The sequence below is a fragment of the Arachis stenosperma genome, chromosome 1 (assembly GCF_014773155.1).
Source record: "Arachis stenosperma cultivar V10309 chromosome 1, arast.V10309.gnm1.PFL2, whole genome shotgun sequence".
NCBI classification, from domain to species: domain Eukaryota; kingdom Viridiplantae; phylum Streptophyta; class Magnoliopsida; order Fabales; family Fabaceae; genus Arachis; species Arachis stenosperma.
The window spans coordinates 23,229,592-23,301,680 of NC_080377.1; the positions used below are offsets into that span (position 1 = coordinate 23,229,592).

The following is a 72,089-nucleotide window of genomic DNA, read 5'->3' on the forward strand; positions in this document are numbered from 1 at the left end:
GCCCCTGCGGGTACCCACCCACCCCTACCCGCCCCTATAAAAATTAAATATTTTAATTTTTACATATTCATATCTAAATTAAGAAAAAAACTTAAAATTCATAAATAAATTAAAATACAAACATAAAATTCATACAATGTCATTAGCTCAAATAACTTGAAATAAAAAAAGTGTTAGATCACATTCAATTTGACACCATAATAAAGAAATTACAATATTAGATATAAAGGAATCTTCAACCCTTATTCTTGATCACTTTCAACATCTTCATCATCATTAAAAATTTGTAAATCAAGATTTAAACCTGAAAATCAAAAGATGTAACAATTAACAAATTAGATGGTACTATGTAAAAAACTAACATAAATGAATATTAATCAATATATCACCTTTACTTCCCAAAGGTGCCTGGTGCACGAAATTGTGATCATCAATGGCGCCATCAACATGGTACGCTTATTGCAATCTCTACTCTTTATCACAACTTCGCACAACTAACCAGCAAGTGTACTGGGTCGTCCAAGTAATAAACCTTACACGAGTAAGGGTCGATCCCACAGAGATTGTTGGTATGAAGCAAGCTATGGTCACCTTGTAAATCTCAGTCAGGCAGACTCAAATGGGTATATATGATGAATAAAGCATAAAGATAAAGATAGAGATACTTATGCAATTCATTGGTGAGAACTTCAGATAAGCGAATGGAGATGCTTTGTCCCTTCCGTCTCTCTGCTTTCCTACTGTCTTCATCCAATCCTTCTTACTCCTTTCCATGGCAAGCTGTATGCAAGGGTTTCACCGTTGTCAGTGGCCACCTCCCATCCTCTCAGTGGAAATGTTCAACGCACCCTGTCACGGCACGGCTATCCAGCTGTCGGTTCTCGATTATGTCGGAATAGAATCCAGTGATTCTTTTGCGTCTGTCACTAACGCCCCACAATCGCGAGTTTGAAGCACGTCACAGTCATTCAATCATTGAATCCTACTCAGAATACCACAGACAAGGTTTAGACCTTCCAGATTCTCTTGAATGCCACCATCAATTCTAGCTTATACCACAAAGACTCTGATCTCACGGAATGGCTGGCTCGGTTGTCAGGCGAGCGCTCGGTTGTCAGGCGATCAACCATGCATCGTGTATCAGGAATCCAAGAGATATTCACCCAATCTAAGGTAGAACGGAGGTGGTTGTCAGTCACACGTTCATAGGTGAGAATGATGATGAGTGTCACGGATCATCACATTCATCAAGTTGAAGAACAAGTGATATCTTGGAACAAGAACAAGCTGAATTGAATAGAAGAACAATAGTAATTGCATTAATACTCGAGGTACAACAGAGCTCCACACCTTAATCTATGGTGTGTAGAAACTCCACCGTTGAAAATACATAAGAACAAGAGTGATCATTGGCTTTGGTCCCAAAGAGGGAACCAGAAGAACCAAGATCCGATCTAAGAACTAGATGTCCGAAGATCAAAAATACAATAGTAAAAAGGTCCTATTTATAGGGAACTAGTAGCTTAAGAATTACAAAGATGAGTAAATGACATAAATATCCACTTCCGGGCCCACTTGGTGTGTGCTTGGGCTGAGCATTGAAGCATTTTCGTGTAGAGACTCTTCTTGGAGTTAAACGCCAGCTTTTGTGCCAGTTTGGGCGTTTAACTCCCACTTTGGTGCCAGTTCCGGCGTTTAACGCTGGGAATTCTGAAGGTGATTTTGAACGCCGGTTTGGGCCATCAAATCTTGGGCAAAGTATGGACTATCATATATTGCTGGAAAGCCCAGAATGTGTACTTTCCAACGCCGTTAAGAGCGCGCCAATTGGGCTTCTGTAGCTTCAGAAAATCCACTTCGAGTGCAGGGAGATCAGAATCCAACAGCATCTGCAGTCCTTTTCAGTCTCTGAATCAGATTTTTGCTCAGGTCCCTCAATTTCTGCCAGAAAATACCTGAAATCACAGAAAAACACACAAACTCATAGTAAAGTCCAGAAAAGTGAATTTTAACTAAAAACTAATAAAAATATACTAAAAACTAACTAAAACATACTAAAAACATACTAAAAACAATGCCAAAAAGCGTACAAATTATCCGCTCATCAGTGCCCACAACCAACTTTGGCCACACATCAAAGCTTCAATTATGTCTTGTTTGAGCTTTGCGTGATGAGGAAAAATTACACGATCACTTGTACTAAAAGCAGATTCAGAGGCAACAGTGGACACCAGAATAACATATATATCCTTTGCTATTTTTTCAAGAACTTTAAATTTCATCTGATTGTTCTTCCACCATTTCAAAACATTAAAATTAGGATCATTTCGAGGATGAATTTTCTCCTCAAGATAATGATCAAACTCAACATTCACATATGAACTACTTGTCATTTTTCTTCTTTTAAGATACACCATATAATCATCACCCCCAAATAGACTTGCATTTCTACTTTCATTAACTTCTTTTGTACCAACACCAACACCGACATGTGACACATAAGAACTCATTTTTCGAGTGTATTCATTATCCAACTCATTACACAACTGATGAATTCTATCAAATTGCTTGGAGCATTCTGTTGGATCTGGATACATTTTTTCAAATTGAAACTCAACCCTAACCATATTGTACCTAGGGTCTAAAACAGCAGCAACACCCATAATGCCATGAATTTTATCCCAATACTTTTCAAATTTCTTCTTCATGTTAGATGCCATATTAGCAATTAACGGATTAGTAGAAATTTTCCATTCATCCAATGACACTTTTATTTTACAAACCAGAGTAAAATAAAGATTAGCATTCGGAAATTTAGACCCAGAAAACAGTTGAGTAACATCATAAAATAACTTCAACTTATCACAAATTTTCTTCGCAAGTTCCCACTCCTCATTACTTGGCACAGTTTTATATTGGGGTTCCTTCTGCCTTAACCTAGGAAAAACAACTTTATACAACAAAGCAGTTTCTAACATCAAATAAGTTGAGTTCCATCTAGTTGGGCAATCAAGAAATAATTTCCTAGTAAATGGGATCGCTGTTTTAGCACACCAACTCACAAAAGTTTCGTTCCTTTTCTGTGTTGCAGTCCAATACAATACACTACTACGAATCTTTTCTATACTTTCCTTAACAATACTTAAGCCATCCTTCAGAATAAAACTCAATATATGAGCACAACAACGCATATGCAACAATTTACTCTCCAACATCAAGAATGAAGAATCTAAACGACCCAACAGTCCATCTATCATAGCATCATTAGTAGAACAGTTATCCAATGTAACAGTGAACAATTTTCTATCAATGTTCCATTCTAACAATATTTTCATCAACGTTTCAGTGAGAAATTCACTTGTATGAGGACAAGGAACATAACAAAAGCTGAAAAGATTAACAAACATGCATGCATTTTTAGATTAACAAAACTCAACATATGAAAACAACACAATGTATATAAGTTTTTAAAATTTTTAAAGTACCTCAATAGGCGCATATGCAACTTCCACGACTTATCAATATATCCTTTTTCTTGGTTGGAAGTCCACATGTCGCTAGTTATTGCAACTCTACTATCATTTTCATCTAGTTGAAGAGTTAACTTCCACTTCTCGTCCCCATACATCTTAAACTAGGCATTTTAAATGTCGGTTGCATTGAAGCAAAAGCTTGTCTCAATCCATGGTGGTCCACACAACTCATAGGATACTCTTGCAAAACAATCATTTCAGCAATACATTTTCTTGTGAATGAAGGATCAAACACAAAGCCATCTTCATTCCCTTTTTGCTTTTGTGATTGTTTTGACAATGATTCAACAATTGATGATTGCCTAGAGTTAGCCACTTTTATTCTCTTACAATATCGATCCACATGGTTCCTCAATGACTTGGTATCATTCCTCGGATTTGCATTAAGCACAGTCTTGCAAAACTTGCATTTCGCCTTCCATTCCCCTTCAACTTTCAACCGATCAAAATACTCCCAATAAGCACTCTTTACATGAGTCTTATTGTCACCTTCATTAGGAGTTGATCCTTCTGGAGTTGAGACATTATCAGTTGCTTGTGAAGTTTCTGAAGTTGGATTAACATTACTTTGAACTTCAATTTCATTATCATTATGAGCAACATTGTTATCCAATGTGTCTTCTCTAGCCTTACTAGCCAAGAAGTAATTTAAAAACACATATATTAATAAAATTAAAATTATTGAGGCTATAAAATTAACATAAATCATATCATAAATGCATAAAGATCAGAATAAAAAATAAAGAAATTTTAGGCAAAATTCAGTGTCTTAGAATTTCAAGTTCCAATTTATAATCTGTTATCACTCAAATTAAGAAACTGAAGTCTCTTACAAGAAGAAGAGTTAGGCAATGCAGTTTTTGGAACATTCCCAGAAAAGGAGTTTCAAAGCAAAATTGCACAAAAATCACAGAAGTTTTAGGCAAAATTCAGCCAAATTTATTCAACCAAAAACTGCAACATACCAAAACAGATAAACAAAGTTCATGACATGATTAACACTAAACTTATTGCTCTGGTCTTTGTTCTTAACAGAAAAAACAGAACAGTCTTTGATTCCCTTCATAATTATATCACCTTGATCATATTCCTTTTCATAAACCAAGTCAATCTAATCTTGACGGGTTCATTCAGTACTCAATGACAATTGCAAAATCAGAAAAAAATCAAAATTCATAATGCATAAAAATGATAAATCAAAACCAAATATGCACTTCTTGTTCTCCATATAACTAATCATTAAAGAAGCCAAAACAACTTCAAGTTTACAAGTTTTAGCCCAACAAAGTCTGACAAATTGAGCCAACAAACATATTGTTCCTTGAACCAAACTATTTCAACCCACCAAACATAGTAACAAACTCAGGAAACTCCCCAGAGAATCTGTTATCACCCAAATCAAGAAACTAAAGAATCTTACATAAATCATGAAAATTAAATTAAAGACACTGAATATGGACATCAGCGGTAAGTATTGAGCGAGAAGTGCTTAGTGCTTACCAGTCACCAAAGAGACGACGACGGAGGAATGAGGGACGACAAGGTGAGCACAGACTAGAGACCGCAGATGGAGAGGCGAGTCGGCGAGGACAATGATAGCGAGAAGTGGGAGCGACGCCAATGTGAGCTCCGTAAGCGACATTGGCGAGGTGACCAGGATGAATGAGGAGGGTTGGTGTCTTGGTGAGCGACGGCGAACGATCGGATGAGCTGTGACAGCGACTTACTGGCGCTGCTGAGCAGAGGATGTGGTCCTTGACAGCCTTAGAGAGTTGGAGAAGAGCTGAAGGCCTGAAGCCTGAAGGAGTGAAGAGCGACGAAGTGAGTTTCAGAGTTTGCCTAATGCCTAGGGTTGAGAACGGAAATGAAATGAGTAACGGTGAGGAAGTCAAGTAACCCTAATTTCTAAATTTTTTATATATATTTATGCACTCCGGGGCGGGTAGGGATGGGTTTACCATAAACCCGACCCTGCCCCGCCACGCTTGAAACCCGCCCCGCTGCGGGTCGGGTTTAAACCCGTCCCGACTGGGTAGTGGCGGGTCGGGTACCCCTGGGTTCGGGTTTTGCTACCACCCCTACCTCCCAGACCATGACAATAATAGAACCAGAGATAATTATTAGACTAATTCATTAAAGAACGGTTTTGTAGATAAGTCAGCATAGTGCCTTTCGGCATAAGGCTAAAAATTTGTGGAGTTTCTAAGCTAAATTGTTAGCACGTGTGTTAAGTAGTAACAAAAACAAAAAAAATTACCTTTTCAAGTAAAATCCGTTCTTCTCAAATCCGCTAATAATCTCTCCAACCTGAAACAGAAAGTAGTTTTCTTTCAAATATTATAAGGGGAAAAAGAACAACATTGACTTACTTTACAAAATAGCTACCTTCATCAACCTAATTACTAACAATTTTAAACAATCAGTAATGAACAAATAATTAAGAAATCAGTAATAAATAACAATCATTAATCAACAATGAACAAAAAATAACAATCAACCATGAACAACGAACAACAATCATCAATTACTAGCAATTTAAAAAAATCAACAAAAAAATAATGAACAACAATCAGCAATGAATAACAATCAATAATCAAGCAACAAATATATAGAACAATAAAACTGAATACCTGGCTCGGAGGCTCCATAAACTCGGCGTGGAGGAGATGGTGCTGTGGGTGTTGAGTTCTTTCTGCGAGGGATAAAACGTTGCTGTGGGTGACTGGGTGCTGTCGCCAATGACGCAAAAGGCTGCTGTGGGTGCCGTCCGTGAGGATGCTGTCCACTGTGCTACTACCTGCGAGTCGGCAATGATGCTGTGGACGATGGAGGACGACGGTGCTGGGAGGAAGGGGTTCGGCTGGGGTAGTGGGGCATGAGGCTTGAGGTTTCTTTGCTGGTAAAGAGTGAGGGGCAGCGCTAGGTTTAGGTCTATTTTGGGGGAGGGGGTTGGTTTTGTTAGTTTTTTTAAGTGGCCGGTTCGGTTTGGTTTGGTTAGGGTTTTCAGCGTCAAAATCGAAAACCAAACCAAACCACAAAAAATAGCAAAATATGATTTTTTCGGATTTTTCAGTTATCGGTTTGTTTGGTTTTCAATTTTTTCGGTTCGGTTGACCAATTTTGTTCGGTCTGGATCGGTTTTGAACACCCCTAATTTTTATTAATTGTTAATATGAATTTCTATGACTGGTTATTATTCTAGTTCGCGGTGTTTGGCTGCGATTTACTGAAACAGTGATAGTCCGAACTTAATTATCTACCCCAACCCTACTAAGAACTCTCCGGTTCTTACCCCTTCCTTCTTCCCCTTCATTCTTCCCCTTCAGATGGAGACAGGAGTTCTGTTTTATAGTTGAAGCATCCATATATATATATATATATATATATATATATATATATATATGAGGATCTTGTACAACATAGTTTCTATATAGTAGCCGCTGAGCCTAGGGTACATATGTACGTGTTACATGGTCAGTCCTTCCGACATCCGATCAACACTCCTCTCTTTAACCTCGATATGTCTTACAAGTTTTCTCTAACATGGCTTTACCTAGACGCTCCTCATCGTCCATTTTACGATGGACCTGGACTTCATCATCACCCTGTTCTGCTTGAGTGGGATCTTCCTTTAAAGCCGATTTCGTCATTCTCATTTGGACTTTCGGCAGAGGATCAGCATATGACTTCTATCAGTGGGCCTGTGTGCAAGGATTATAGTAGTGATACTAGTGCCAGGATTTCTCCTAAGATTATCGAGATCTTTGACAACGATGATGAGGACCCCGAGAAGTATCCTGATGTGATCGAGATTTCTTCCTCTGACGATGGCAGTTGATGATTAGAGACGACGGTGTGATTTTGAAAGTTTCTTATGTTAGCCTAGATTTTGTATTTAGTCTCTCACTTTTGATTAGACTCACCGAGAGAGTAAGTTATAAATAATTTGACTAAGCTAGTTTTGGAAGCCAGCTTAGGGGATTCCTATATGGACCAGAGCTTGATGTATTGGTTGTGTCTATAGTAATAAGTTGTGAATAGTTGTTGATGAATAGGAATTGTGCTGATTCGGATTTTCTCAATAGAAAATAAGCATTTTGTTGCGAGTCAGACCAAACCGACAAATAACTCCCACGATCAAAGTTTAATTCAAAGGTTTGTTACAATCAAAACAAATATTAACCGAGAGTTTTAAATCCCGGGTTGTCTTCCCTAGGAACTAGTGACCACAAGTGCAGAAGTTTCGTTGTGAAATCGGAGGTTTTCAATAATGAAGCAAACAATTAAAGAAATTAAAGGACAACCAAAATTGCAATTAACGAACTAATCAACGAATTAAAGAACTATCTATATAGTATGAATAAGTAAAGCTTAAAATGATTGAATTGTAGTTCAAAACATAAATGGAGCCTTGGCTTGGGTTGAGTTAGGGAATCCCTTCCTTGTCATAACCACAACTATGATATATAATGGATTAATTTCACCTAGTTAACTCTTAACATCGAAGAGTAAGTCAAGTGAGTATAGTTGTTCTTAATCCACAAATCCTAGCTAACTTACTAATTATCTTAGTAAAAAGCTAGCGTTAGTGGAAACAAAAGCAACTAACAATCCAAGAATTATCACTAAATGTCGGATAAGGAATTAAGAAGTGTGCGTACGCACAGGCTGGTGCGTACTCACAGAAGACTCTTTTTTTTAAGATCATGTGTGCGAGCGCAGGGAGGAAAAATGGCTGACGTGGGCACACCCAAAGAGGTGCGAGTGCTTCCAATAGAAGGGTTGCAAGCTAGTTGGTGTATGCACATATAGGTGCGTACGTATAGGATGCACGAAAAGGGGTTGGTGTGCGTACGCACAAGTTTGTGCACACCTATATAGAGCAAAAAAGACTGGGATGCGCACGTACAGAGAGGTGTGAACGCTCCCAACAGAGGCTGTGTAAAAGAGTCGGCGCACGCCTAGAGGGGTGCATACACACAATATGCAGAATTTAGTGATTGTGTGCGTACGCATACTTCCCTGTTTCTTCAAAAATTGTTGCTTCAATTTCTAAGTCACTGAACTTGAACTCAACAAAAGTTTCAACCGCAAAACATTCAGGATTTCATAAACTCACGATCCATAAGAAAATCAGCCTATCTATGCTCAAAATTAAACTAATCCTAGTCTAACTATGACAAGTAAAAATGTAATAAAATCAAACAAAGAGAAGGTTAGAAAGATGTTATCATGGTGGGGTGTCTCCCACCTAGCACTTTGGTTTCACGTCCTTAAGTTGGACGTGCAAGAATTCAATGTCAAGGAGGCTTGTGCTTGAATACCTCTTTGAACTCCAACCAATGCTTGATTCTCCAATGCTCTCCGGGATCCCAAATTAACTACACCAACCTTTCAAAAAACTCCAAACCAAAATTAAGAACCCAATATTATTGATTGTCAAAGTGTATGCCGGGATCCCACACTTTAGTCGTCCATCCACTTTCTTATTGAACTTTATGCTCCCATTCGGATGGACAGATTCTTGAATTTCCCATTAGGCATTCCAAGACTCCTTGAAATCTACTCAATCGTGCCTTACGCCACCCTTGAACTCCAATTCTTGATTTGCCCTTCTTGATAAACCTTGGACCTTTTTGCCAACCAACATCTAATGCTCCACCATTTAACATCCCAAGAAAAATTTTAAGTTGATAATCCATCTTCAAGAGAGTATACTGATGTGGGCCAATGAAGTTCACTAGCGGGATGTTTACCCACTCAATTTGCACTTGGGATGGTGTCATCCTCTTGGATTCTTGTATGACGACCTACACCTCTTGGTTGACGACTTCTTCCTCATACTCTTTATTGCTTAAACTGTGTTTTGGTGGTGGTGCACTGATAAACCACTATTTTATGGTTTATCTTATGCTCAATTGAGTAGTTTTTATCAAATCTTCACCCACTTATTCATGTAAATTGCATGGTTTTACTATTCCTTCCTCATTTTATGATATATGTGAAAACATGTTTCTTATGCTTTAAAAATATTAAATTTAATCATCTCTTATTACCATTCGATGCCTTGATATGTGTGTTAAGTGATTTCAGAGATTACAGGGCAGGAATGGGTTGGAGGATGGAAAGGAAGCATGCAAAAGTGGAAGGAATACAAGAACTTGAAGAAATTGTTAAGCTGTCCAGTCTGACCTCTTCGCCCTCAAACAGTCATAACATGAGCTATAGAGATCCAAATGATGCGGTTCTAGTTGCGTTGGAAAGCTAACGTCCAGGGTTTCGATTTGATATATAATTTGCCATAGTGGCCATACAGCTAGGTGACGCAAACGTGTGCTCCACGCGGACGCATCGCAGTGACAAAAATCAGCGTGGCAGATTTCGCTCCCAGCAATTTCTGGGCTATTTTCGGCCTAGTTTCAAGCCCAGAAAACATAGATTAAAGGCTGCAAAGTGGAGGAATGAGGCGAGACAACTCATAATTCACTTTTTATAATTTAGATATAGTTTTTAGAAAGAGAGGTTCTCTCCTCTCTCTTAGGTTTTAGGAATTAGAATTTCTCTTAGTTTTAGGATTTAGGATTATTTCTTCTTCATCACAGGTTCAATGTTCCTTTAATTTATTTTCTACTTTTATTTTATTACTTTAATTGATATTTATCTTTTCAATTTAGCTTATGAACCTTTCCATGTTAGATTTGAATATTCTATTTAATATAATTTGAGGTATTTCAGATATAAGATTGTTTTATTTTATTTATGTTATGGACGCTTTCGATTTATCCAAATTATTTTCATTCAAGTAGATTTTCTTCCCTTTTGGCTTTGGTTGAGTAACTGGTAACACTTGAGTTATCAAACTCAGCTGTTGATTGAAATTGGAATTCTTTGCTGATTAATTTGTACTCCAATAACTCTAGTCTGTCCATAGGAGCTGACTAGGACTTGAGGATCAAATTAATTAGTCCGCTTGACTTTTCTTTATTTAGTAAGGGTTAATCAAAAGTGGGATTAAAACCCAATTCTCATCACACCGGATAAGGATAACTAGGATAGGAATTCCAATTCTCATACCTTGCCAAGAGTTTTCTTAACTATTAATTTATTTTTCTTGCTATTTAAATTACTTGTTCTCTATTTCAAAAACCCAAAAACATATCTTTTTACATAACTAATAATAAATCATACTTCCCTACAATTCCTTGAGAAGACGACCCGAAGTTTGAATACTTCAGTTATTTATTTTTATTGGGTTTGCTTAAGTTACAAATAAAACTTTTGTGCGAAAGGATTTTCTGTTGGATTAGGAACTATACTTACAACGAGAATTTATTTGTGAATTTCTTTACTAATAGAACCCCGAACGTCAAAATGGTGCCGTTGCCGGGGAATTGCAAACGTATGCCTTATTATTGGTTATTGTAAATATTTTTCTTATTTGTTTTCTTCGTTTTGATCTAAAAATTTTAAGTTTGATGTCATTTTATTGTTTTTCTCTTTCCTCATTAATTTCAAAAATATATTTTCTCTTTATTTTAATTAATTTTTCAAAAATTACAAAAAAAATTTCAGATTTTTATTTTAAAATTTTTATCTTATCTTATCTTAGTTTTAAATTTCAAAATTCAAATCTTTTTCAAAAATCATATCTTTTTCAAAATCTTATCTTATCTTATTTCAAAATCAAAATTTCAAATTTCAATATTTAAATTCCAAAATTCAAAATTCAAATTTCAAAATTTAAATTTAAAATTTTTAAAATCAAACCTTTTCAAAATTTAAACCTTTTTCAAATTTTGTTGTTGTTAGTATTTCTAGTTTTAAGAGTTTATTTTCACTAATTTTTATTAGTTTTTATTTCCTTTAGCTACCATGAACTCTCACAACTTTGGCTATGAGTCTGGTTACAATTATGTTGCAGGGAGAGGAGATTACCATGAGAACATGCATCAAGGATGGGACAACCAAAGATGAGAGGAGCCACAAGGATTTGATCAACCCTCTTGGCAACAACCTCCACCAACATACTATAACCAAAAGCCCTTCCAAGAGGCATACCAAGATGACGGCTATGGTGAGCACTCTTTTGATTATCAACAACCACCACCATATGCTTATGAACCGCCTCCCCAACACACCTTTGAACCACCATACTCACAAGCCCATTTCCACCATTCACCTCCATATGACCCTAACCCGTATCCACCATATTAACCACCATATGAACCATACATAGCACCACCACCTCAATATACATCATCTCCATATCCTTATCAAGAGGAACCACCTTCGTGTTATGAGCCCTTTCTCCCAACAAATGAACCCTCTTATCCACCCCAAACCTCCATGGAAAACACACTTACCTCTCTCACTAGTCTAACCTCTACTCTCCAAGCTCTTATATCCCGTATGAACCAACCCTCTACCCCCCAACAGTCAACCCTCAAGCTCTAGTGCACTTCCTTTTCAACCACAGAATGATCTCTCCATCCCATTACCACCATCCATGGAAGAGCACCCACCCTATGAACCGTATGAATCATACATAGAGCCACCCCAATTTCAACCCAATTACTCCCAAGAACCACCACCTCAATATTCACCATCTCCATATCCATCAATCCAAAAGCAAGATTATCCCAGTTATGCTATTGACATGGAACAAGAGAGAAGGGATCATCTTCGCGAATCCATACTTCATAAGGAGCTAGAGGAGGCATTAAAGGTGAAGGTAGAAGAGACCTTTGCAGATGAAGGAGTAGTTGAAGGGAGTTGTCATAGAAAGGGAATCATTAAGGAGGAGTACGATTTTATACTAAAACAACTGAACGAAGTTGCAATAGTTAAAACAAAAGCGAAACCTCCATGGGAAAGTCAAGTCATAGAGCCTTCTTCCAAGGTGTTTGATGTTGATGTTAAGGAAGGTGTACAACCTCCAAGGCATATCATAGTTGAAGACTTAGAGGAAGATGATCAAGAGATGGAGATTCAAGAAGAAGATGCACAACCTTCCATGCCCTTGGTGAGCAATGAAGAAGAGATTGAATTGGAAGAAAGCTACCAAGAGGAAGAGGTTGATATTGAAGAAGCTTGCAAAGTGGTGGTAGTTGTAAAAGAAGAACACAAAGGAGTAGAGCTTGCAAGTTCATTAGAAACACCTCTACCAAGGCCATTACTGTCCAACACAACATTCAAGTGGGTAAAATACCTATCCTTAACCTTTACTTTCTCACTTGAATATGGGCTACTTGAGACGGATGGTCAGCTTAGAGCTCTTTGTGGCTTTAAGAGTAGGAGAAAAATATTTAGTGATAGAAGTTTCCCTGCAAGGTTTAATACGGTTGCACACTTCAAGCTGAAGTGCAAATATTGGTGTAGAGCTCGATTGAATGGGTTTAGGAGGCTGTTTGGATGCCGTAGTGAGAATTTGGATTGCTCACCACCCGGATGGCATTATCATGTTCCACTTGAAGACGGGTGCAGCAACAAGATTTGGGATCCAGGCATATATGAGGATCAAATTTGGGAGCTCAAAGCTTGTGAAGAACTCCATCAAAGCTTGAGAAATTCACTTGGTATTGATAGAGCTTATTGGAAGTCCAAACATTGGTGGAAGTTTCAGGATGAGTTCAAGCACAAGCCGCCATGACAAGAAGCTCACCAAATGTCCAACCTAAGGACTTTAACTAAAAGTGCTAGGTGGGAGACAACCCACCATGGTATGATTGTTCCTTTTTCAATTATAATTTTATTTAGTTTTGTTTGTTTTTTAGTTTTATTTTATTTTATTGAACCTGGAATTATTCATAACATCTACATCAGCATCTGCATACTGCATTCTGCATTTTGCATAAAAAAAAAACGCACGCGACGCGTAAGTGTCGCTGACGCGTCCGCGTCACCAGTGCATTAGGAAGAAAAGAAAAGTGAACAAAAAGTCACGCAAAAGTGTGGCTGGAGGCGTTGTGCCCACGCGACCGCGTCGCTGACGCGTTCGAGTCATTTGCGAAATAGCCTCCCCACCCGTCCGCGTCACCCACGCGAACGCGTGGCCCTGTAAAATCGACGTAAATGGGTGTATGGCAGCAAGTTATGATGGAGTGGGGCTGGAACCATGCTAAGAAGCACAAGCCCTACCACGCAAACGCGTGCTCTATGCGTCCGCATCATTTTTCAAAAAATGGCCACTCACGCGATCGTGTCACCCTAAATTTTGACAAAATGAGTTTGAAACAGAGAGTTGTGCATGCGCGCGGCTGCACTCGCGCGAATAGCACAAATCAGGACACGCGTCCGCGTCCGCGTCACCTGCGCCGCACAGTTTATCCAAATCAGCGCCAGAATTCCTATTTTTTCTTCCCTAATCCTAATTCTTTCTCCCTCCTTCTTATTTTTTTCTTCCTCCTTTCTTACTTTCTTTTTTTTCATATCTTTAACTTCTCATCCTTCTTCACTTCCATTCTATTTTATTTATTTGCAAACTTTCATCCATTGCATTCATATTTTTTTGCATATTTTTCCATTAGGTGTTAAATTTTCTTATTCAACTGCTATATCTTTTCTGGCATTATTTTGGTGCTCAGTGACTTGTTTTACACTATTGGGTAATATTATTTAAGTCAATACCAGTCTTTTATGATACATTTGTTCCCTTTTGCATTGACATGAGTTTATATTGTCTCTCATTGCCCACTCTCTTTCCCATTGTTGCAATTTTTGCACCACCGGTATGCCATGTGCTTCTATTGTTTTCTCACTTGCATGTTGTAGCTACCATGTACTTGAGACCCTCATTATTTGGCATTAACCCAACCATATTTTATTTGTTTCCTATCTTTGTTTTTGGGTTGCTTTTCTTCCTTTTTCTCTTCTTTCAGGATGGCCACCGGGAAGAGAACCGGAAGACGTCTAAATGGGGGCAACAGACAAGTCTATCTGCACAATCCTTGGAGAAAAGCATCAGTTGAAGCAACCCATCCACTTGCACATCTTAGCATACACCGAGGACAGTGCAATCTTTAAGAGTGGGGAGGTCGATACCGATCTCCATGAGTTAGTTATTTTCTTCTCAACACCAATATTTTATTTTATGCATTTAGCTACTGCTTGGTTAAAGTAATGAGTTTCTTTTTAAGACCCTATTTTTGAAAAATTCACTACAAGAAAAATACCCATTCAGCCACACTTTTTTTAAGCTACATTTGAAAAGCATATAGGCTACGCTTTTCTCCATGTTGCCTTTTTATAAGAGAAAAGGATACACAATTGCAGCATCATTTAAAAAGTGTAGCCTTAGGTATTATAGAAATTACTTATAAAGCGTAGCCATAGGTTGATATCTATAGGTTCACTTTTCGTATCAAAGAGGACGCTTTTAGAGGGTAGCCTATTTGTTAAATTTTGGGTGCATTTTAAAAGTGATGCCTAATGTATCTAGAACAAAAAACTTAACAATTTGTGAATTTTTTTTCTCTTTTTCCTGAAAGCAAAGTCACACTTAGTAAAATTTTTGTCATTCCCTCCAAATCTCACTCATCACCTCCAAAGCACGCACATTCATCCCCTTTCTGTAAACCCTTGAAATCTTACTGACCATCACTCACCCTGCCTCCAAAGCTCACCATCGTCGCCCCCCATTCACTCTCTTCATTCTCGCCATTGACCCTCTCACTCTCACTTTCGCCATTGACGCTCTCACTCTCGCCATTGACCTTCTCACTACAAGAAGAAACCCTCTCAATCTCGCCAGTGACCGTCGTCACCCCCCACTCACTAGTCACCCGCACTCACCACTCTCCACATTGCTGCACCACTGATTGTCGCTCCTCTTCGCCATCTTGCACTGATGGTCGCTGCGCCGCCCTCACCATCGTCGCTGCGCCGCTCTCACCATCGTCATCTCTGTGCTTCTCATTATCGTCTTCTCTGTGCTCACATCATTGAATAGGCATATAGTGATTTCTATTTGGTTCTGAAATTTCAGAGGCTTAGGATTCCAAATTTAGGGGTTTTAATTTGGGGGTTTTAATCTATGAAATATGAATTTGTGAACTGCAATTTGATGACATGCATGCTGTTATTGATGAAGATGTGTGGTATTTTAGGGTTTGTGAACTGTAATTTAATATACAGCTTGTGTATTTTAATTTCTTTGTATATTTTTGTTTTTGAGACTGAATCCAAATGTAGCCTTAATAATTATCTCAATGAATAAGTTGGCTTTCGTTTCTCTGTTTTCAGCTTTGATTTCTCTATTTTCAGCCTTATATAATAAAACAAAGGACAGAATTTCAATTGGATCCCAATTTCTTTTAAGTAAATATAATATTTACTAATAAATGTAAACAAAATATTTATATTATTTGTTGTCATACCCTGTTGAATATGAAACGAATCTACCAGTCGATTTTGCCATTTTGATTATATCCGGTAGAAAAATTTTACTTTTGATAAATGGTTTTTGATTGGTGAGCTGGTTCTGAAATTTGATATCAGACATTATATAGTATCTGAAATTAAATTGAGGATGTGACAGACTTGGATGATGTTGTAGTAACTATGAGTTTGGGTTGGGAAATTTTTTTTTTGTTCTCTTCTCACATACTTTTAATTTTTTTCCCCTTGAGTAGTCATACTAAACCTTTTGGTTCAGTTATTATTGTCTATTGTGAATGGATTTTGAGTGAAAAGCTTTGTTGTTTATGATGATTGATGAAGAAGCTTCCCTTTCCATCCACAATTACTTGTTCTATTAGGAATACACAAGCTCAAGAAATATTCCAGCACTTCTTTTTTATTTTTTTCCTCTGATTTCTCCAATTCAAATCAATTTGCACTTTTTAAAACTTGAATAATTAAAATCCTGTGTGTAGAGCAGTGTCAATATTAGAAAATAGATTTTATATATAATAGATTTTGATATGTCAAAGTAGTCGAGTTACATTTTAGCTTTTCGTATCTGATGTTGCTGTCATATGCTTACCGAATCAATTGGATTGTGCGTAAGAATTTCTTTTTTTGCATTATTTTCATCATGCTATGATGCTATTTTTGAGTTTGAATTGCAATTTGTTCAGATATATGAGATATTGTTGAGATATTGCTGCTGGAATTCTTGAGTTTGAATTGCGTTTTGATTAATTGATTTTCATACTTAGTTCTTTCTCCAACCACTAATCTGTGATTGTGTTTTTATATTTAGAAATAAAATATGATTTTGTTATTGTTATTCATTCATCTATTGCCTCCAAGATTTGATTGTTCTTTGTGTTTCTTTTCTTCTCCTTTTTTGTTTAAGTCTTTTGCTGCTTTTTGTTGAGCCCGAGCTCTAAAATTCTTCTGTTTCTTTTGTTTATGTTGATCTGCTTTTTTTTTAATTTTCTCCACATGAAAATTAATAGGCTAATTATAAGATTTATTTTTCTTTTGTGGGATTTGCTTGTTCTTTTGGTTTGGACAGGGAAGGTTAACAAAATCAGACTTTGATCCTATATTGAATATGGTGTATGCAATAAAAAGGCCTATATATATATATATATATATATATATATATATATATATATACTAACCAAATCATTGCATTTGTACTTCTTTATACAGTAGCTTTATGCTTTTAGTTTGAACCTATCTCTAACACAATGTATAAATTATGATATGACATTAAAATATAATACACAGTAGTAATCGATTCCTTTGCCTAGTCAAACACACATGAATTAATTCTTAATATGTGCAGAAAAGTATATGGACTAAATCCTAGTTGTAATGAACTTAAATAATTTAAAAAGGCTTTAGTATTAGTTTTACTTTTAAAAAATTATGGTTTGAAAATCGGATTTTTTAACCGGTTTAAAACCAGTTTCTCTTTATAATCTGGTTCCAGTTTCATTTAACCATAAAATTGGTTCTAAAGTAGATACAGTTTGGATTTTTTAAAATCCAAACCATGCCCACCTCTACCAGTTACATCTTTTCAACACTAAAATGTCTATTTTCTTATTATTATCACTATCTTCATATAGCCCAATGTCCTTTTTCATATGTTTTCCTTTATTCACAAATTCAATATGTGATAAACGAAATTCTAATTAATAACCATATTTATACACTTAAAATTTTGTTTTTTTTTACATTATTTGTTGAATGATTTAATTGCTGCTGCTGCTGGGTCCCAAATCTGTTTTATTATATCAATTTAATTCTTACTAAATGATGATTGTGCTAAATTCGTGGTTAAATGTTTGCATATGACAATTACAATTTTTTTTCTTTAATTTTTACAATTATCGTGATTAAGATTGAAGACGAAATTTTTTGGTTAAGGTCTTCCAAGCAGATTTTGTCAAAACGTTGATCGTGTCATGACAAGGTACAATGCATACTTTAATTCTTTTGATTTGTTAGTTTTAAAATTGTAATTTAACTTATTATATGTGTACTATAAATTCTATGTTTCTCTTTATTTGTTTTACCTCAATGGATTTTTAGAGAATTACTTCTTGCATTTGTTGTGTATCTTGGTCTGAGTTTCAACTAGTCCACCTGCTATTCCACTGTTGTGATGGCTTATAATAGGTTATATACTTATATATTTTATATTTATGGTCTGTGAGTGATTCAACACATTAAGAATCAGTTTTTCAACACATCCATAATAGTTTTTCTTTGCACCTGCAAACCACAATTTTGTGTTTGTTTTCCTTCTTTATTCTCTCTCTCTCAGAAACTGTGTATTTACCAAACTTCTTTTTTTCCTTTTACTAATGCTAAGGTAAAAGTAAACCAGGATAAGAAAAAAAATCAAGAATTTTGTTACTAATGATTTATTTAATTTTCAATCCCATTCGTTTTAGTTATAACTTACAACTTAAGCATAAGGCTTCTTCTTGTATTTTGTTTCTCATTTTTACATTTTATAAATTGGTGTCCTACCTTGTCTGTGTATATTCCAGGCCAAAATTATTTTCTTTTTGTCTAAAAAAGATTGGTTTTTGTTCCTTATATTCTTTCTCCTCCTTGCTATGGAATGAGAAAACTTGGAGACTATCACAAGTGTGTTGCCTTGCTCTTTATTTTGATATTCTATTCTATGAAGATCTATGTTATATTCTATGAAAGAAAATGCATAGAAAAATGCTATAGGGACATATCAAGATTGTGTTAAAGGAAATGGAAGAAAGAAACACCTGCAAATTTTCATGGTTTGAATGAAACAAGATAATACATAATTCTTTGAATTCACCTATTCTTTCGTGACCATGTTATTTTTTTAGTATATGCTTTCTTCGTTTGTTATGTATACGTGTTCCATTTAATTTTTATAATTATGAATGTCATTATGAATATTTTTTTAAACTACTTTTTTATATAATTATGCAGGATAACAATGAAAATTAAGCAATGAAGATTAAGCTGACTATTATTGTGGTTTATTGGCTAAGATAGAGTGCTATTTAGAATCCTTATATGTATGGTTGACTAATGACTTTTATTAGAAGATACTTTTATTGGCTAAGTGATATTATGATTTTGATATGGCTATGCTTACTTTAGTGTGAGATGTATGAATATATTTTGGATCAATATTATAAATATATTTTGGTTAGAGATAATTTTTATTATTTAAAGAAATTATTTAGTATAATTATGTATTTATTTTTATTTTGTAATATTCAACTCATTTAAAGAAAAATACAGAATTATTATACATGTAATCATATTAACTATTATATATACAGAAAAAAACTAGACCTAAGGTTACACTTATATAGAGTAGCTATAGTATACAAAAAAAATGAGACCTAAGGTTACACTTATATACAGTAGCTATAGTATACAAAAAAAAGAGGGACCTAAGGCTACGCTTATAAAAAGTAGCTATAGTATACCATGTGGCTACGCTTTACTGGTGATGCAGTAAGGTTGAAAAGCGTAGCCTATTCTGAAAAAATGAAAGCTGAAAAGCGTAGCCTTTGAGAATAGGCAACGGCCGAATAGGAATCACCCCAAAAAGCGTAACCGTAGCCCAAAAAGCGTAGCCGTAGCCTAAGACATCATTTTTTCAACTTTTGGCTACACTTTTCAAGTGTACCTGAATGGGTGTTTTTCTTGTAGTGATTTCACTAATTTAAATCAAAACTTTTGTGTTAAGTTTGTTTGAAGTTGTACTTGGAACATGGTTTTTGAGCCAAAGAACACACAACCTGTGAGATTTTGAGCTTATTTATATGGTTACATTATTTAACCATAAATATTTTATTCTTGTATGTTTTCTTCTCTATGATTACAATCTTTACTTTGTTTCAGTCTATATGTCCATTATTTAGTGTATTTATATGCTTGCATATGATTGAGGCCATATTTGATTATTAACTCACTTATCCCAAATAGCCTACCCTTTCAATTACCTTTGTTAGCCACTTTGAGCCTTTTAATCCCCATTTGTTCTATATTTTACCACATCACTAGCCTTAAGCAGAAAAACAAGTAATTACCTGGTTTGAATCTTTGGTTAGCTTAAGATAGAGATCGTGTGTCAACTAAATGTGGGAAAACTGTGGGAACATAGGTTGATAGGGAATGTGTTGTGCTTCTACTTCATTTAAATATTGGGAATTTGGATACCTACTCATGTGAGACCATAAAAATTAAAAGTCCATGTGCATTGATATGTTATGTTTACTTGTATATATATATATATATATATATATATATATATATATAATATATATATATATATAAGGAGACAAAATTACCCCAATGCTAAGTTTAATAAAAGATCAATGTATATGTGGTGAAATTAAAGAAATATTTGGTACATGAGCATATGATACAAAAGTGGGAATTATGGGTAGTTAGGCATGAAATTAGAGTTACATAGAGTGTGTGTGTTAGGTGAGAGCTTAGGCTATTCAATGATTCAATTTATAGCTCACTTAGCCATATATATATATACCCTCACCCTTACCTTAGCCCCATTACAACCTTGAAAAGACCTCATGATGTTTGCATTGATACATTAAATATTTGTTGATTGGTTAGATGAAGAACAAAGTTTAGAAAGCATAATTAGGAAATAGTAGAGTGATTGACCCTAGACACTTGAGAGATTAGAGTGATATACACTACTAGTAAGGGTTCAGTGCTTGATTCTATGTCCCCTGCTTTCATGAGCTATATTCTTACAAGTTTACTTGTTTTCACTGTATAATTTGAATTAGTGGAATTTGATTTATATTTGTCTTGGAGAACTTATTTGTTTCTAACCAAGTAGATAGAAACATCTTAGCATGTAGTTGCATTCACATTCATAGGTTGCATTGCATGAGTCTTGCTTTTTCCTACTCATTTATTTTATCTCCTTAAGCTAAGCATGAGGACATGCTAATATTTAAGTGTGGGGAGGTTGATAAACCACTATTTTATGGTTTATCTTATGCTCAATTGAGTGGTTTTTATCAAATCTTCACCCACTTATTCATGTAAATTGCATGGTTTTACTATTCCTTCCTCATTTTATGATATATGTGAAAACATGTTTCCTATGCTTTAAAAATATTAAATTTAATCATATCTTATTACCATTCAATGCCTTGATATGTGTGTTAAGTGATTTCAGAGATTACAGGGCAGGAATGGCTTGGAGGATGAAAAGGAAGCATGCAAAAGTGGAAGGAATACAAGAACTTGAAGAAATTGCTAAGCTGTCCAGCCTGACCTCTTCGCACTCAAACGGTCGTAACTTGAGCTATAGAGGTCCAAATTATGCGGTTTCAATTACGTTAGAAAGCTAACGTCCGGGGCTTCGATTTGATATATAATATGTCATAATGGCCGTATAGCTAGGCAATGAAAATGCGTGCTTCACGCGGACGCATCGCAGTGACGAAAATCAGTGTGGCAGATTTCGCTCCTAGCAATTTCTGGGCTATTTCCGGCCCAGTTTCAAGTCCAGAAAACACAGATTAAAGGCTGAAAAGTGGAGGAATGAGGCGAGACGACTCATAATTTACTTTTCATAATTTAGATGTAGTTTTTAGAGAGAGAGATTCTCTCCTAGGTTTTAGGAATTAGGATTTCTCTTAGTTTTAGGATTTAGGATTATTTCTTCTTCATCACAGGTTCAATGTTCCTTTAATTTATTTTCTACTTTTATTTTATTACTTTAATTGATATTTATCTTTTCAATTTAGCTTATGAACCTTTCCATGTTAGATTTGAATATTCTATTTAATATAATTTGAGGTATTTCAGATATAAGATTGTTTTATTTTATTTATGTTATGGACGCTTTCAATTTATCCAAATTATTTTCATTCAAGTAGATTTTCTTCCCTTTTGGCTTTGGTTGAGTAACTGGTAACACTTGAGTTATCAAACTCAGCTGTTGATTGAAATTGGAATTCTTTGCTGATTAATTTGTACTCCAATAACTCTAGTCTGTCCATAGGAGCTGACTAGGACTTGAGGATCAAATTAATTAGTCTGCTTGACTTTCCTTTATTTAGTAAGGGTTAATCAAAAGTGGGATTAAAACCCAATTCTCATCACACCTTATAAGGATAACTAGGATAGGAATTCCAATTCTCATACATTGCCAAGAGTTTTCTTAACTATTAATTTATTTTCTTGCTATTTAAATTACTTGTTCTCTATTTCAAAAACCCAAAAACATATATTTTTATATAACCAATAATAAATCATACTTCCCTGCAATTCCTTGAGAAGACGACCCGAGGTTTGAATACTTCAGTTATTTATTTTTATTGGGTTTGCTTAAGTAACAAACAAAACTTTTATGCGAAAGAATTTTCTGTTGGTTTAGGAACTATACTTACAACGAGAATTTATTTGTGAATTTCTTTACTAATAGAAACCCGATCGTCATGCACATTCCTCCTCAACATACTTCATACCAAACGGAGGAAGGTTCAACAAATTCAGTGATGTCATTGGGTGGTGTGAGAGTGTCTTCAATGGTGGAGTCCATCCCTTACTCAACCCCTTCTAGAGCCTCAATTACTTCTTCCAATTTAATGTTCTTATCCACCTTCTTTGACAACTTATGATTCACCCCTTTCTTCTTCCACTTGAGCTTCCGTGCTTTCCTTCATGCCGCACTCTTCACTTTGGTTGTGGCATGAATGTGGCGAACCTAAACGGACTAAAACTTCGGCCATGGTGGTTGATGAGCGGATAATTTATACGCTTTTAGGCATTATTTTAGGTAGTTTTTAGTAAGATCTAGCTACTTTTTAGTATATTTTTATTAGTTTTTGAGCAAAATTCACATTTCTGGACTTTACTATGAGTTTGTGTATTTTTCTGTGATTTCAAGTATTTTCTGGCTAAAATTGAGGGACCTGAGCAAAAATCTAATTCAGAGGCTGAAAAAGGATTGCTGATGCTGTTGGATTCTGACCTTCCTACACTCGAACTGAATTTTTTGGAACTACAAAAACCCAAATGGTGCGCTCTCAATTGCGTTGGAAAGTAGACATCCAGGGCTTTCCAACAATATATAATAGTCCATACTTTGCTCAAGTTTTGACGACGCAAACCGGCGTTCAAACGCCAACTTCCTGCCCTATTCTGGCGTTAAACGCCAGAAACAGGTTACAAGCTAGAGTTAAACGCCAAAACAGGCTGCAAACTGGTGTTTAACTCCAAGAGAAGTCTCTACTCGTGAAAGCTTCAATGCTCAGCCCAAGCACATACCAAGTGGGCCTGGAAGTGGATTTCTGCATCATTTACTTATTTCTGTAACCCTAGTAACTAGTTTAGTATAAATAGAACTTTTTACTATTGTACTCACATCTTTTGATCATCCTTAATCTTTGGACGTTTAGTCCTTAGACCGATCTTTGATTAGTCTTATGCTATCTTAGACTTTTATGGAGGCTGGTCATTCGGCCATGCCTAGACCTTCATCACTTATGTATTTTCAACGGTGGAGTTTCTACACACTATAGATTAAGGTGTGGAGCTCTGCTGTTCCTCGAGTATTAATGCAAAGTACTATTGTTCTTCCATTCAATTCAAGCTTATTCTTATTCTAAGATATTCACTCGTACTTCAACCTGATGAATGTGATGATCCGTGACACTCATCATCATTCTCACTTATGAACGCGTGCCTGACAACTATTCCCATTTTACTTGCAATAGCTAGAGTGTGTATCTCTTGGATTCCTGGTCCATGCGTTTGATTGCCTCTCCTGACAACAGAGCCTTCAATTCCTTGAGATCAGAGTCTTCGTGGTATAAGTTAGAATCAATTGGCAGCATTCTTGAGATCCGAAAAGTCTAAACCTTGTCTGTGGTATTCCGAGTAGGATCTGGGATGGGATGATTGTGACGAGCTTCAAACTCACGAATGTTAGGCGTAGTGACAGATGCAAAAGGATCAATGGATCCTATTCCAACACGAGTGAGAACCGACAGATGATTAGCCCTACGTAACCCGTAGCTGAACCATTTTTACTGAGAGGATGGACGGTAGCCATTGACAATGGTGATCCCCCTACATACAGCTTGCCATAGAAAGGAGTATGAAGGATTGGATGAAGGCAGTAGGAAAGTAGAGATTCAAAAGGGATAAATTATCTCCATACGCTTATCTGAAATTCCCACCAATGAATTACATAAGTATCTCTATCTTATTTTATGTTTTATTTATCTTTTATTTATCAAAAATCTATAACCATTTGAATCCGCCTGACTGAGATTTACAAGATGACCATAGCTTGCTTCAAGCCAACAATCTCCGTGGGATCGACCCTTACTCACGTAAGGTTTATTACTTAGACGACCCAGTGCACTTGCTGGTTAGTTGTGCGAAGTTGTGAAAAAGAGTTGAGATTACAATTGTGCATACCAAGTTGTTGGCGCCATTGAAATCATAATTTCGTGCACCAGTGGTCATGATATGCTCTTCTTGCTCTTGGACAAGCACCCGGAGTGGTTTTTCTGTGGATTGGTCACTACATGGAGATGGGGCTTGAATCGATGGATGTTGAAAAACATGAGGGTAAGGATCTTGACTTTGTACATAGGGAGGTGGTGGCTCAAAAGAATTTTGAAGGAAATGGGGTTGGACTGGCTCATATGGTAGGTAATAAGGTGGATAAGCATTTGGATTACATGAATGTTGTTGGTGGTAGTGGTGTGGAGTTTGAAAATTTTGTGGTCGAGAGTTATCTTGGATGAATGGTTCATAAGCAAATGGTGGTGGAGGTTCATAATCATGGTAAGACCCACCATATCTTTAGTTTCGGTATGCACCAATGAAAAAGTTTTGCTTATTGTGATATGGGGGGTGGTTGTAGCCAAGAAAGATGTGTGCACTCTTATAACTCCTCTTTCGGTTGACTTCCCATCCCATGATGTGATTCGACATTTGTATTGTCATTCCCTGTAACATGGTAGCAACCAAACTCCAATGCGAAAGGGTGATAGCTCATGGAAAAAGAAAATACAAGATGAAATACAAAGGTATTAACAAATAAGGAGAATCGATCCTTACTATCAACAAAAGTAAGGAATCAACCAAAAAGTAATCTAATAGTTAATAATTACAAAACTATTTAAATAAAGGTACTAGCTAACAATTAGTGTCAAGTGACAAACAAAAATCAAGTATTCACACTATTCACATATTCACAACAACCAAAATTATGGCACTCAATTGCACTTAGTTCCCTGGTAACAGCGCCAAAAACTTGTTGAATGAAAATTGTGCCAGTTCATATTTTCTCAATAGAAAATAAGCGTTTCGTTGCGAATATAGACCAAACCGACAAATAACTCCCACGATCAAAGTTTAATTCAAAGGCTTGTCACAATCGAAACAAATATTAACTGGGAGTTTTAAATCCTGGGTCATCTTCCCTAAGAACTAGTAACCACAAGTGCACAAGTTTGGTTGTGATAAATCGGGGGTTTTCAATAATTAAGCAAACAATTGAAGAAATTAAAGGACAACCAAAATTACAATTAACGAGCTAATCAATGAATTAAAGAACTATCTATATAGTATGAACAAGTAAAGCTTAAAATGATTGAATTGTGATTCAAAACATAGATGGAGCCTTGGCTTGGGTTGAGTTAGGGAATTCCTTCATTGTCATAACCACAACTATGATAATTATAATGGATTAATCTCACCTAGTTGACCCGTAACATCAAAGAGTAAGTCAAGTGAGCATAGTTGTTCTTAATCCACAAATCCTAGCTAACTTACTAATTATCTTAGTAAAAAACTAGCATTAGTGGAAATAAGAGCAACTAACAATCCAAAAATTATCACTAAATGTCGGATATTATGACTCTAGTATCCCATATACTCATGTTCCCCAAGCCAAGGAGTGGAAATTTACTTCATAATCAAAATTGGCATTTCAACAAACACATGGTAGGCATATTCGCAAAAATGACAAAATTGCAAAAATACTTAAAGTTATGAACAACCAATGAACAAAATCAACAATGGTGACTTAACAAACATATAATAACCACTAAACATTAAATTCATTAACTAAAACTCAAACTTGCAAAAGTATATATGTATTGATAAAGTGAATTAAAATATAAGAAAGTGTAGAGTAAGTAGTGTAATTAAAAGAGAAAATTAAGGAATATTTACAATAGAAACAAGCTAGAATCCAAGATCAAAAATGAAAAATGAAAACTTGTAGTATAAACCCTAACTAAACCCTAAGAAAATTGAGAGAAAACCTAAGCTAAAAACTACCTAAAACTATCTAAAAAATATGCCTAAGTGTATTGTGTGTTGTATGGTATGTTCTCCCCTTGCTAGCCCTTCCTTATATGCTTTAGACCAATCAGAAATGGGCTAAAAAGCCTTCAAAATCCTGATCCACGTGACTTTTTAATGAAGTCATGCGCTGGGACTTGTGCGTACGCACACTGGCTTATTTTTCATCTCGTGCATATGCACAGGAAGTTGTGCGTACGCACACTCTGAAATCCTATTCTCATTTGTTTCTTCATATTTTCTCCCATTTGCATGCTTCTTTTCCACTCTTATCAAGCCGTTCCTACCTATTACACCTGAAATCACTCATCAAAAACTATCAAGGCATCGAATGGAATGAAAGTGGAATAAAATTGATTAAATTAAACACAAAAGAGCATGTTTTCATAATTAGACACAATTTAGAGAGAAAACACAAAAGTATGCTATTTAAGTGAATAAATGTGGGTTTATATGATGAAATCCATTCAATTTAATCAAAAATTTACCATCAAATATGGATTCATCAGTTGTATGCTAACTAATATACATGTGTGTGTGTGTGTGTGTGTAAATAGTGTACATAGTGTCTATTATGCTTATCCTTGAGGTTCATGTTATTGTTTTTCATATTTAATTTTACATCATCATTTGTCTACACATAATTAGTTTTCCTGTGACCCTTTTTGTGTTAGAAAGAAAAAGTTTTTCTGAAACACGAATTCGTACTAACACGATTACAGGCTTAATAATAAATATTAGCTAAGTTTTTTGGTAACAAGTTGGTGACACTCGGTTTTCAGTACAATTATGACATACTAGAAATTGGGTCGTTACACTAATTAGTGTTATTAATATATTCTCTTTGCAGACATGATGACAGGTAGCAGAGGTAGAACAAGTGGGTCTTATGGTTATGGTAGATGGAGGGTTTTCACCGTATCCCCAAGGACTGCTCAGTCATCCCCATCTACTCCGACTACCCCATTGATCTCTGTGAAATCACAGGTGGGTCCAGCAGACCAACAATTCATCATGGTCCTGAACGCAAACTACGTGCAGTGCCTCCTTTTGCTATGCCCCTCCGCCCCCTATAGCTCCAGCGACAGAGCCCACAGTGGGTGAATCCTCTATTGTGTCCCAGCCAGATGCCCCCCCACGACCGCCCGTGATACAGATGGAAGATTTGGCAGACATGCGTGCATACTATTTTAATGTCTTTTATCCACAATTTATGTTGAATATGTTAAGTTTTATGTGTATTTTATGTGTTTGCTAATCTTAAGGATTTCATTAATAGGTTTTCACCAAACAACAATGCATGTACATAAGAGATCTCCAACATGATTAAGTCCATATACAGCACCGCATGTCCGAGTTACACGAAGATCCCTGCTGAGACCAGAGAGCGATGGTTTCTGAACTGGGCGGTAAAAACTCAATAATATTGTTGAATTAACTATATTTCAACTTTTTTTATTTTAACTAACTAATGTTGTTGAATTACTTTGTGTAAGAGAAATTTATCTGGGATAAGGAACATGATATCTTGATTAGGAAGATCTACGACCACCGGGTAGCTAAGCAACTTCAGCAGATGGTGTAGGACTTTCGTCAGGGGTGCGACAACCTAACTTTTTGGCTCCTTCCAGATCTTAAGAAGGAACTGGACATTCATTTTAGTACTGATGAGGGGTTCAAGTCATTTTAATATGTATAGTCTAAGTCATTGGATCGTGAGGCAACATTGGCGGAGACCTTCAAGCATACACATACATTGAAGGCCAACAAGGAGAGATTTGTTGATGAGCGATTTGCAGCTCATTATGTGAGTTTCAATTAATTCTAACTTTGAAATTTATTCAGTTTAAAGTCAATTAACTGTCATCATAATCACAACGTGTGCTACACAGGAGGACTACACAGAGACTGAAGGCCGCGACCTAGCAATCTTAGCCGCCTAGTGAATATGACCCCGCCAGCTCTGATGCATCGGTGGTAGATCCTGATAAGGCTTGGCGCGAGACCGTTTCTGAGCCCTACACAAATTGTGTCTCAGGGTTAGGTTCGTTCTTTGCCAGTGACCTCCGCATCTTTGCATTGGCAGTTTCATCTGCTTCTGCCTCTATCACCAGCTCTGCCGATCCCGAGAAAGTTGTTTACTTAAGGGAAGAGGTGCAGAAGATCACACAGGAGCTTCACCAACAAGTTCAGTAGTCTGAGCAAAGGTACAACGAGCTTCTTGCACCCGTGAGAGGAGCTACTGCCATCAGTTCAAACTTGACGGAGAAGCTAGAGCGGCCAGAGCATTTACGAGAGCAGATGGAGGTGTATAACGAGCAGATGCACGCTGGTACCAGCAGTAACACTGCTGATGGGGCACGGTGTCAGTGCTACCTAATTTGCTACCTCAGTAGGGGGAAGACAATGATGACGATGACTATTACTCGAGTCTGTAGGATTTAAGGATTTAATTTATTTCATGTATATTTCATTATATTCTACTTTGTTTGACTTTTTATTATATTTTGACCATTGATATTTAATAAAATCATTAGTTGATTTCTTGTAATTTTGAATTTCTGACCTAATTTTGTAAATAAAAATTTTAATTTGACTACTAATTGTGAGCTAATTGTGAAAAAAACCACAACTACTGTAGGATTTAGCGAGAAAAAAAAATCCGAATGTACTTGGGCGCCATAAAACATATTATGGCGTCAAATCCGACGGTAATCATCAACTTAGTTTCGTCGTATTAATTGAAAAAACGACGCAAAATCCACTAGTAATTAGTGTCGGGCAGAATAATCTGTCGGTAAAAATTTTTCGTCGCCGTTTATACCGTCAAATTCAATCCGACGGTAAACTAATTACCAATGGATTTATTTGATGAATCCGCCGGTAGTTCCGACAGTACTCCACGCATTTTTTGTAGTGGCACTAAATATATCTAAAAGTTGTCATAGGAACTAGTAACTTAGTGACGGTTTCAAATTGTCCCCTAAAAATTTCATGACGGTTTAAAACAGTCACAAAATATAAGAAAAAAACTATCATGAAATTTAGTAATTTAATGACAGTTTCAAAACATCATGAAATAGATCGTAAAAAATACCTTGACAAATATTACAAATTAGTGATGATTTTATACTTTAAAAACCATCATGAACAATTTAGCGACACTTCTTACCAACAGTAGTCCAAAATCGTCATTATGTCAGCTGGCGATCCTCAAATCCGTGACACTTTTTTTAATCGTCGCAAAAATATTCAGTGACGATTAAAACCGTCGTCAAACAATAAAAAATGTCACGAAAATGTCATTTTGTTGTAGTGAATAAATTAAGGGTTAATTAAATGTTTAAATTATTTTTTCAAAATCGATTCCATTCTATTGAGACTTTTTTTATCTCTAAATCTAGATCTTTTAAAGTCCAAAAATAATAATATTTAATCATAAAATTAACTTAATCTTGTGTATAAACTGTGTTTGAATTGCGATACAACATAAAATTATAAACAAAATTTTTGTGAGTAATTTACACCAAAAAAAAAAGTTGTAAAGAGTAAAATTAAATAAAGAATATTAAATTTAAAATAATGCAAATGTAAAATTTTATTGATAAATTTTTTCTATTTTAAAAAGAATAATATTAACTCTTCACCACAACTCTACCTTTTCCCTTAATATTTCCTTTTCACAAAATCATTGGCTATTTCTCATTTTAGAATAAACATATTTTTCTATGTAGCCAACAAACAATAGGCACATCACAATCGCTATATAAAGAAAATTTCAAATTTCAATTAAAGATAGCGACATAACGGGGTATATGCGTCAGGGTGTATGTGGGTGTTGGGTTCGTATAGGCAGTCTTTCATATTATTTTAGAGGAGTACTAGACATCAGTAGATTTTGTGATTTATAATTATTAATTAGTTATTAATAATATTTTTAATAATATAAAATTATATTTAATAATATAAAATTATTTAATTTATTTTTAATAATTAAGTATTAAACAGGATTTAATAAAAATGCTGACGTAAACTTTCTCACTATTTTATTGATGGAGTTGTAGTATGTATTAGCTCCAGCCCTTTGTTATTTGCTTCTTGTTTTTTTTGGCTCTAGTTACTGTTGCTTCGCAGTGTGGAGTTGTAATGATTATCCAGAAAATGAGTCCCATTGCTTATGGATATGTTAGAATAAACATTATTATATAATCAATGGATAATATGTTACAATTTCTTTTTAACTATATGAATAGAAAATATGAAAGTAAGCCAAAATATTGTTATTTTAATTCCATTTTTTCAAAAAATATAAATAAAACACAAATTCATAAAACTTGACAAACCTAAAACTCTTATTTGAAAATGTGAATAAATTGATTACCTTTGATAATTTTTACTTTTAACACATAATATCTAATTTCAAAATTTCTTTTGACTGCCAATGCATATGTTACTATTCATGGTGCACGTGTCAATAATTACTTATACTTTTACTCTAAATTTGACTATAATTCTTTCCATCATTCAATTTAGGTTGTATTTATTTATAAAAATGAGATACTGAAATAAAAATATATAAATACATAATTGTATTTAACAAATGAGATATAAATAGAAATATTGTGTTTAAAGATATTAAATTAATATATTTTGTATCTATTTTAACATAAAAAATATAAAAATATTAATAAAAGAGATAATTTATTTTTATTTTTTTTATTATTTTTATTAATTTTTTTAAATTATATTTCTTTTATTATTATATTTTTTCAATTTTTTTAAATAAAAAAATAAAAATAACTCATAATTTATTTTATTTTATTACCAAATATAATATAAAAATATTAAATTTTATGTCTTTATTTTTTATATTTTATTTTTAATGTTTTGTCCAATAATATTCTCCGAAACAAACTTAGCTTTATATACTCATACTTAACTCCATGCGTTCATTTTACATTACCCTTTTTATGGTAATTATAGTAATATTTATTTTCCTTTTTTTTTCAAATACATTACTCCATATAGATCATCATCTATATTTAAAAAAAAAAAGTTTAGAGGCCAGCAACTTTTGTGTTTTTTAGACAGTAATTAATCATCAAAGTAAAAGTAAATGATCTTCTACGATTAAATATAATTTCACACCATTAAAAATATTATGAATAACTAATTGATAATTACAAAATAATAAAATTACTGCACCTATTATTCCTCATACTTAAAAATCCTGACTTCAACTAGTCGGTCCCTTAGCTTAGTCCCCTTCCTTTGCTACTCATTGCTATTATAATTAATCAAGTTCTTTTGTATAAAGTATAGTAACTAGCTAGTATAGTAGAAGCTACCGAAATTGAAAAGCTTTTCCCACCAATCATTCACCAGTGCTACCCCATTCCACACCGTTAAAAACACGTTACACCCAATACTTTTATTGCTTGTGCACAAAATCAACCACACTCACTCTCACTAGTCACTACTAGCTACTTCACTATCATAGTGAGTATATTCTATTCATAGTGTGATAAAAATGGATACGCTGTTTAGGCTAGATCCACCGTCCCTAAACTCCACAACAACTTCATCAACCAACTCTCATCAAAATTATTATTATTATTATTATGACCAACACCAACTAGAGGAAGAAGCTGAAGAAGAATGCTTCAACTTTTTCATGGATGAAGAAGACCTATCCTCTTCTTCTTCAAAGCAACAAGAACAATATTACCCTTATTATAACCAATTACAACCCCACTACCATTTATTATCATCCACTACCACTACTCATCATGATTTATCGTCAACATCATTCTTACCACCCACTCCACCACCATCAGATTTCAACTTTGAATTCTCATCAGGCACGTGGGCACCCAACATCCTCCTCGACACCGCACGTGCCATCGCTGACAACAACACCACGCGACTGCATCAACTCCTATGGATGCTCAACGAGCTAAGCTCTCCATACGGCGACACAAACCAAAAACTCGCCGCGTATTTTCTTCAAGCCTTGTTCAGCCGCATAACCACCGTCGGCGAACGAACCTACCGAACCTTAACGTTAGCTTCGGACAAGACTTGCTGTTTCGAGTCCACCAGAAAGACGGTTCTCAAGTTCCAGGAGGTTAGTCCCTGGACCACGTTTGGACACGTGGCGTCCAATGGCGCCATCTTAGAGGCTCTCGATGGGGAGCTCAACTTGCACATTGTGGATTTCAGCAACACGTACTGCACACAGTGGCCAACGCTTCTTGAAGCCTTGGCCACTCGTAGCGACGACACCCCGAACCTCCGGTTAACCACCGTCGTCACCACCAGACCTGGTGACTCTGGCGACGCTGTTCAGAGGGTCATGAAGGAAATAGGTGATCAACCAGAAAGCAAAATTATAAACATTCATGATTATTTTATTTTCTAGTGTTTTTCTTTCTTCTCTAAATTTGTGTCATCATCATTCACTTTTGCACGAACCAACTTATGAATCATCTTCTCTTCTTTTACTGTTCCAACCACCTTCTTTACAATAATTTGAGAAATAATTATAAACATATCGCATCCGTAAAAAAGAGTACATATATGTTAGTTAGAACTTAAAGTAGTTAGCTTTGATTGATTGATTGAAGATCTTATATTTTATATTGAAGTTTATGAATTAACAGTGTAAAAATCTTTTCTTTTGTCTGAATCTATCTAGCAGTATGGTATAATTTTTTTCAAAAGTAATAGGTACACATTAAAATGAGTAATCATGTAAATATATTTGTAATTTAACTTTATTTTTTTAATTTATATTCTATATTGATGGTTAATTTTAGGTGTACATCTAAGTATACTCGAATTCTTTTTAATTTAAAGTAAATCAAAACTAAATTCATATTATTATTGCTATCTAAATCATGATTATGATTGCTTTATGAATAGGTACAAGGATGGAGAAATTTGCGAGGCTAATGGGAGTTCCGTTCAAATTCAACGTCGTTTGCCATGTCGGCGATCTCTCCAATCTCAACTTCGGCGATTTGGACATCAAGAACGAGGAGGCCTTAGCCATCAACTGCGTGAACACGCTCCACGCGATCACACCCGTCGGGAACCACCGTGACACGTTGATATCATCGCTGGCGAGGCTAAACCCTCGGATCGTGACGGTGGTGGAAGAAGAAGCGGATCTGGACGTTGGCGTCGAAGGCCAGGAGTTCCTTAAAGGGTTCGAGGAATGCGTGAAGTGGTTTAGGGTTTACATGGAGGCGCTGGATGAGAGCTTTACGAGGACGAGTGGGGAGAGGCTGATGCTGGAAAGGGCGGCGGGGAGGGCGATTGTGGACCTGGTGGCGTGTACGGCGGCGGAATCGGTGGAGCGGAGGGAGACGGCCGTGAAATGGTCGCAGAAAATGAGGGAAGGTGGGGGGTTGAATAGGATGCCGTTTAGCGAGGAGGTGTGTGATGACGTCAGAGCATTGTTGAGAAGGTATAGGGAAGGGTGGTCGATGGCACAGTGTTCCGATAACGGAGTATTTCTTTGTTGGAAGGACCAGCCGGTGGTGTGGGCCAGTGCATGGAAGCCGTAGAAGCAAGGAGAGAACGAACGTAAGAGAGAGAGAGACGGAGAGAGAGAGAGAGAAAGAGATCTTTGTTGTGTTTTTGGCACGTGCGTATGAATTTTTTTTTCCTCCATCAGTATTGGTTTTTAATCTTTTTATCATTATATGTTTAATAATAATAGGAGTTCGGCTTGTGTTACAAAGGGACTAAGTAACTAAAAACAATCTTTGTTGACATATTTTGTGATTGACTTTGGCTGTTTTTTATTTTTATATTTTAACCAAGGAATAGATGTGGTTTTTGGATATTATTTGTAATAACTGTATGTATAAAGTTATTGATTAATTAATTGATTGCTTATGTATTTTAAATTGAGTTTAATTTTAATGTAACCATAATATAAAAAGTTTTACAAAATTATTTAATTATGTTTATTTTTTGGGATGATATTTATATTATAAAAATTATTTACATATATTTAAAATATCTTTTTCTAAAGATATTTCTTAGTAATTAAAATTTAACATATTTAATCGATTAAATCTTATATTATTTTTTTCAAATTTAGACGAGATAAATCGATTTGACTAAAAAATTGGTAAATCAAACTTTGAATTAGTCTAAATTAATATTTTTTTTTAAAAATGACCACAATACCTCTATTATAGAAAAAATTAAAATATATCTATTATATATAGTAATTTTGAGAATTCGAAATCATAATCCTTCTCTTCTTTTTATGCCATTATAGGGTTAGGATTTAAGATTTTTAAAATTAATATATATATATATATATATATAATAGAAGTATTTTAGTAATTTTTTATAATAAGTGTAACCATTTCTATAAAAAAAATATTAATTTAGATCGATTCAAAGTTTAGTTTACTAGTTATTCAATCAAACCGATTTGTCTAGTCTAATTTTGACAAAAATAATATAATTTAATTAATTATATATATTAAATTTTAATTATTAAAAAAATCTTTAAAAAAATCATTTTAAACATATTTATCTAAATGACTCCCTTATATTATTAATATAAAAGTTAACATGTAATTATATAATTGAATGTATATTTAAAATTACTTTTCATTGATAAGCAGTATAAAATTAAATTCCTTTTTAAGTTTGTGGCCATTTTTTAAGTTTGGACAGATTGATTTCTTTGTTATTTTAGAAAAATAATTTATTTTATTTATACGAATTTTTTATTAAACTATATTATAATAAAATTCTATAAAGACTTATTTATTCAAAACATATTAAAAATTTGAGTTGAAAACAATAGAAAAATTGGATCACTAATAAAAATAACTCTCAACATTTTTTAGGAATAAAAATTTATTAAAAAACTAAAATATCCTATCTAAAATTCCTTTATGACTAATCTGAATGTTTGTTCAAAAGTATACATACAAGTGCAAAATCTCCCCCTACTTGCTCCATTTCCAAAGCAAGGAAAAAGTGAGAATAATTAAAAGCAAGTGGAGAAAGAACAATATCATAGAAGGGATGTGGTGTCACATGTATATATATATATATATATATATATATATATATATTAGCAGGGTTTAAAGTGTTGTAAAATAAATAAATAAATAAATAATAAAATAAAAATATTAAAATATAAATAAAAAATTTTAATATTAGTATTTATTAATATTATTATTCTATTATAATAAAGATAATTCATATATTAATATTATATATGTTATGGGAGAAGTATATGAAGAGAAAAAGAAAAAGAAGTGTTTTATATTTATATTATTGTATTTATTGTCAGAAACTTAAACTTTTATTGCATTAAGTTTTGATTTTTCAAATTTTATTAATAAAAAATTAAACCCTCTTTAATTCATTGAGAAATCGAGTCGTCCAAGTATTAATGGTATCCAACTCATTCCTCATCCTTATCACAATATTTTTATTGGATGGCCATTTAGGATTATACCTCGTTAAAACCTTACTAAAGAAAAATTCAATAGAAAAAAATTTTAGTGAAAGAAAAAGAGTACCATATTGTATCCTTCGTAATGGGAATTATCTCATTAAACACTTTGTCAAAAAAAATCAAATAGAAAAAAAAATTTGACCAAGGAAAAAAAGTACAGTCTCCCCCCTCTTGCCAACATTATTTTATATCTCAAAATCGACTTATCTCAATTTGATGTACTAATTTTTCAAAGGAGAATTTTAAAAGTGATTTTGTAAATAAATCTGCCAGATTATCACTTGAGCGGATCTATTAGACATCAATTGTTTCTTGATTTTGAAGGTCATGAGTGAAGAAGAATTTGATAGAAATATGCTTTATTCTATCACCTTTGATGTATCTACCTTTAAGTTGAGCAATGCATATTGTATTATCTTCAAACAGAACAGTTAGAGCTATCTTATCAGTCCACATGATGACAGAATGTATTGGATCAAACTCTTAAGCCAAAAATACTCACGACTAGTTTCATGTATCGCTAATATTTTAGTATGATTAGAGGATGTTGCTGCAATCGTCTGTCTCATGGACCTCTATGATATAGCAATGCATATTGTATTATCTTCAAACAGAACAGTTGGAGCTATCTTATGATCAATCAGTCCACATGATGACAGAATGTATTGGATCAAACTCTTGAGCCAAAAACACTCACGACTAGTTTCATGTATTGTTAGTATTTTAGTATGATTAGAGGATGTTGCTGCAATCGTCTGTCTCGTGGACCTCTATGATATAGCTGTACCACCGTACCATATGTGATTGTTTGAGATCTCCCTTTGTGTGGATCAAATAAGTATCCTGTATTTGCATAGTCAACTAGTTGTGACTTGGATCCATATGGATAAAACAATCTCATATCAACCGTTCCATGAAGATATCAAAAGATTTGTTTGATTCTATTCCAATGTCTGATCTTTGGGTTGGAGAGAAACTATAACTTGCTAATGAATTCATAACAAATGATATATCGAGTCGTGTATTATTATCAAGATACATTAGTGCCCCAATGACACTAAGATATGATACTTTAAGACCAAGGATATCTTCATTTTCTTCTTTAGGATGGAATTGATCATTTTCCACATCCAAAAATCTTATGATCATTAAGCTACTTAATAGATGTGATTTATTCATATAAAATCTCTTCAAGATCTTTTCTATGTATGTTATTTGATGAATAAAGATTCTATTTTTTGTATGCTCAATCTGCAGGTCAAGACAAAATTTAGTCTTTTCAAGATCTTTTATCTCAAACTCTTCTTTTAGAGCTTTTATAATTGTTGGAATTTCTTCAGAGATTCTAATGATATTTAAATCATCAACGTACACAGCAATTATAATGAATCCAAATGCATATTTCTTTATGAAAACACATGTGCAGATATCATCGTTCTTAAATATGTTTTTGGCCAGATACTCAATAAGACGATTATACCACATTCGTCCAGATTGCTTTAAATCATATAAAGATCTTTGCAATTTGATTGAGTATAACACCTGCGAATATTTATTAGATGGTTTAGATATCTTTAATCTTTCAAGAACTTTCATATAGATCTCACGATCCAATGATCCATATAATAAGTTGTTATCACATCCATTTGTTGCATATATGTAATTTATAATATGTGGATAAATTAACCAAATAACACAAGTGGAGAAAGAACAATATCATAAAAGGGGTGTGGTGTCACATGGATATATATTGGGTTCAAAGTGTTGTAAAATAAATAAATAAAAAAGAGATAATAAAATAAAAATAACTAAATGTAAATAGAAGATTCTAATATTAGTATTTATCGGTATTATTATCTTACTATAATAAAAATAATTCATATATTGATATTGTATATATTACAGCATAAGTATATGAAAAGAGAAAAAGACAAAAGTGTTTTATATTCATATTGTTGTGTTTATTATTAAAAGTATTTATACACACACTAACTTTTGATTTTTTAAACTTCACTAATAAAAAATTAAACCATTTTTTATTAAAAAACTAAACCGTCCGAATATTAACGAGCATCCAATTCATTCCTCCTCCTTATCACAATTTAAAGATCGTTTCTGTTTATTAAATTATGGTTCATAATTTTTTATGGTTGAATAAATAAACATTTTTATTATTATAATTTATTTTATATATACAGATGATGTAAAAGAATTTTACATATCTACTTAATTATATATTATCACGTTAATAAAAATAATTTTTTAAAAATATTCTCACATAAATTTTCATAAAAAATTAATGTTATTTAGATAATCGTGTAAAATGAATTATAATGTATTAAAATTAAATTGTTATTTTATTATATATAAAAGATTATTCCCGTAGTATTCCTACTAGCAACGAATTAATTACCCAGCTTATACAATTTCCTTTATTTATTTAGCTTTTGGCGTAGTGATGAAGCTTAATATCAGCATTCATATGTAAACGGATGATCATATTCCCTCAAATTTAAGTTTTGGTTAGCGTGGTTTAATCTTTTATACAAATAAGCATATCGTTTACCAGTCACAAAAAATGATAAGCATATTGACTTAATTAGTTAAGAGATACATGGCACTTTGCGCGGTTGACTATTAGGAAGTAAATAAAATTGTCATACTGTCCCAACTAATTCTCATGTATTTTCTCAATATTAAATATATTTTTTAATATTATCAGTAGTAGTTAATTAGTCTTGGCCTACCATAATTGACTTAATAACTTCTTTTTACTAATGGGTTCAGAATCCAATTAAGTTGGGATTGATTTTGGTTTGTGAATAACTAATAACAAACATGATATCATCGTCCATAATACAAATTCAATAAACAATTTTCATTTGGAGATCGTAAGCCACACGACAACCAGCGACTTATATATATTAGGTTAAACTAACATGTATGACCGTCAAAATGAATATCTAATTTTTTTGTTTAAACTGAATTTCTAACCTTAAAGGCTGGTAGAAAATTTTTAATTGTTTAAAATATTAATAATTTTTTTATTCGGCAAAGTGATAAAAATTAAATGTTCTTTAAAACATTAACATTTCGCATATATAAAAAACAGATTTGCTACACATCCAAGCAACATTATCATTAAGTCTAACCAAATAGATTCAATACCAACAAAAACTACTCTCATTAACAAGAGCGTGATTACACGCATACACCAAATCATTTACGTTCGCGCGCTAAGTTATCGTCATCGTCGTCGTCTTTTTCTTTGTGTTCCTCATCCTCCTCCTCTTTTTCTTTCTCTTTCTCTTTTTCTTTTTCTTCTCCATCTCCTTCATAATGATTGAAACACATAAATTCAGTTCGAAAATAAGCACACAAATAAGATTAAATCGTGAATAAAAATACATTCAAAATTAATTTTAGATCAGACAACATTATCAACATGGCAAAAATTCAATAATAACAATAACAATAATGACGATAACAATGACGATGATATGTATAAGAAGAAGACAATAATGATAATGATCGTGATGATGATGGAGGAGAAGGATGAAAAGGAAGGAAGAGAAAAATTTTCAATGAAAAAAAAAATGAAAAAAGAGGAAGTGGTGGTAGTATTAGTGACGATAATAACGAAAAAGAAAATGACGTAGTATCAGAAATAATAAAGAAAAAAGAAAAAAAAGAACACACGTGATGTAAATTATTTAGATGAACTTAAATATTAAAATTATTTAAATGTGTACAACAATTCTATAAAAAATTACTTGTTGATTGATTCTTAAAAAATTTCTCGATTTGTCTTTATATATCATCAGTGTATCAATAGATATGATATCTATTTTTTTTAATGTGTACGTAAATAATAAATTTAGAATTAATTAACTTCATAAGATTATACAAATTCCGACACTTTTTAACTGCAGTTTTTAACAACCACTTCTAAATGACAGTCTTGAAGAAGTTAGCACAACGGACATGACATGTTACAAAATCCATTTCTTTTTACAATAGTAGAATAAACAAATCTATAATAAATCATTAATCAAAATTATTTACAATAATAAAATAAAAAATTACAAGATACTAAATTCGAATGTATACAATGATTAATTGGTGATAGATTTTTTGAGGACAGGAATAATATAGTAGAAAAGAGAGAGAAAACCTTAATAATTAAAAAACATTGTTATTAGTTTATTACTTTACCTACTAAAATTAATTTATAGTAAACAATAATTATTTGTAACATTTTTTTCATAGTTACATGTAATTGATATAATTTACTATTTATTTATATTTTAGTCCAAAAAATATAGTGAAATTCAAAATGAATAAAAATTTACTTAAAAAAATGGTTTTATTTATTCCTATTCGATTTCATAAAAATTGGGCGCAATGACAACCAATCCAACTCTATTTATCTGAATAAGATAAATCTCAATTAACTCTTACTTATGTAGAAAAGATATTTTAACAACTTTCCTAACAAAAAGGAATGGTTATCCACCATCAAAAATGGAATTACTCTAAAAGGTGATTATTAATTCTACTACAAATATATTAACATTCTCGAATATATTGAGAATCCAATCTATTAAAAATCAGTCTAAAATTTTTGCTAACTTAAGCATCCGAGTTTTTTGCAGGTACCACCTCTCATCTCCTCACGATAATTTCGGATGGCAGCACCTCGACACCAGCACAAATCGGACGTTACTTCAGAAAGAGTCTGGACCTTACGTTCAAGCCAACATCACCGTTTCAAGTAACATTCGAAACACTATTTTTTTTGGGGTAATGGATTATATGAATAGCATGATGCATTTAAATTTCAAATACCTATTTTGCCCAAAAAGAAAAAACACTAAAAAAATATTAATAACCATTTCAGTTTTACAAATATTAATGATAATAATATTTCTATAAAAAAAGAAAATCATTTTGATTTCTCATATTTGTTTCGACTAGTAAGTAATAAAAGATCAGAGAACATGAATTTCTTATACGCATTATAAATATATTTTGGTTCATGAGAGTATTTAATTTTTTTTTTCTTACTAGATAGGATTTAATTATTCTTTTCTTAATAGAAAATAAAAAAGGAAAAATATTAATTCCCCAATTAAAAGTAGCTTGATCATTACGATTGGAGAAGAATTATCCAAATTATTGTATGTTTTAGGTTTTGTTAGTGCTCACAAGTGGTTACCTGAGCAAAATGTTGAGTGAAAAGGATGGTAAAGCTTTTCAAATCTGTGTGTAGAAATATTTACAAGAAACTTTTTAACGCTCAAGCCAGTCGAGTCGACGAAGTAAATGTTTTAAATGTTTTTAGGATTAGATTGCACCTTAGGCGTGTATTGAGCGTTCTATTTATAATATTTGGTGAAAATTGGGAAGAAATTTTGCGGAATTCGTGCCAGATCTTCCAAGGATTGGCATGCCCCAGGCACGACATTCTTGAGTTGATTTCAACTTGTAAACCCATCTCAAGAGTTAGAGGGTAACAGGTAACCAAGAATAATTTTTATAAATCATTTTCAGTTGTTAGTTGTTAAGCCACTATCAGTTGTTGAAATAACATTTTTAAAAGAGAGCAACGAATTTTTTCCTTTAATTATTTGCAATTGCTTTTTATAATGTAATTTTTTCATATTCATTTAGTTTCAAAAAGTTTCCTTTTACCTTGGTTTATTTCTCCTACATTTATGTGCTATGGGAATCAATCAATAGAAATGGCTATATGATCATAAGATGATTAATGAATGGCCTTAGTGCACAGCACACCATGTTTGAAATTGTCTTCTATAATTCTATTTTAATGACCCAAAAAGCGTTTCCCTTTTTCTTTTTAATTTTTTTAAAATTCTTCCCATTCCCTTAGTCTAAAGTCTATCGTCTTTATATATGTCACAGATTTTAGCTTTTACCGTTTCTATGCCCCCCCACAAAACACACAACTTTTTCATGAAGGAAAGTGCTTCATCAAGAGGCAGCTTTTGCCCATGAATTGAAAGCCAATCAATTTGAAAGTACACAAAACAATCAAAAGGGGAAAAAATAATTAATAGTGGGTTCATCTTTTTATGGTTGCACATCTCAAACTTCTCATGGGGTGCTTGCCCCTTCTATTTGACATATCATTACTCTTCCCTTTTTGCAAAAAATTTTCCTCTTCGAGTTAAAAACAATTATGATGAGTGGCTATTGGTTTTTTCTTTTATGTCAAACGATTCAATTTCGTTGATAGATAGAAACAAATATAATTTAAAAAATATTACATGAATACTCAAATTAGCTATCTGTATAAAAATAAAAAATATCATAGTTATATTTATGATTAAAATTAATAGAAAATATAATCAACCTATAGTTACATTTATAATAACACTTAATATAAAAATAGTAAAACTTGATTCACATTAATAATCTAATTAGAATCAAATTTATAATCAAAATACAAATAAAAGTATAAAAATACCTACGGCGGCAAGTCGGCAACTTATGTTTGCACGCATTGTTCAAAAGTTTAATTATTCTAAAAAAATTTGATTATTCTAATAGGAACTTACTCTATTGAAAAAACTTGTGAAACATGCATAAATATACATGATTATAAATACATATACATGATGGCTAAATGTGAATTAATAATGTACTTTATGAATCTTAATTTGGCCGATGATCATCTTTCGGATCCTATCAACATTAGGCAGCAGCAATCGTAAATTAATTTTCCAGCATGATCAATAATGGACAGCCACTGGTCGGTTGCTTTGTGTATTAGGGTTCTTTAAGGAGAGATTGATCATTCATGCATGCATGTTGGCCCATACCACCTTTCTTCTTTTCTTCTATATGCATATTTTAAAGCTTGATGCTTATTCCCACACATATTGTAAGCGTGCAAAGATATAGAGAGAGAAAGAGAGAAATTAACAGTGAGTCTCCCTCTTTTTTTTTTCAATGAGTGCCCACTGTATTCTGTGTACTATTTTAATCGATGAACACTCACATGCAATGTCTTTATATAAAGTTGATAATTAGAAATTGTTAAATAATAATTTAGTGAAATTTATCAAATTATTTAACAGTTCTTAAATATCAATTTCATATGTAGATAATTGTAAGTGAATTTTCACCCTTTTAATTTGTACGAATATTTTTCTTAAAACTTTAGTATTTTTTTTACATTTTATTTTATAGATAAGATAGCAATGACAACGACCAGCTTATGTCTTTTATGTTTTCTATGGGTACAGTTTCTGTAGAAAAGATGAACTCAGGTGTTAAATCATTTCCAACTCAATGAATAGTAGGTTCTTCAGGGATCTTTGTCTCTGTGTCTCTGTTTTCCATCTTTAAACAAACCCCGAGTTTCTAGATACAAAAAACAATATAAATTTTTAATTTATGAACAATGAAGTATATAAAGCTAAGCCACAGTACAACACGAGTAAAGAAAGATTTGCTAGTTGCAACTAAAACAAAAAACTAAATTGTCGGATCCTGCAAGCCTGCAACTTGGCTAAAATTAAATTCATTCAGACTTGAAACTTTATGCAATGGAGGAGCCCACAGTAGAACTCAGCAGAAAAAAGGCTTCGGCCCAGAAATAAACTAAGCAACACAAAGTTCGGCCCATATTTCTTTTTTCAAGAGGTGTTTTTTTTTTGGTAATATTTTTCAAGAGGTATTTATAACTACTACCCCGTGCCTCCCCAGTTCCCAGCGTCCATGCCTTCTCCGAAACCCAAAATAATAAGAGGACCAAATTAAGGAAAACAACAACACCAACAAAAAAGAAGATTCAATGTGTTGATGTCCTTTTTTTCCCCTCAATAATAATAAGAATATTGTATTATAAATAAATGAAATGAAGAGATATTTTAATGTGAATCTTATATATATATATATATATATATATATATATATATATATATATATATATGCTACAAATATTAAGGCTAAATCTATTAACATTTATTAAGAAATAAAGTATTTATCATTTTAATTTATCTCATATTTTTGTTATTATTTATGTGTAAATAATAATAATAATAATAATAATAATAATAATAATAATAATAATAATAATAATAATAATAATAATAATATGTTGAGCTGAGAGTGGATTTGCAAGTTTAATTTTAAAATCAAACTATGTTGTATTTCATCACTAGTTGTAAATATTGAATGTGAATTTATCAAAATTCCTAAGAGTATGTTTGGTATGTATATATATATATATATATATATATATATATATATATATATATATGCTCAAACAGAAAATATAGATTAGTATGAAATTAAATATAGTGGTAGTTTGTATACATATACAGATGCAGAAACTTAAATTAAAAGTAGAAAAATAAAGAATTAAAAATTATTTATTACAGAAAGCTTAAAAAAGAAAACTCGAAAAAGAAAGATCAGAGTAAAAGGCTTACAAAGGATTCTCAGAGCTTCTCTCTCTAATTTCTCTCTCTATTCTTTTTCTTCTAAAAATTATGCTCCAAAATGTTGCTGAAGCGCATTTTTTATAGGCCTAGATTCTACTGTTTCTACAGTACAGGTAATGTTGACCTACATTATAGTTACAATATTGACGAACGAACTTTTGTGTGGTCTAAAATTCACAAATATATTGGCGTTGCTAGTATAGTTTCTAAACCAACAAAGAATCATTTCATACAAAAATTTGGTTGTCACAAGTAACAAACCCCTTAAAAGTAATAACCGAAGTATTCAAACCTCGGGTCGTCTCTCAAGGAATTGCAGGGAAGTATGCTTATAATTGGTTATGGAAAAGTATGTTTTGGGATTTTGAATGAGAAACAGGAAATGTAAATGGTAATGAAAATCAATGATAAAGAGGTCTTGGCAAGGGTTGGTGGTCAAGGATCTCTATCCTTATCACTAACCACAACATGAGAATTGGCAAGGATCAACCCCATTAATTCATCCTCTAACTAGTAAAGGAAAGTCAAATGAGCTATATCAATCCAAGTCCATAAGTCCTAACTCTCCACCAATTCAATTAGTGAGAACTAGAGTCAATGGCTACCAATCATCAATTACTTGGACATTAGTAACTCAAGAGTTCCTAAGTTACCATCCCAAGTCAAGAACATAAAAGTCTAAGCTAAAATTTTCTCAAGCATTTCATCAAATACTTGGAGGGCATAAAATGAAAACATAGAAAATTAATGGGAGAATATTAAATCTAAGCAACTAATTACAAACATCAATGAAAACAAATGAAGGGAGAAGCAATAAACATAAAATACCTCAAATTGCATTAATAGAAAAATTGAATCTAGCACGAGAGTTCATAAACTAAATTGGCAACATAAAGTAATCAATGAGGTAAACAAATAAACTAGAATGCTAGAACAACTAAGAGTAGAAGAGAAACTAAATTGAAACAAGATAGAATTCAGAAATCAAAAGAGGAATAAAACTAAGACCTAAAACCTAGAGAGAGGAGAGAGCCTCTCTCTCTAGAAAACTACATCTAAACCTAAATTGTGAATAATGAGAAGTGTATGATTGATTGATGCCTTCCCCCTTTAGTCCTTGGTCTCTTTAGCCTTTTTTCGTCAAGGATTCGCCTCAAAACTGGGCTAGAAGCCCTCCTGAAATCGCTGGGTGCAATTTCATTAAAGGTGTCAGCGTGCGCATCGACGCGTACGCGTCCTTGGAGTAGTGAGCGATCCGCGCGTACGAGTCTGGTACGCGCGCGCGCGTCCATGGGCGCGTCTCTAATCTTTTGTTTTTCATGATTTTTTCACTTCGCATGCTTTCTCTTCGCTCCTTTGATCCATTCCTAGCCCTTTCTAATCTGAAATCACTAACAAACACATCAAGACATCTAGTGGGATCAAAAGGGGATTAAAATTATCAAATTAAGGGACTAAAAGCATGTTTTCACACTTAAGCATAAATTAGGAGATAATCACAAAACTATGCTATTTTATTGAGTAAATGTGAGAAAAGGTTGATAAAATACTCTAGATTCAACACAAGATAAGCCCTACAAATGGGGTTTATGAACCTCCCCACGCTTAAACCTTAGCATGTCCTCATGCTAAGCCAAGAGGGAAACAAGGGGTGTGACATTTATTCAATGCAACTAAATTATATGCAAGCTATCTAAATGTAACTACTTATTATGAGTGTAAATGCTTAAGCCAAAACAAATCGATCTTCCAAGAGAACATATGTAAGCATAAGGGCTAAAACAATAGAAATTAGATCCAACCCACAATTGTACTGAATTATCAAAAGGATTTACAAACTTGTAAGAATATAAACGATAGTGGTGAAGACATGCGATTGAGCAATCGAACCCTCATTGGATGTGTATCCGCTCTAGTCACTCAAGTGTTTAGGGGTTGATTCACCCTAGTCTTCCCTAATCATGCTTTCTAAAACCTTGCTCTTCATCTAACCAATCAACAAACATCTAGTGTACAAATGCAAACATCATGAGGTCTTTTCAAGGTTGTAATGGGGCTAAGGTAAGGGTGAAGACATATGTATGGTCAAGTGAGCTATAATTGAATCTTTGACTAACCTAGGTTCTCAGCTAACACACACACACTCTATGTACTTCTAAAATTATGCCTAGCTACCCATAATCTCACTTTTGTATGTTTCACATACTCATGTATTTAAATGTTCTTTTATTTCATCTCATATGCATTGATCTTTTTATTGAATTTAATTTTGGGATGTTTTTTTTTATGCATAGTAAATCCATGCATATGGTTTTCATAATTCACATGAGTAGCACCCAAATTCTTAGTATTTGTTAATAGAACAATACACACTCTCATCAACCAAAGTTCCCATATTTTCTCACACTTAATTGACACACAATCTCTATCTTAAGCTAGCCAAAGATCCAATTGGGATAATTACCTATTTTTTTGCTTAAGGCTAGTGATGTGGTAACATAAAGAATAATTGGGGGTTAAAAAGGCTCAAAGTGGCAAACAAGGGTAAATGAAAGGGTAGGCTATTTGGGATAAGTGAGCTAATAACAAATGATGGCCTCAATCATATGTATGCATGAATATACACTAAATAATGGACATATAGAATGAAGCAAAGCAGAGATTACAATCATAGAGAAGAAAGTACACAAGAAAAAAATTATAGTTAAATAGTGTAACCATATAATTAAGTTCAAAATCTCACAGGTTGTGTGTTCTTAGCTTAAAACATGCTTCACACGAAATAAAATTCAAGCAAGTTCATCAAAAGTTTCCAATCAATTGGGGTGATGCCCTGTAGATAAATTCCTTGAAAAATCTTATTGTTTGACTAAGCTTATTCTAAATGCAATGTGGTGATTGAGAAATTCTAAAAATTCTTTAGTTTATCCCCTTTTTCAATCAACACAAATTTTATATGCAGAAGGGTAAACTAAACTCAATAATCCAAGATTCCAAAAGGCTAAAGCAACTATATAAATCAAAAGTGCAGATCCAACATGCTAAACAGAAGTATCCACAATACTAGTATATACAGTAATCCAAAAAGTGCAAAATAAGACAAAGTAACATAAACTAAGAGATAAGTGTCTGAAAAGAAAGGAAAAAATGTTCACCACAAAGAGCTATCCACCGACGGCGACGACGGTGACCTCCCCACACTTAGAATGAAGCATCGTCCTCGATGCTACTGCTCGGGCTCAGGATGTGAGTCAACAGTCGTATCTAGCTGTTGGGGCTGAGGCTGTGGCTCCTCAGGGGGCTGCTGAGCCTCTGGGAGGGCCTGTGTCTCTAGAGGTGCCTCTGGCTGAGCTGGCCTCTTCTCGTGCTGCTCCTCCTCAGAAGCAGAAGAGTCGGGGAGAGGGGGCAACTCAACGCCCAGTGCGACGAACATCTGATCGATCCGGTCAAGGCGTCGCATGATGCGGCGCTCACTCCACTCTATAAAGCGGAAGAGACGCTGCACCACAAGATATGTCGGCTGGGGTGCAGGTGGTGGTGGTGGTGCTGCCGGTGCTGAGGGTCCTGCTGCTACGGAGGAAGAAGAAGGACCTGCGGCTAGTAATGCTCTGGCGCGGGCTCTAAAAGCACGCCGGGAAGGGGGCTTCTCATGCACCCACGTACCCCACAGAATCATATCCTCCTTATCGTCATTGTCATCCGGAGGTAGTGGTATCACGTCATCATCCTTCCACGGAGAACTGGCTAGCTCAGCCATCCTAGTGACCAAAGTGGAAAATGGGAGTATGCCACAGATGTGTGTGCGCCACATGTACCTCTGTATCAATCGGGGGAAGTAAACCTCCCTCCCCTCCATAACACTGATGATTAGATTTTTGACGGTTTAGAATTTCACTAATGAAATCTCGTTGTAAAGTATAGTTTCTAAACCAAACAATAATCCTTTCATACAAAAGATTGTTTGTCACAAGTAACAAACCCCTAAATTATAAACCGAAGTATTCAAACCTCGGGTCGTTCTCCTTAGGAAGTACAATAAAGTTGGTTATGAGTTATTTTGGGGTTTTGATAAGAGGCATGAAAGTGAATGACAATGAAATTAAACTAACAACTAATAAAGCTCTTGGCAAGATATGAGAACTAGAAGTTCTATCCTAATTATCCTCCTCAATTGTGATGAGAATTGTTCATTGCTCCCACTTAGTTAACCTTTATTAAACAAAGGGAGGTCAAGAGGATGAATTGACTTGAGCCACAATCCTAGCCAACTCCAAAGGAAAGACTAGCTTTAGTGCACTCCAAACCAATTAGCAATCTCTCCAATTATCGATCAACAAAGGAATTAGATAACCCAAGTGTCACTAATTACTCTACCTAGGCCAAGAGGAACAAAACCTATACTATATCTAGAAGAGGCATTTCAACAAACACATAAAAGGCAATAAAAGTAAACAACATAAATTGCAAGAATTAAAGAGAGATCTAACTACAAAGGCAAGAGATCAACAATAGAAAAGTAATGAAGAACAATTATTATGAATTACCTCTTATTGAATTGAAAGAAAATGGAAGTAGCAATAGTAGATCTACAACAAAGCATAAGAACAATATAAAGGAAATTACAACAAAGGAGTAGAAGAATGATGAATGTAACAACAAAGAATTGGGAAGTAGAAGTAGAAGAGAACATGAATTAAAACCTAGATCTAAAAACTAGAACTAATCCTAATCCTAATCCTAATTCTAGAGAGAAGTGGGAGCTTCTCTCTCTCTAAACTCTAAAAACTAATCCTAAGTATACTATCTGCTAGACTTGTTAGCTTCCTTCCCCTTAATCCTTCATCCTTTTATTCCTTTCTCTTTGCAATTGGCGCCAAAAATACCCTCTCAAATCGCCAGGCATGTGTTGCATTAATGAGGTCATGTGCTGTCATCGACGCGTGCGCGCACGGTACGCGTGCGCGTCCCTGGCCGATTCTGCAATGTGCGCGCGAGCGCCTTGTGCGCGTGCGCGTGCTTGGTCGAGATCAATTTCTTTGGCTTTTGTGCTTCTCTCTACTTGCATGCTTTCTTCCTTGCTCCCTTGATCCATGACTAGCCTATTTCAACCTGAGATTACTAGCAAACATATCAAGGCATCTTGTGGAATCAAAGAGAAACTAGAATTCATCAAAATAAGGCTTAAAAGGCATGTTTTTACACTTAAGCACAAATACAGGAGAGATTACAAAATCATGCCAATTTATAGGTTAAATACGAGAAAAGGTTATCAAAATACTCTAAATTCAATACAAGATAAACCCTAAAAATGGGGTTTATCAACCTCCCCACACTTAAACCTTAGCATGTCCTCATGCTAAAATAAGAAGGAACCAAGGGTTATGACATTTATTTGAATGCACTAAACTATATGAACTTATCTAAATGCAATTATCTAAAGCAAATGGAAATGCTTAGTTCAAACAATTCAATTCCCAAGAGAGCATGTGTAATCACAAGAGCTAGGTAGTAGGAATTAAGTCCAAACCACAATTGTATTGAATTATCAAAAAGAGTTCAAGCTTTCAAGAATATAGATAATATGGGTGAACACATGTGATTAAACTTTTGAACCCTCACCGGATGTGTATCCGCTCTATTCACTCAAGTGTTTAGGGGTTAATTCACTCAATTCTCTTCTAATCATGCTTTCCAAATTTTGATTTTCTTCTAACAATCAACACTTATTCAATGCATGCATACATTCATCATGAGGTCTTTCAATTAGGTTGTAATGGGGTTAGGGTCAAGGTAGGATCATTTATGGTTAAGTGGACTAGGATTTGAATCTTTGATTAGCATAGACTTTCCCACCTAACTATATAATGACCTATACAAGTTCAAACTATTCTAACTACCCATTTTCTCACTTTTTCACATACTCATGTATCCCCTTTTTATTTCACAACACTTATGCATTGATTTTATTGAGCTTCGCTTTGGGGCATTTTGTCCCCTTTTTATTATTTTTCTTCCTTTTTCTCTTTCTTTTCCCTTTTTTTTCTATTCTTTTGTTTTTCTCATTTTCACTTTTATTCCTTTTTCTTTTCATTTTTTTCTTTTTTTTTCTTTCAAACTATGCACAAGAACATCAATGCATAAGGTCTCTACATTTAATCAATACATGAGTATGTACCAATTCCCCAATATAAAAATACAAAACACAAACACCCTTTTATCCCAACCAATGTTCCCAAGCCTTACCAACGTTGAATAATAAACACTCTCACTAGCCTAGGCTAATCAAAGATCCAAACAAGGACTTTTCATTGGTTTTCCGCCTTGGGCTTGTAGTGTGCTAAAAATGAGAATAAGTTGTTAAGCATAGGCTCAAAATTGGCTAACAATGGAGATTAAAAGGTAGGCTAGTTGGGTAAGTGGCTAATGAAATAATGGCCTCAATCATACAAATGCATGAATACAAGAAATAAATGGACATATAGAATCAAGCAAATCAAGGATCACAATCATAGAAAGAGAGCAATTTCACACAAGAATGAAAAATAAGTGGTTATAAAATGTAACCACATCAATAGGCTCAAGTCTCACAAGCTTGTGTTCTCAATTCAATACATGATTCACAAAGTATGAAATTCAAGCAAGTTTCACCAAAAATTTTCTTTCAATCAATTGGGTTAATGCCCTATATTTAAATTTCTTGAAAAATCTCAATGTTTGACTAAGCATTGTTGTGATTGAAAAATGCAAAAATTTCCTTAGTTTACCCTTTCCTTTTCCGCTTAAAACCAATTTCTTATGCAAAAAGGGTGACTAAGTTCTTGCAATTCAAAGTATGATTTCTAATCACAATCACAAACTAAGAAGAAAGATATGCAAAAGTGTGTAAAGAAAAATCCAACTAGAAGTATGAAATCTATCATCTAAAACATCTAAAGATATCCATAAGCATCAAAATATCTGAAATCCAAAATAAACAGTAAAGGTATCCAAAATAAACTCAAAATGCATCAAAATATATACAAAAGATATGCAAAATAGGATAACTAGGAGAGTAGCCAAAATGTTCACCGGTCCCCAAGTAATGCTACCGGTGACCTCCCCACACTTAAGATCAAGCATCGTCCTCGATGCTAAACCGGAGGATCAGTGGGAGGCACAACGGTAGGCTCTGGCTCTGGCTGTGGCTGTGGGACCTGCTCCGCCTGGGTCTGAAGTGTCTCTGTGGTGTCTGGGGTAGCTGGAGGGGCATCCTGCAGAGTCGCTGCCTCCGCATCCTCCTCCTGATGATCCTGCTCATCGGAAGCCGGAGAGTCGGGAAGTGGGGGTAACTCAGCACCCAGGGAAATGAGCGCCTGGTCCATCCGATCCAATCAGCGTCTGACATGGAATCTCTCGCGCTCTAAAAACCGGAATAGACACTGGACCAGTAAGTAGGTAGGCTCAGGTGCGGAAGGTGGAGCTGTCGATGAAGAGGGAGCTGCTGCTGTAGAGAAGGATGGGGCTGCTGTAGAGGCCGACGGTCCAGCTGTCCCCACTACCGCTCTAGCCCTGGAACGGCGTCTGGCTGGGGGCCTCTCATGTACCCAACCACCCTAAGGAATAGTAACCTCCCTGTCATCTGCATCAGGGGGTGGTGGTATCACATCATCATCTAGCCAAGGAACCTCAGCTAGGGTAGCCATACTCGTGACCAAGGTGGAAAATGGAAGTAGGCCACGAATATGCGCCCGCCACATGCACTGTCGGATAAGTCGAGGAAAATAGACATCCTTCCCCTCCATGACACACCCAATCAGCAGAAGCATCTCCATAGGGATCTCAGAGAAGTGAGTGGTAGGCAAGACATAGTGGGCAAAGATCATCTGCCAGGTCCTGGCCTCTCTAGTTAAGTGAGCAAATAGCATCTCCTTAGGCTTGGTATTGTTCGCATCCATAACCCATGTAGCATCTGGCAAGCCAATCACGCTCCTAAGTGCCTCATAATCAAAGGTTATGCTGTGTATGGCCAACTCGGCCTGCTGATGGGCGCAAGTACCATCAGGAATATGGCGGCACTGCAAAGCCTCCTCTATGGCAGTCTCAGTAATCATGATCTCTCTACCCCTCAACTGAACCGAATCCAAAGTTGGACGGAAGAAGTTGCAATAAAATTCCTTCACCCAAGAGATGTTAATATCCCCCAAATCTCTGTCAACAAAATCTATACCCAACTCAAGGATCCGACTAGTAATGGACCGTCGGACATCATTGGGGAGGACAAGCTTCTTCTCGGTATTCAGCTTTGTTGTCCGATACTTGGAAAGTCGAAGCTCACAGTAGAGATTGGGGAACTTAGTCGGGTCGGTAGAAGGTAACAGCTGATTTTCTTTCTCTTCGTCATTTAGAGGATTCTTAGCATAATTCTTATAAATGGAGGGAATAGAGGGTGTATAGTGCTTTCTTTTCTTGGAAGAGGTGGCTATAGCCTTTCCTTTATCCGACATCCTGAAAAAGAAATATAATAGAATATAAGCAATAAAGCATGTAGCACAAAGCAAGGAAAGCATATTCAAGATGTAAGAAGAAGTAGTGAAAACTTGGTGTTCAAATAAGCATAGACGGAAACATGAACCAAGAAATCAACACAACTACAAAGTATACAATTTTGAAAAATAGGCATGTTCATCATCACAACTCAAAGAAGTAGTTGATGCATTGAGTAGGGAGAAATGGAGTGAGTAAACTGAACAAGTGAGTGAGTGAGATGTTAGTGTTATGATGAAAGAAAGCTTGCCAACAAAAATACACAAAATGTATACAATGTGATGGTCACTCAAGTCAACAACTCATGTTCATTAAGCAATGAAATTATCGTACCTCTGAAAGAATGGTTAAAGAAGGTTAAATGGGAGTAGAAGTTAAATGTGGATTAGAGGCATGATGACATTTAGGTTCAAAGAAAATAGGAGTTGTTGCTCATGTTCACAATGTCCAAGGCCAAACCCGGAAGTCAAGAGTAACGGAAATTAGCCCAAAAGTACAATAAAGACCAAAATGAAATGAATTTTCTTGAAAATTGGGCAGCATTCCGGCTTAAAATTAGACGTTCCCGGATGGCAACATAGCACAAATTAGCATGATTACAATATCAACTAATCACAGCAACAAAAAGATAGCACACAGGCAACACAGATTGCATACAGAGCAGCTCAAAATTGGCACTTATCAGGCAAATCAACAAACAGAAAATAAACACAAACGGAGCACTTATCAGGCCTAGAATCCTCTATCCAGCCCTAGCTACCTAACCGCAATTATTTCTAACTAATCCTAACATGTAACATTTGAATTCAATTAACTAATAGAAAATTACAAAAGCTAACAAATTTGAACGGTAAACAGAGTATGAATAGGAACCTGGGAGCGGGAGAAGAACTGGGAATGGAAAGGAAAATTGGGAGTGACCGAAAATGGACGGGGGAAGAACTGTGAACGCAGAGGCAGAAGCCGAGCCGCCGTGGACGGTGGCGGAGAAGATGGTGGCTGCGGCGGTTGGGTGTTTGACCGAAAGGAGGAGGAGAGAGTGAAGGCAGGGTGAACGGACGAGAGAGAGAGAATGAGTGAGGTTGATGGGGAAGGTCGGCGGTTGGGTGTGGCGGCGACAGTGGTTGCTGCGGCGGTGGGGTGAACTGGATGAGTGAGAGGGAGAGAGAAAGAGAGAAAGAGAAGAGGGGTTGGGGGGTGATGAGAGAAAGAAAGAGGTTGGCCGTCCGGTGGTGGTTGCCGGCGGAGCAGAGGTGGCGGAAAGATGGGAAGAAGAGGATGGAAATGGTAGAAGGGAGGAAGTGCGCGACTGTGCAGTGCTCGTCGCGTGTTAGGGTTATCCCCTTTTTTGAATCGACGCGGGCGCGCACCTTGCGCGTCCGCGTACATTGAGGAAAATAGAGATCCACGCGTGAGCGTGCAGTGCGCTCTAGCGTGAATTGGCAGATTATGCAAGGGCGCGTGCGCGTACAGTGCGCGCACGCGTATCTGGGGTTGGGCCTGAGGCTTAGAGTGGGCTTGACGCACGCCCAACTCTCGGGGCAAAATCCTAGAGTGGCGGCAGCATGTAAGGGACGCGCGCGCGGCAAGTGCGCGTCCGCGTACGTTGGTAATTTGTGATAAGGCGCGCTAGCGCGATGCGTGCGCTCGCGTCTGTTCCTCCTTGGGCATATGGGCGCGCACGAGGCAGGTGCGCGTCCGCGCAGATTGAGTTGGGCTAGGGGCTTAAGGTTGGCCCAGATCCGGCTCAACTCTCTGAGGCTTGGCTCAAAAGTTGCAGCAGCAGATTGACGCGGACGCGGCAGGTGCGCGTCCGCGTGAACTTCCATGATCTCGCGATCGGCGCGCACGCATGTGGTGCGCGTCAGCGTGGGTCATGTTGGGCTCAGGGCATAGTGTTTGCCCAAGAGAAGCCCAACTCTCTGGAATTTGGGTGATGATGCATCGGCACAGGGACGCGTGCGCGTACATTGTGCGCGCGCGTCCACCCCCCCTTTTTTTTTAAGAGAAATATGCTGAAGTGCTCCCCCTACTGCTCACAACTTCTTATGCATCTACTACCAAACACAAAAATGCAATTCACAAAAATGCAATATGATATTATTCATCTACTATTAAACACAACATACATGTGACTAAGCTAACAATTAAGTTGTACAAACAAATTTATACGAAATATCTACCTACAATGGTAACTCAAATCACTTATTAAGCAAATTTAAAAGAGAGTGGAAAGAGTTTACCATGGTGGGGTGTCTCCCACCTAGCACTTTTAGTTTAAGTCCTTAAGTTGGACATTTTGAGGTGCTTATTGTCATGGTGGCTTATGTTTGTACTCATCCTTGAATCTCCAAGGATCCATGCTTCTCAATTGGTTGACAGAATTTCCAACCATTTTCATCAACCTTGGGCAAAGTTCTACCCAAGATATGAGTTCCCATAGTTGGTCTTCACATAGCGAACCGGGATCCCATATCTTATCTTCACACCCATCCGTTAGTTGAGTTTCATGATTGTTTCGTACGGGTGGTTGACATAAGGGTGATTGACACATAGAATTCTCTTTATTCCACCAATGCTTCCTTCTAAGCCCATATACGGTGATTTTCATACCATCCTCATTCATACACCTTAGAGTCTTGGCCTTTATGATTTTTATACCGAAATTCCAACCACTACACAACTCTCTCCTATTCTTAATTCCACAAAGAGCTCTAAGTTGACCATCATTTTCAATTAAACCATATTCAAGTGAGAAAGTAAAGCTTAGGGATGAGAGTTTTACCCACTTGAATGTTGTATTGGATGGTGACTTGGGAAGGTCCCTACACTTAGACAATGCAAGGTCTACTTCTTTAGGCTCTTCTTTGGTTGTTTCCACCTCTTCACAAACTTCTTCAATTTCAACCTTATCCCCCTTTTCACTTGGCTTGGTGGTGTCTTCAAGAACTTCATCTTGGCCAATGGGAGGTGATTCGATTTGGGATAGGAATTCATTGATGAATGAATCCATCTCTTGATCAACTTCTTCGCAGTCTTCAATCTCAATATACACCATGCCATTTCCGTCTTCCTTGGAAGGTTGTGCACACTCTTTTATAATTTTAACTTCATGTCCAAGGGGAGAGGATTCCATTGTAGAGAGAAATACATCCATGATTGAATCCATCTCTTGATAAGCTTCTTCCAAATCTCCAACGATAGTATGCCTTGGAGGTTGCGCACCCTCCTCAACATCAATATCAAGCTTCTTGGAAGGGTGCTCCATGATGCTACATTCCCATGGACTTTCAACATCTCCCAAATCTTCAACCACTTCTTCCTTTCCTTCAATGATCATAGGCTCCTCCAATTGTTCCAATGCGAAACTTGGTTTCTCTTTCTCTACCGAATTGTCCAATTTTCCCTTCATACTTTGCTCTTCTTTTGACTTTTCACATGTCGTCATAGAGATACCTTGAGTATCCAAACATTGGTGGGCTAAGGTGTGCACTCCCTTGGTCAAATTGGTCACAAACTCAAGTGTATCCCGCTTCATGGCTTCTTGTCCTTGGAGTAACAAAGTGAGAGGATCGTCTATTGGGGCTTGGGGTGAGTAGGAGGGTTCATTATTTTGGGAGGATGGTTTATGGTAGGAAGGTGGTTCTTCTTGGTGAAATTGTGGAGGTGGTGTGTATCGAGGTGGTTCTTGGTAGTAGTGATCTTGGAATTGTGGTTCCATGTATGGCTCGTATGGTTCAAAAGTTGGATGGTGTGGTGAATATGGATTGGGTTCATATGGAAGTGTTTGGTGAAAATAGGCTTGTGAGTGTGATTGAAGTTGATGTTGAGGGTATGGCTCATAGGCATATGGTGGTGGTGCTTGAAAGTTACAAGGAGATTCACCATAGCCATTTGATTGGTGTGCATCATAGAATGGCTCTTCTTCATAGTGCATTGGTGGAGGTTGTTGCCATGAGGATTGATCATATGCATATGGTTCCTCCCACCTTTGATTGTCCCATCCTTGATACACATCTTCATTGAAGTTCTCATCACCTACAACATAGTTGTAATCACACTCATAGCCAAAATGAGAATTCATGATAGCAAGAGAAAAATGAAAACAAAATCAAATAAGAAGCAAGAAAATTAAATCCTAAAACTAGTAAGAGCTAACAAAAGCAAACATATTCACACTATTCACATATATACAATAACCAATAACATAACACCATTGCAACTTTCCGGCAACGGCGCCATTTTGATGATTAGATTTTTGACGGTTTAGAATTTCACTAATGAAATCTCGTTGTAAAGTATAGTTTCTAAACCGAACAATAATCCTTTCATACAAAAGATTGTTTGTCACAAGTAACAAACCCCTAAATTTATAAACCGAAGTATTCAAACCTCGGGTCGTTCTCCCTAGGAAGTACAATAAAGTGTCTTGTTATTGGTTATAAGTTATTTTGGGGTTTTGATAAGAGGCATGAAAGTGAATGGCAATGAAATTAAACTAACAACTAATAAAGCTGTTGGCAAGATATGAGAACTAGAAGTTCTATCCTAGTTATCCTCCTCAATTGTGATGAGAATTGTTCATTGCTCCCACTTAGTTAATGATGAGCGGATATTTTATACGCTTTTTGGGGGTAATTTCATGTAGATTTTAGTATGTTTTAATTAGTTTTTAATAGAATTTTATTAGTTTTTAAGCAAAAATCATATTTCTGGACTTTACTATGAGTGTGTGTATTTTTCTGTAATTTCAGGTATTTTCTGGCTGAAATTGAGGGAGCTGAGTAAAAATCTGACTTAGGCTGAAAAAGGACTACTGATGCTGTTGGATCCTGACCTCCCTGCACTCGAAATGGATTTTCTGGAGCTACAGGAGTCCAATTGGCGCGCTCTCAACGGCGTTGGAAAGTAGACATCCAGGGCTTTCCAGCAATATATAATAGTCCATACTTTGCGCAAGGATAGACGACGTAACTTGGCGTTGAACGCCAAGTTCATGCTGCTGTCTGGAGTTAAACGCCAGAAAAACGTCATGATCCGGAGTTGAACGCCCAAAACACGTCATAACCTGGAGTTTAACGCCAATAAAGGCCTCTACTCGTGGATAGCTTTTATCTCAGCCCCAGCACACACCAAGTGGGCCTCAGAAGTGGATTTCTGCACCAATTATCTTAGTTTATTCATTTTCTGTAAACCTAGGTTACTAGTTTAATATTTAAACAACTTTTACAGACATTTCTGGTACCTCATGACATTTTCAGATCTGAATTACATACTTTTGACGGCATGAGTCTCTAAACTCCATTGTTGGGGGTGAGGAGCTCTGCAGCGTCTCGATGATTTAATACAATTCCTTTGTTTTCCATTCAAACACGCTTGTTCTTATCTAAGAGATATTCATTCAGTCTGATGTAGAACGGAGGTGGTTGTCAGGCACACATTCATGGGTTGAGGAAGGTGATGAATGTCACGGATCATCACCTTCTTCATAATTAAGCGCGAATAAAGAGTTTAAAGTGGTCAAAAGATGTCTAATACAATAGATAAATGTCCTATATATACTAGACTAGCTCCTAGGGTTTACATGAGTAAGTAATTGATGCATAAATTCACTTCCGGGGCCCACTTGGTGTGTGCTTGGGCTGAGCTTGATCAATCCACGAGCTAAGGCATTTCTTGGCGTTGAACTTTGAGTTATGGCGTGTTTTGGGCGTTCAACTCCGGATCATGACGTTTTTCTGGCGTTTTACTCCAGACAGCAGCATGAACTTGGCGTTTAACGCCAAGTTACGTCGTCAATCTTCGAATAAAGCATGGACTATTATATATTGCTGGAAAGCCCTGGATGTCTACTTTCCAACGCCATTGAGAGCGCGCCATTTGAAGTTCTGTAGCTCCAGAAAATCCATTTCGAGTGCAGGGAGGTCAGAATCCAACAGCATCAGCAGTCCTTTTGTCAGCATTTTTCAGAGTTTTGCTTAAATCCCTCAATTTCAGTCAGAATTTACCTGAAATCATAGAAAAACACACAAACTCATAGTAAAGTCCAGAAATGTGAATTTAACATAAAAACTAAGGAAAACATCCCTAAAAGTCGCTTAAACTTACTAAAAACTATATAAAAACAATGCCAAAAAGCGTATAAATTATCCGCTCATCACAACACCAAACTTAAATTGTTGCTTGTCCCCAAGCAACTGAAAATCAAATAGGATAAAAAGAAGAGAATATACTATAAAGTCCAAAATATCAATGAATATTAATTTAATTACATGAGCGGGACTTATAGCTTTTTGCTTCTGAACAGTTTTGGCATCTCACTTTTTCCTTTGAAGTTCAGAGTGATTGGCTTCTCTAGGAACTTAGAATTTCAGATAGTGTTATTGACTTTCCTAGTTAAGCATGTTGATTCTTGAACACAGCTACTTATGAGTCTTGGCTGTGGCCCTAAGCACTTTGTCTTCCAGTATTACCACCGGATACACAAATGCCACAGACACATAACTGGGTGAACCTTTTCAGATTGTGACTTAGCTTTGCTAAAGTCCCCAGTTAGTGGTGTCCAGAGCTCTTAAGCACACTCTTTGCTTTGGATCACGACTTTAACCACTCAGTCTCAAGCTTTTCACTTGGACCTTCATGACACAAGCACATGGTTAGGGACAGCTTGATTTAGCCGCTTAGGCCTGGATTGTAATTTCCTTGGGCCCTCATATCCATTGATGCTCAAAGCCTTGGATCCTTTTTACCCTTGCCTTTTGGTTTTAAGGGCTATTGGCTTTTTGTACTGCTCCTTCTCTTTTTTTTTTCTATTTTTTTTTTCGCCATTTTTTTTTTCGCAAGCTTTCTTTTTCACTGCTTTTTCTTGCTTCAAGAATCAATTTCATGATTTTTCAGATCCTCAATAACATTTCTCTTTGTTCATCATTCTTTCAAGAGCCAACAATTTTAACATTCATAAACAACAAGATCAAAAGACATATGCACTGTTCAAGCATTCATTCAGAAAACAAAAAGCATTGTCACCACATCAATATAATCAAACTAATTTCAATAATAATTTCGAAAATTATGTACTTCTTGTTCTTTTGAATTAAAACATTTTTCTTTTTTTTTAAGAAAGGTGAAGGACTAATGGAATTTATTCATAGCTTTAAGGCATGGTTACATACTAATGATCATGAAATAAAGACACAAAACATAGATAAACACAATAATTAAAAACCGAAAACAGAAAGAAATAGAGAACAAGGAATGAATCCACCTTTAGTGGCGTCTTCTTCTTGAAGGACCAATGATGTTCTTCAACTCTTCTATGTCCCTTCCTTGCCTTTGTTGCTCCTCCCTCATTGCTCTTTGATCTTCTCTTATTTCTTGGAGAATGATGGAGTGCTCATGATGTTCCACCCTTAATTGCTCCACATTATGGCTCAAATCTTCTAAGGAGGTGTTGAGTTGCTCCCAATAGTTGTTGGGAGGAAAGTGCATTCCTTGAGGCATTTGTTGATGATGAACTTCCTCATGTTCTCCTTGAGGGCCGTGAGGAACTTCTCTTGTTTACTCCATCTTTTTCTTGGTGATGGGCTTGTCTTCTTCAATGGAGACATCTCCTTCTATGATAACTCCAGCTGAGTAACATAGATGGCATATAAGGTGGGGGAAGGCTAGCCGTGCCATGTATGAAGGCTTGTCAGCTATTTTGTAGAGTTCATTGGAGATGACTTCATGAACTTCCACCTCCTCTCCAATCATGATGCTATGAACCATGATGGCCCGATCCACAGTAACTTCAGATCGGTTGCTTGTAGGGATGATGGATCTTTGAATGAACTCCAACCATCCTCTAGCTACAGGCTTGAGGTCCAGTCTTCTTAGTTGGACTGGCTTGCCTTTGGAGTCTACTCTCCATTGGGCGCCTTCCACACATATGTCCATAAGGACTTGGTCCAACCTTTGGTTAAAGTTGACCCTTCTTGTGTAGGGGCGTTCATCACCTTGCATCATAGGTAAGTGAAACGCCAACCTCACATTTTCCGGACTAAAATCCAAGTATTTCCCCCTAACCATTGTGAGATAATTCTTTGGGCTTGGGTTCATACCTTGGTCATGGTTCCTAGTGATCCATGCATTGGCATAGAATTCTTGAACCATTAGAATTCCGACTTGTTGTATGGGGTTGGTTATGACTTCCCACCCTCTTCTTTGGATCTCATGTCGGATTTCCGGATACTCATTTTTCTTGAGCTTGAAAGGGACCTCAGGGATCACTTTCTTCTTTGCCACAACATCATAGAAGTGGTCTTGATGGCTTTTGGAGATAAATCTCTCCTTCTCCCATGACTCGGAGGTAGAGGCTTTTGCCTTTCCTTTTCCTTTTCTTGAGGAAATTCCGGTCTTAGGTGCCATTGATGGTGAATGAAAAATAAAAAGCTTAGGCTTTTTTACCACACCAAACTTAAACTTTGCTCGCCCTCGAGCAAAAAGAAAAGAAGAGTAGAAGAAGAAGAAGAAAATATGGTAGAGAGGGAGAAGAGAGGGTTCGGCTATGTAGGAGAATGTGGGGTTGTGTTGTGTGAAAATGAAAGGGAATTGAAGGGTATTTATAGGGAGGGGGGGTGTTAGTGTTCGGCCATTTTGGGAGGGAATGGGTGGGGGATTGAATTTGAATTTTATGGAGGTAGGTGGGGTTTATGGGGAAGAGGGGGTTGATGTGAATGGTGAATGGGGTAATTGGGAAGAGGAATTGAGGTGATTGATGAAGAAGATGTTGGGAAGTGTGACATGGGGAAGAGTAATCACATTCACAAAAACTAGGATTAGAAGGTAAGGTGTGAATATGTTAGGTGGGGATCCTGTGGGGTCCACAGATCCTGAGGTGAGGATCCTGTGGGGTCCACAGATCCTGAGGTGAAAACAAATACCATTCCTTCACCATATAGGCATGTAACATGCCTCCATGCATCATCCTGGCGTTCAAACGCCCATTGGTGCATGTTCTGGGCGTTAAACGCCCATGTAATGCTTGTTTCTGGCGTTGAACGCCAGTTTCAAGCTTGTTTCTGGCGTTCAGCGCCAGATTGTCCTCTGTGTGCGCATCCTGGCGTTAAACGCCAGGATGTAGCTTGTTTTGGGCGTTCAGCGCCAGAAAGATGCTCTGTTCTGGCGTTGAACGCCAGCCAGATGCATCTTCTGGGCGTTGAACGCCGGCCCGTGCGTCCTCCAGGGTGAAAAATTTTTTTCTTCTATTTTTGACTCTGTTTTTTTAATTTTTTGATTTTTTCGTGACTTCTCATGATCATGTACCTAATAAAACACAAAAATAAACAAGAAACAAAATAAAATAAAATTAGATAAATAAAATTGGGTTGCCTCCCAACAAGCGCTTCTTTAATGTCAATAGCTTGACAGTGGCTCTCATGGAACCACAAGGTGATCAGGTCAATTTAAGTGTGGTATTCCCAACACCAAACTTAGAGTTTGGATATGGGGTTTGGACACCAAACTTAGAGTTTGGTTGTGGCTTCACAACACCAAACTTAGAGTTTGACTGTGTGGGCTCTTCTTGACTCTGAACTGAGAGAAGCTCTTCATGCTTACTCCCTTTTGTCACAGAGGGATGGCCATGTGCCTGAAACACAAGGTAGTCCCCATTCAATTGAAGGACTAACTCACCTCTGTTGACATCTATCACAGCTCCTGCTGTGGCTAGGAAAGGTCTTCCTAGGATGATGCATTCATCATCTTCCTTCCTAGTGTCTAGGATCATAAAATCAGTAGGGATGTAAAGGCCTTCAACCCTTACTAGCACGTCCTCTACTATTCCATAAGCTTGTCTTATGGACTTATCTGCCAATTGTAATGAGAACAAGGCAGGTTGTACCTCAATGATCCCCAGCTTCTCCATTACAGAGAGTGGCATAAGATTTATCCCTGACCCAGATCACATAGAGCTTTTTCAAAGCTCATGGTGCCTATGGTGCAAGGTATTAGAAACTTGCCAGGATCTTGTTTCTTTTGAGGTAGAGTTTTCTGAATCCAAGTATCTAGTTCACCAATGAGCAAGGGAGGTTCACTTTCCCAAGTCTCATTACCAAACAGCTTGGCATTCAGCTTCATGATAGCTCCTAAGTATTGAGCAACTTGCTCTCCAGTCACATCTTCATTCTCTTCAGAGGATGAATATTCTTCAGAGCTCATGAATGGTAGAAGGAGATTTAAAGGAATCTCTATGGTCTCTAGATGAGCCTCAGATTCCTCTGGATCCTTAATAGGAAACTCCTTCTTACTTGAGGAACGTCCCAGGAGGTCTTCCTCACTGGGATTTTCGTCCTCCTCCTCCTTTGTGCATTCGGTCACTTTGATTAAATCAATGGCCTTGCACTCTCCTTTTGGATTTTCTTCTGTATTGCTTGGGAGAGTACTGGGAGGAGTGTCAATGACTTTCTTACTCAGCTGGCCCACTTGTGCCTCCAGATTTCTAATAGAGGATCTTGTTTCATTCATGAAACTAAAAGTGGCCTTTGACAGATCAGAGACTATATTTGCTAAATTAGAATTGTTTTGTTCAGAATTCTCTGTCTGTTGCTGAGAAGATGATGGATATGGCTTGCTATTGCCTAGCCTATTACGTCCACCATTGTTAAAACCTTGTTGAGGTTTTTGTTGATCCTTCCAGGAGAAACTAACATATATTTCAAAATATCTTATCTAACTTCTTATCCTCTTATCTTTTTCAAATTTATTTTCAAATCTTTTTCAATCAACTAACTAACTTTTTGTTTGTTTCTTATCTTTTTCAAAACTACCTAACTACTTCTCTCTCTAATTTTCGAAAATATCTCTCTCTTTTTCAAAAATTCTTTTTAATTAATTAATTGTTTCATGTTTAAATTTTAATTATAATTTTCGAAAATCACTAACCACTTTTTCAAAAATTATTTTCGAATTCTCTCTCCTCTTTTCTTCTTCTATTTAATTATTTAATTACTAACACTTCTCTTCACCTCTCTTCATTCATATCCTAACATCCCATCTCACATCTCTGCCATCCTCACAGTTGTGTTTCTTCCATTACATTACATTCTTTGTCTCCCCCTTTTCTTCTACCCCTTTCTTTTTCTACTAACATAAAGGAATCTCTATACTGTGACATAGAGGATTCCTTTTTCTTTTCTTGTTTTCTTCTCTTTCATATGAGCAGGAACAGGGATAAGGGCACTCTTGTTGAAACTGATCCAGAACCTGAAAGGACTCTGAAGAGAAAATTAAGAGAAGCTAAATTACAACAATCCAGAAGCAACCTTTTAGAAAATTTCGAACAAGAGGAAGAGATGGCTGAAAATAATAATAATAATGCAAGGAGAATGCTTGGTGACTTCACAAAGCCAACGTCCAAGTTTGATGGAAGAAGCATCTCCATTCCTGCCATTGGAGCCAATAACTTTGAGCTTAAGCCTCAACTAGTTGCTCTAATGCAACAAAACTGCAAGTTTTATGGACTTCCATCTGAAGATCCTTACCAGTTTTTAACTGAGTTCTTGCAGATCTGTGACACTGTAAAGACAAATGGAGTTAATCCTGAAGTCTACAGACTCTTGCTTTTCCCTTTTGCTGTAAGAGACAGAGCTAGAGTATGGTTGGATTCACAACCCAAGGATAGCCTGGACTCATGGGATAAGCTTGTCACTGCATTCTTGGATAAATTCTTTCCTCCTCAAAAGCTGAGCAAGCTGAGAGTGGATGTTCAAATTTTCAAACAAAAAGATGGTGAATCCCTCTATGAAGCTTGGGAAAGATACAAGCAGCTGACCAAGAGATGTCCATCTGACATGTTTTCAGAATGGACCATATTGGATATATTCTATTATGGTCTCTCTGAGTTTTCGAAAATGTCACTAGACCATTCTGCAGGTGGATCTATTCACCTGAAGAAAACGCCTGAAGAGGCTCAAGAACTCATTGACATGGTTGCAAACAACCAGTTTATGTACACCTCTGAGAGGAATTCCGTGAATAATGGGGTACTTTAGAAGAAAGGAGTTCTTAAAATTGATGCTCTGAATGCCATATTGGCTCAGAACAAAGTGTTGACTCAACAGGTCAACATGATCTCTCAAAATCTGAATGGATTGCAACATGCATCCAACAGTACTAGAGAGGCAGCTTCTGAAGAAGCTTATGATCCTGAGAACCCTGCCATGGCAGAGGTTAATTACTTAGGTGAACCTTATGGAAACACCTATAACTCATCATGGAGAAATCATCCAAATTTCTCCTGGAAGGATCAACAAAAACCTCAACAAGGTTTTAACAATGGTGGACGTAATAGGCTAGGCAATAGCAAGCCATATCCATCATCTTCTCAGCAACAGACAGAGAATTCTGAACAAAACAATTCTAATTTAGCAAATATAGTCTCTGATCTGTCAAAGGCCACTTTTAGTTTCATGAATGAAACAAGATCCTCTATTAGAAATCTGGAGGCACAAGTGGGCCAGCTGAGTAAGAAAGTCATTGACACTCCTCCCAGTACTCTCCCAAGCAATACAGAAGAAAATCCAAAAGGAGAGTGCAAGGCCATTGATTTAATCAAAGTGGCCGAATGCACAAAGGAGGAGGAGGACGAAAATCCCAGTAAGGAAGACCTCCTGGGACGTTCCTCAAGTAAGAAGGAGTTTCCTATTAAGGATCCAGAGGAATCTGAGGCTCATCTAGAGACCATAGAGATTCCTTTAAATCTCCTTCTACCATTCATGAGCTCTGAAGAATATTCATCCTCTGAAGAGAATGAAGATGTGACTGGAGAGCAAGTTGCTCAATACTTAGGAGCTATCATGAAGCTGAATGCCAAGCTGTTTGGTAATGAGACTTGGGAAAGTGAACCTCCCTTGCTCATTGGTGAACTAGATACTTGGATTCAGAAAACTCTACCTCAAAAGAAACAAGATCCTGGCAAGTTTCTAATACCTTGCACCATAGGCACCATGAGCTTTGAAAAGCTCTATGTGATCTGGGGTCAGGGATAAATCTTATGCCACTCTCTGTAATGGAGAAGCTGGGGATCATTGAGGTACAACCTGCCTTGTTCTCATTACAATTGGCTGATAAGTCCATAAGACAAGCTTATGGAATAGTAGAGGACGTGCTAGTAAGGGTTGAAGGCCTTTACATCCCTACTGATTTTATGATCCTAGACACTAGGAAGGAAGATGATGAATGCATCATCCTAGGAAGACCTTTCCTAGCCACAGCAGGAGCTGTGATAGATGTCAACAGAGGTGAGTTAGTCCTTCAATTGAATGGGGACTACCTTGTGTTTCAGGCACATGGCCATCCCTCTGTGACAAAAGGGAGTAAGCATGAAGAGCTTCTCTCAGTTCAGAGTCAAGAAGAGCCCACACAGTCAAACTCTAAGTTTGGTGTTGTGAAGCCACAACCAAACTCTAAGTTTGGTGTCCAAACCCCATATCCAAACTCTAAGTTTGGTGTTGGGAATACCACACTTAAATTGACCTGATCACCTTGTGGTTCCATGAGAGCCACTGTCAAGCTATTGACATTAAAGAAGCGCTTGTTGGGAGGCAACCCAATTTTATTTATCTAATTTTATTTTATTTTGTTTCTTGTTTATTTTTGTGTTTTATTAGGTACATGATCATGAGAAGTCACGAAAAAATCAAAAAATTAAAAAAACAGAGTCAAAAACAGAAGAAAAAAATTTTTCACCCTGGAGGACGCACGGGCCGGCGTTCAACGCCCAGAAGATGCATCTGGCTGGCGTTCAACGCCAGAACAGAGCATCTTCTGGCGCTGAACGCCCAAAAAAGCTACATCCTGGCGTTTAACGCCAGGATGCGCACACAGAGGACAATCTGGCGCTGAACGCCAGAAACAAGCTTGAAACTGGCGTTCAACGCCAGAAACAAGCATTACATGGGCGTTTAACGCCCAGAACATGCACCAATGGGCGTTTGAACGCCAGGATGATGCATGGAGGCATGTTACATGCCTATATGGTGAAGGAATGGTATTTGTTTTCACCTCAGGATCTGTGGACCCCACAGGATCCTCACCTCAGGATCTGTGGACCCCACAGGATCCCCACCTAACATATTCACACCTTACCTTCTAATCCTAGTTTTTGTGAATGTGATTACTCTTCCCCATGTCACACTTCCCAACATCTTCTTCATCAATCACCTCAATTCCTCTTCCCAATTACCCATTCACCATTCACATCACCCCCTCTTCCCCATAAACCCCACCTACCTCCATAAAATTCAAATTCAATCCCCCACCCATTCCCTCCCAAAATGGCCGAACACTAACACCCCCTCCCTATAAATACCCTTCAATTCCCTTTCATTTTCACACAACACAACCCCACATTCTCCTACATAGCCGAACCCTCTCTTCTCCCTCTCTACCATATTTTCTTCTTCTTCTTCTACTCTTCTTTTCTTTTTGCTCGAGGGCGAGCAAAGTTTAAGTTTGGTGTGGTAAAAAAGCCTAAGCTTTTTATTTTTCATTCACCATCAATGGCACCTAAGACCGGAATTTCCTCAAGAAAAGGAAAGGAAAGGCAAAGCCTCTACCCCGAGTCATGGGAGAAGGAGAGATTTATCTCCAAAAGCCATCAAGACCACTTCTATGATGTTGTGGCAAAGAGAAAGTGATCCCTGAGGTCCCTTTCAAGCTCAGAAAAATGAGTATCCGGAAATCCGACATGAGATCCAAAGAAGAGGGTGGGAAGTCATAACCAACCCCATGCAACAAGTCGGAATTCTAATGGTTCAAGAATTCTATGCCAATGCATGGATCACTAGGAACCATTACCAAGGTATGAACCCAAGCCCAAAGAATTATCTCACAATGGTTAGGGGGAAATACTTGGATTTTTAGTCCGGAAAATGTGAGGTTGGCGTTTCACTTACCTATGATGCAAGGTGATGAACGCCCTACACAAGAAGGGTCAACTTTAACCAAAGGTTGGACCAAGTCCTTATGGACATATGTGTGGAAGGCGCCCAATGGAGAGTAGATTCCAAAGGCAAGCCAGTCCAACTAAGAAGACTGGACCTCAAGCCTGTAGCTAGAGGATGGTTGGAGTTCATTCAAAGATCCATCATCCCTACAAGCAACCGATCTGAAGTTACTGTGGATCGGGCCATCATGGTTCATAGCATCATGATTGGAGAGGAGGTGGAAGTTCATGAAGTCATCTCCAATGAACTCTACAAAATAGCTGACAAGCCTTCATACATGGCACGGCTAGCCTTCCCCCACCTTATATGCCATCTATGTTACTCAGCTGGAGTTATCATAGAAGGAGATGTCTCCATTGAAGAAGACAAGCCCATTACCAAGAAAAAGATGGAGCAAACAAGAGAAGTTCCTCACGGCCCTCAAGGAGAACATGAGGAAGTTCATCATCAACAAATGCCTCAAGGAATGCACTTTCCTCCCAACAACTATTGGGAGCAACTCAACACCTCCTTAGAAGATTTGAGCCATAATGTGGAGCAATTAAGGGTGGAACATCATGAGCACTCCATCATTCTCCAAGAAATAAGAGAAGATCAAAGAGCAATGAGGGAGGAGCAACAAAGGCAAGGAAGGGACATAGAAGAGTTGAAGAACATCATGGTCCTTCAAGAAGACGCCACTAAAGGTGGATTCATTCCTTGTTCTCTATTTCTTTCTGTTTTTGGTTTTTAATTATTGTGTTTATCTATGTTTTGTGTCTTTATTTCATGATCATTAGTATGTAACCATGCCTTAAAGCTATGAATAAATTCCATTAGTCCTTCACCTTTCTTAAAAAAAAAAGAAAAATGTTTTAATTCAAAAGAACAAGAAGTACATAATTTTTGAAATTATTATTGAAATTAGTTTGATTATATTGATGTGGTGACAATGCTTTTTGTTTTCTGAATGAATGCTTGAACAGTGCATATGTCTTTTGATCTTGTTGTTTATGAATGTTAAAATTGTTGGCTCTTGAAAGAATGATGAACAAAGAGAAATGTTATTGAGGATCTGAAAAATCATGAAATTGATTCTTGAAGCAAGAAAAAGCAGTGAAAAAGAAAGCTTGCGAAAAAAAAAAAGAAAAAAAAATGGCGAAAAAAAAAATAGAAAAAAAAAGAGAAGGAGCAGTAGAAAAAGCCAATAGCCCTTAAAACCAAAAGGCAAGGGTAAAAAGGATCCAAGGCTTTGAGCATCAATGGATATAAGGGCCCAAGGAAATTACAATCCAGGCCTAAGCGGCTAAATCAAGCTGTCCCTAACCATGTGCTTGTGTCATGAAGGTCCAAGTGAAAAGCTTGAGACTGAGTGGTTAAAGTCGTGATCCAAAGCAAAGAGTGTGCTTAAGAGCTCTGGACCACTAACTGGGGACTTTAGCAAAGCTAAGTCACAATCTGAAAAGGTTCACCCAGTTATGTGTCTGTGGCATTTGTGTATCCGGTGGTAATACTGGAAGACAAAGTGCTTAGGGCCACAGCCAAGACTCATAAGTAGCTGTGTTCAAGAATCAACATGCTTAACTAGGAAAGTCAATAACACTATCTGAAATTCTAAGTTCCTAGAGAAGCCAATCACTCTGAACTTCAAAGGAAAAAGTGAGATGCCAAAACTGTTCAGAAGCAAAAAGCTATAAGTCCCGCTCATGTAATTAAATTAATATTCATTGATATTTTGGACTTTAGAGTATATTCTCTTCTTTTTATCCTATTTGATTTTCAGTTGCTTGGGGACAAGCAACAATTTAAGTTTGGTGTTGTGATGAGCGGATAATTTATACGCTTTTTGGCATTGTTTTTATATAGTTTTTAGTAAGTTTAAGCGACTTTTAGGGATGTTTTCCTTAGTTTTTATGTTAAATTCACATTTCTGGACTTTACTATGAATTTGTGTGTTTTTCTGTGATTTCAGGTAAATTCTGACTGAAATTGAGGGATTTAAGCAAAACTCTGAAAAAGGCTAACAAAAGGACTGCTGATGCTGTTGGATTCTGACCTGCCTGCACTCGAAATGGATTTTCTGGAGCTACAGAACTCCAAATGGCGCGCTTTCAACGGCGTTGGAAAGTAGACATCCAGGGCTTTCCAGCAATATATAATAGTCCATGCTTTATTCGAAGATTGACGACGTAACTTGGCTTTAAACGCCAAGTTCATGCTGCTGTCTGGAGTAAAACGCCAGAAAAAACGTCATGATCCGGAGTTGACGCCCAAACACGCCATAACTCAAAGTTCAACGCCAAGAAATGCCTTAGCCGTGGATTGATCAAGCTCAGCCCAAGCACACACCAAGTGGGCCCCGGAAGTGAATTTATGCATCAATTACTTACTCATGTAAACCCTAGGAGCTAGTCTAGTATATAGGACATTTATCTATTGTATAGACATCTTTTGACCACTTTAAACTCTTTATCATTCGGTCATTTGATCATGGGAGAGGGCTGGCCATTCGGCCATGCCTGAACCTCTTTACTTATTATTTTCAACGGTGGAGTTTCTGCACACCTAGATTAAGGGTGTGGAGCTCTGCTGTACCTCAAGTATTAATGAAGTTCTACTTTCTTTTATTCATTCCTCTTTTATTCTTATTCCAAGATATTCATTCGTACCCAAGAACATGATGAATGTGATGAGTTGGATAACCCTCATTATTATTCTCACTTATGAGCGCGCGTGATTGACAACCACTTTCGTTCTATATGCAACAAAGCTTGAATGTGTATCTCTTAGATTCCCCAACAGAATCTTCGTGGTATAAGCTAGATGGATGGCGGCATTTATGAGGATCCGGAAAGTCCAACCTTGTCTGTGGTGTTCCGAGTAGGATTCTGGGAATCCGGAAAGTCTACCTTGTCTGTGGTGTCCGAGTAGGATTCCGGTAATGAATGACTGTGACGTGCTTCAAACTTGTAACCTGCTGGGCGTAGTGACAACGCAAAAGAATCAATGGATTCTATTCCAGTAGGGGAGGGAACCAACCGGTGATTGGCCGTACTGTGACAGAGTGCGTGAGCATTAGCTTTCACTGCGAGGATGGGATGTAGCCATCAGCCATGGGTGATGCCTCCAGACTGGTTAGCTGTGCGAGTGACAGCCGCATAGGATATTTCCCCGAGAGGATTGAAAGTAGCCACAGCTGATGGTGAACCCCTATACAAAGCTTGCCATGGAAAGGAGTAAGAAGGATTGAGTAGAAGCAGTAGGAAGGCAGGCGTCCTTGAGCCATACAACATCTTCATATACTTAACTGATACCTCTACTAATGAATCTGCATAAGTATTTCTATCCTTTTTATTATTTATTACTTTTTATCCTCGAACCCATAAATAATGTTTAATTCGCCTAACTGAGATTTACAAGGTGACCATAGCTTGCTTCATACCAACAATCTCTGTGGATTCGACCCTTACTCACGTAAGGTTTATTACTTGGACGACCCAGTACACTTGCTGGTTAGTTGAACGGAGTTGTGAAAATAAACAGTGCCCTAAGAGTATATTCCATTTAAAATCCAAGAAACATATAATGATGATCACAGTCATTCATTACCGGAATCCTACTCGGACACCACAGACAAGGTAGACTTTCCGGATTCCCAGGATCCTACTCGGAACCAACCGGTGATTGGCCGTACTGTGACAGAGTGCGTGAGCATTAGCTTTCACTGCGAGGATGGGATGTAGCCATCAGCCATGGGTGATGCCTCCAGACTGGTTAGCTGTGCGAGTGACAGCCGCATAGGATATTTCCCCGAGAGGATTGAAAGTAGCCACAGCTGATGGTGAACCCCTATACAAAGCTTGCCATGGAAAGGAGTAAGAAGGATTGAGTAGAAGCAGTAGGAAGGCAGGCGTCCTTGAGCCATACAACATCTTCATATACTTAACTGATACCTCTACTAATGAATCTGCATAAGTATTCTATCCTTTTTATTATTATTTATTATTTATTTATTATTCCAATATCACTTACCCTTTAATCTCCCTAACTGAGATTTACAAGGTGACCATAGCTTGCTTCATACCAACAATCTCTGTGGATTCGACCCTTACTCACGTAAGGTATTACTTGGACGACCCAATACACTTGCTGGTTAGTTGAACGGAGTTGTGAATTCAACCAGTGCCATAAATTAACATTGATCACAAATGATACAAGAATTTTGATCACAATTTCGTCCACCAAGTTTTTGGCGCCGTTGCCGGGGATTGTTCGAGTATGGACAACTGACGGTTCATCTTGTTGCTCAGATTAGGTAATTTTC

At 36.2% G+C, this 72,089-nt stretch overlaps 1 protein-coding gene and 1 non-coding gene across 2 annotated transcripts; one reads left to right on the forward strand and one right to left on the reverse strand.

Moving 5' to 3' along the window:
- The first annotated feature begins 31,775 nt into the window (after positions 1-31,775).
- On the forward strand, positions 31,776-34,126 carry LOC130943808 (protein SHORT-ROOT-like). Its single transcript, XM_057871838.1, has 2 exons — positions 31,776-32,674; positions 33,231-34,126. The coding sequence occupies exons 1-2, from the start codon at positions 31,837-31,839 to the stop codon at positions 33,875-33,877; spliced, it is 1,485 nt and encodes a 494-aa protein (XP_057727821.1). The 5' UTR covers positions 31,776-31,836; the 3' UTR covers positions 33,878-34,126.
- Positions 34,127-64,528: 30,402 nt separating this feature from the next.
- Positions 64,529-64,632, reverse strand: LOC130950784 (small nucleolar RNA R71). Its single transcript, XR_009073727.1, has one exon. It is a non-coding gene; the product is annotated as a small nucleolar RNA R71 (small nucleolar RNA).
- Between the last annotated feature and the right edge of the window lie 7,457 nt (positions 64,633-72,089).

Excerpts from the sequence above, each read along its gene's own strand:
- LOC130943808 (XM_057871838.1), top strand. The coding sequence starts at position 31,837 with ATGGATACGCTGTTTAGGCTAGATCCACCGTCCCTAAACTCCACAACA. Across the intron at positions 32,675-33,230 it reads GAGGGTCATGAAGGAAATAG|GTACAAGGATGGAGAAATTT; the intron begins GTGATCAACCAG and ends CTTTATGAATAG.